This window comes from Vicia villosa, linkage group LG2 (assembly GCF_029867415.1).
Source record: "Vicia villosa cultivar HV-30 ecotype Madison, WI linkage group LG2, Vvil1.0, whole genome shotgun sequence".
Classification (NCBI taxonomy): Eukaryota; Viridiplantae; Streptophyta; class Magnoliopsida; order Fabales; family Fabaceae; genus Vicia; species Vicia villosa.
This window is the reverse complement of record NC_081181.1, coordinates 40685509-40757597: the sequence shown is the minus strand read 5'-3', so window position 1 is coordinate 40757597 and position 72089 is coordinate 40685509. Positions and strand designations below refer to the sequence as shown.

The 72089-nt window shown below is 33.3% G+C and overlaps 1 protein-coding gene across 1 annotated transcript; it reads right to left on the bottom strand.

Annotated features, from left to right (window-relative positions):
* Nucleotides 1-18193: 18193 nt before the first annotated feature.
* Nucleotides 18194-42882, bottom strand: LOC131646097 (uncharacterized). Its single transcript, XM_058916249.1, has 16 exons — nucleotides 42753-42882; nucleotides 42514-42643; nucleotides 38012-38096; nucleotides 37751-37908; nucleotides 37543-37662; nucleotides 37327-37446; nucleotides 33256-33391; nucleotides 32941-33117; nucleotides 32695-32850; nucleotides 32506-32612; nucleotides 32336-32420; nucleotides 32047-32188; nucleotides 31727-31886; nucleotides 31440-31556; nucleotides 31240-31363; nucleotides 18194-18646 (listed from the first exon to the last, which is right to left on the bottom strand). The coding sequence occupies exons 2-16, from the start codon at nucleotides 42621-42623 to the stop codon at nucleotides 18395-18397; spliced, it is 2049 nt and encodes a 682-aa protein (XP_058772232.1). The 5' UTR covers nucleotides 42624-42643; nucleotides 42753-42882; the 3' UTR covers nucleotides 18194-18394.
* Nucleotides 42883-72089: the final 29207 nt, after the last annotated feature.

The window sequence follows — 72089 nt, the reverse complement described above, 5'->3', positions numbered from 1 at the left end:
AGATCAGAAGCACTGAAGTTCTGATGGTATCACGCTCAGAAGCACTTCAAGGTCAGAAGATCAGAAGATGCTTTGCACCAAGCTGTTTGACTCTGATGATATTCAAACGTTGTATTCACAAACATCAGATCAGAAGGAAGTACAAGTGGCAAGCTACGCTGACTGACAAAAGGAACGTTAAAGGCTATTAAAGGCAACGTCAGTAGACACAGCGTGAACAAGGCTCGAGGTAGTTGACAAAAGCGTATAACATTAAATGCGATGCTGTACGGAACACGCAAAGCATTAAATGCACTCAACGGTCATCTTCTCCAACGCCTATAAATATGAAGTTCTGATGAGAAGCAAGGTTAACGATTCTGCACAAAAACAACTCATATTAACTTGCTGAAACTCTGTTCTACTCAAAGCTCAGAATCTTCATCTTCATCAAAGCTCACTACATTGCTGTTGTAATATATTAGTGAGATTAAGCTTAAACGTTAAGAGAAATATCACAGTTTGTGATTATAGCTTTTAAGAAGCAATTGTAATACTCTTAGAATTGATTACATTAAGTTGTAAGGAACTAGAGTGATCGTGTGGATCAGAATACTCTAGGAAGTCTTAGAGGTTATCTAAGCAGGTTGTAACTAGAGTGATCGTGTGGATCAGAATACTCTAGAAAGTCTTAGAGGGTATCTAAGCAGTTGTTCCTGGAGTGATCAGTGTGTGATCAGAAGACTCTGGAAGACTTAGTTGCTGACTAAGTGGAAAACCATTGTAATCCGTGCGATTAGTGGATTAAATCCTCAGTTGAGGTAAATCATCTCTGCGGGGGTGGACTGGAGTAGTTTAGTTAACAACGAACCAGGATAAAAATAACTGTGCAATTTATTTTTATGTGTCAAGTTTTTTTAAAGCTACACTTATTCAAACCCCCCCTTTCTAAGTGTTTTTCTATCCTTCAAGTTGGAATCAATGACCTTTTCATCAATTAAGCCTTGAATCCTATGCTTCAATGGTCCATAATCCTCGGTATCATGACCAGGAATGTTCGAATGATAAGCACATTTTGCGTTATACTTGTACCCAGGAGCAGGATTGATAGGAACTGAATATGGGGGCAATAGGGTTATCGAGTTCCGATTGAGCAGTTGTTGTAGAACTTGAGACAACGGTATGTGCAACAGAGTGAATGATCGTTTAGGTTTGGATTTCCGATTACCTTGACCACCTTGCTGCCTATGTTGATCCTTCTCCTTCTTGATCAGAAGTGCCTTCAATTCTTCTTGCCCCTTGGCCAAGTTAAGGATCATCTCTTGGAACTAGTTGTTCTGAGCCTGAAGATTTCTGACAGATTGCTCGAGATTTACCATGCTGAAATAAACAGCAAGGAGGTGAGAAATCCATCGTAAGAAACCTGTTATGCAATGTTATGAATGAAAATGCAATGTTTTCAAGGATCTTTAAGGAATTTAGTTAGCAACATTAGAAAATGATTTGGTCGCCTCTTCGTTTAAAAAATTATGATTCTTGGATGTTCTTCTATGGGAATCAAGCTCACCAGATCCAGTTGGTCATAGCTCTGATTCGGGGTACGGTTTCTGAGTTTGAAAGCATATGGCTTGAGGAAAATAAATCCTCTTGCCCCTTGATAGGTATTGCATCTCTGAATTGGAAAACATATGGTCGGAGGAAAATAAATCCTCTTGCCCCTCGATGAGAATTTAGTCCTTGATAATGGCACATAAATTGTGCGCCCTAAATCCCTAAGATCCTTGAAAGAGTTAGTTAATATGCTATGTTATGATGTCATGATGTCATGCAAATGTAATGCATCAGGCAAAACATAAGGTAACCAGGACGAATGAGTCCTACAAACAAATCCTGCAAGGAAATCAAAGGGTTAATAGCACACACAAGCAAGTCACACAAGTGTCCTTAGGTTATGAAGTTCATAGGTAAGTACCCTCCCCACTAAAGTTTAGTTGGCTCAACATGTCCTAGATAAAGATCGAGTTCTAGGGAGCTCATATCATTGACCTTTCTCGAAGGCACTATTTCAGTTCAACAATCGAATCACCGACCGAAAACATCCTGAAAGTCCAGTCCATATGACTGTAGCTTCGAGTATCAACCAAATTCGGTCAGAACCAAAGCCAGCCATCTCGCTACTTTGTAAAAAGGCCAAAGTCAAGTTCCACTAAGGTTCTAAGGGCAGATTAGTGCTTAATGACGCTAAATGGTAGTCAAATATTTCCTCGAGTCGGATCCCAAGGAACATCGGAAAAAATCCAAAGTGTCGCACTAACGATGGCCACCAGATCAACCATAGCGGTATACGTCGTACAGTCTCCTTGGTCTCTTGCCATATACCTAAGGTACACTAGATCAGGGTGTAGGATCTTTCACACAAGCAAATACCCAAACAACCCTTGAAATATAAAACAAACAAGACAAACAATTGAAAACATTTAAAGTGATCCTAGCTTTAAGGTAACCCCTCTTTTTAATATCCCAACAGAGTCGCCAGTTCTGTAACACGGTGGGAGAACTGACTTTATTTTAAATGTTGCGGATAGCAAGAGTCGCCACCGTCTTTTATTTTATCCAATTTGGAAAGGCAGAATGAACAGGAAAGACCTTTTAAAAAGACATGAGTTCGGGGGGTAAGTTATACAAAGGGAAGGTGTTAGCACCCTTTGTATCCATGGTTATCCACGGGCTCTTAATTGCTTAGCTCACTTCGTTTGTTTAAAATGTTTGATTTGTGCGTGTGTATTTGAAAAAGGAGGTGCCAAAAGGAAAAGCATCATAATTATCCTTGGTCAGTCCTCAAGAATATTTACGAAGTATTTTTGAAGTTGTTTTAAAATTGTGGTGTGAAAAGCATATTGTTTGAGCTAGCAATTAGAAGCAATCTACCCTAAAGTTTGGGTCTTTCTTGTTCTTTTCCTTTTGTTTAAGAGAAAGAGACTATCCATACCAATTGTTGGGTAGGTCGTCCTTTCATTGGATTTAAGAAGGTCATCGAAGGGTTATCGCGTGTTCATTGAAAGCAACTCATAGGGATACCTTAGCGCTTGAAGGGACAATCACAATTTATTCGAGGAACGAGATCATTTAAACCGAAAGCGACATCGAAGGGACTATGATCTTTAAATCGGATGGACATGGTGACTTTATTCGTAGGAAACTTGCTAGAGGTACCCCCACATTCGAGGGACATGACCATTATTCGAAAGGCAAGAGAAGAGAGGGCTGCCCTAAAGGTGGGTGTGTGCGAAGTGTGTTGGATTCAGATATGTTATCTGGAGTTAAATTAGCTAACGATTGATTAATTATCTTGTCATTCAATCCTATTAAACTAGCAATTAATATATTTACAGAAAATTAAAGTGCGGTAAATATAAAACTACGCTATTACAGGGCTTCGGGGATTAGGGATACATAACCAGAAAATCAGGGGAGTGTAGAAAGTAAAAAGTGCAGAAATTAAATCCTAGTTAAAACTATTACATCCTCTAGCAGTTAGATAACTTTAAAAAATGCACGAATAAGAAATTATAGAAAATTACGTACGAACTTGCATATATTCACAAGAATAGCTCAATAGCCCAATTGTACCTCGCAATACAAGAAAATGTTAGTAACAAAATGGTGAAAATATTTGCAAATATTAATCAATGAAAGAAAACATAAAATTAAAATCTAAACGAAATTAAAATATTTTTGATGTTTTGAATATTTTTAGTATTATATATTTTTTGTATTCCTATTATATGTTAATTAGAAAGTAAGAACAATTAAAGAAAACTAGTATCAAGAACAAAAATAGAGCTTCGGCTAAAAAAAAATTAAAACGGGGTGTATTAGAGAAGCAAGGGCGCTGGGCCCAATTGGGACAGGCCTAAAATTCAAGTTGAAATGAAATCAAGGGGACATATCACTAATGGCCTAGGGTGTGTATAGGGGAACTTTGGTTTGGGCCTTGCAAGAAAACATAACGATTTGGCCCACACAGCAAACCAACATCGGTCCATTTCAAAAAACCTACCCACATGACACAACACCCAACATCAGTCCCTTTCAATTTCTTCTCTATCAATACTCTCTCAATCTCTCATCAATTCAACTCTTCTTTGCTGCTCCACCATTTCAATTTCAAAACCTTCATCTAACATCCATACAATACATAGCACAACCTCTCCTGATTCGGTTTTCCTTCTTAAACAAACACTTAACAAAATTGATCTACGGCAGAAATCAAAACAAGATTATAACAAGCTATGTGCATCAAACATTCAAACAAGGAGACAATCGGTTCATAGAAAGAATTCATACACAGCAATCATGGATTCAAAGTGAGTAAATCAGTGTATAGGTAACAAGTGCCATCATAGCGAGAAAATTAAAATGTTACCGATCCGAAAGTTATCGGAGTGAATCCATGACGTGCTGTTGCATTATCGTCGGAGTATACTGTTCGGTGAAGAGCACGGGTGGCTGCCGTTCTGAGATTTAACGCGTGATGCGTGTGGATGCTGGCCGGTGTGGCTGTTGGCGGCGGAGTGGAGGATGGCGACGACTCGAACACGGATGGAGATCTAGTACTGAGGGGCCATGCGGAGTACTCTTGCGGTGATGATTCGCTCCGACTGCTTTACTTTCTGCTTCTTCTTTATCTTTATGTCATCCTGCAAAGAAAAATCAGATAAAAACAATGTTTTTTCGAGTTATGATTTTTGCGAATCTATGTTGTGTCTTGTGTATGATTTCCGCTCAGGCTTGAAGTTGTTTTCTTCCACATTTGATTGATTGTTGTGCTGCAAAAAATAACAAAACAAAAATGGTAGTTATGATTGTTAGAATGAGGATTCAGTTTTGTACTTGGTTATAGTTTGTTATTGTTTGTTTTGGAATTCATGATGGAAAGATTGGTGAATGAAGATTTCTGAATTATGGATTGATCCATGGTGGAATCATGTTTTTTTTTTTATTGTGTTGTTGAATATGTTAGGATGTTATGGTTAATGGTGTATGGTTTCACCGTGAGAAAATTAGAGATTTGATTTGTAAACAGAAAAAATGCTTTTTGGAATATGGTTCTATGTGACAATGGTTGTTGTCAAAATATGTACACTGTGAAGTGGTTTTGTACGTGAAAGCCAGTGTCAAAATAGGGTTAGAAAAGTGTCATATTTATAGGGAAATACTTGCATCTATACGAACCTAAATCGATACTTTTAGGAACAACCAATAAAAAGTAGGGAAATTGAAAATTATTTAAAATTTAATTTCCTTTTTATTAGCCATCACGGGGATGGTTGGTTTATAGGAGGAGAGAGACAATTTTATTTCAATTTTTCAATTAATAAAAAAATATGATTGGTTGTGTGTAAATCCATGTGTTATGGTTGTGTCCATATAAGTATTTTTCCATATTTATATTGAGAAAATTAGGTTAGTAAAAAAAAGCATAAATAAAAAATTAATTAACACAATCAATATTCTAAATCAAATTTTAATTTGATTTTGATTCTTGACTTATTCAATCAATTATATTGATTTTGTGCTAAAAATAGAAAATACTCTCTTGAGATGAAAATGCAAACAAATCTTTTTGAATTTTTTTTATTTTATGATTTTTTTTTATTTTTCTGAATAAAGTGTGAATAAAGTGAAAAATATTTTTTAAATAAATAATAAATACTAAAATAATATTTAAATATTAAAAAAACAATATTTGTGATTTTTTTTGAATAAAAAATGAAATACAGTTAGAAATAAATTCAAGAAGCAAATAAAAGTCAAAATGTGAGAAAGGTGGGATTCAAACTCGGGACCTCTCGCTTTTGCACCTTTTACCCTCAAATTCTTACCAATTGAATTATGTCACTTATTCGGAATAAAATGACATTTGCAAATATATGAGGCCAAATATATGGGCTTGCAGATGCCATCCACAATAAATACTTTTCAGAATGCCTGGAGGGATATGTTTTTCAAGATGTGTATCTAATAGAGAGTGCGGAAGATCTGGGGGTCATGCTTCCAGAATGTATATCCGTTAGAGTATTTCAGACTATCCGGGGGTCATGCTTCCGAAATGTATACCTGATAGAGAATTTCATAATATTCGGGGGTCATGCTTCCGGAATGTATATCTAATAGAGATTTTTCAGAAGTCTGGGGGTCAAGCTTCCAGAGTGTGCATCTGATGGAGGATTTCAGAATATTCGGGGTTCATGCTTCTGGAGTGTGACTGGCATAGAGATTTTAAAACCATCCAGGGTTCAGGCTTCCGGAACGTATCTGGCGTAGATTTTCAGACCATCTGGGGTTCAGGCTTCCAGAACATATCTGGCGTAGAGATTTTCAGACCATCCGGGGTTCAGGCTTCCGGAATGTATCTGGCGTAGAGATTTTCAGACCATCAGGGGTTCAGGCTTCCGGAACATTTCTGGCGTAGAATTCAGATCATCCGGGGTTCAGGCTTCCGCAACATATCTGGCGTAGATTTCAGAACATCCGAGGTTCAAGCTTCCGGAGTGGATTTTTCAGGAATCCAGGGTTCAAGCTTCCAGACTGTACATTTGATAGTGATTGATTTGTTGATGATATTTGCCTGACCGGTTGGTCGACCTGAAAGACAAAGTTAGTTTTATGCAATGTCATGATGCATGTATTGTATTGCGGTATGAAGTTCTCAAAATAAATGAGAATTTTGTATGTTGTGTATGTATTTGCCATGATGTATCATGAACATTGTATGAATGGGCTATGTAGTTGAATGAATGCTGTATGGACACGACTGTGTGATTGATAACTCCGTTTAACAGTCTGATTGAGAAAATAAATCTCTGTTTGTTGTTGGAGATAATGGAACTGTGTTTTCATCCTGATCTTAGAATGACCTTGTTGGGGATTCTTTCCTTATGTGCAAGGATACTCAGCTGAGGATTTTTGATTACCGCTTGGGGATGAAAGTAACTTGAAGGATCTGACCTTGATGTACCTTGATTGGGGATAAGAGAAAAGGATAATCCTCCGATGTACTATTTGACCAAGTTTCAGTTGTGAGTGTGAATTTTACTGGGTATAGTGAATTTGAATAAACCCTATTGCAGAAGAGGATTGTATCGAGGAACTTGCAGTGTTGGAGACGTACACTCCGTTGTGGAACCAGGTCTCTGTTGGAAGAGATTATTGGAAGATAACTTCCTGAGGATTGCTCTATGGGGATATTTTTTGTGAAAACAACTCTGTGGGGAAGATTCCCTCAAGCTTCTACTTTCCATTGCCCCTATGTCTTCCATGTGGGAGTCCATCTGCCCCTGGGATTGATAGCCTGGCATACCTGATTCTTGAAGTTATCAGATTTAGGACTTTTGGTGAGAGAGTGGCACTAACACCAACTGATACTAGTAAGCACGCGGCTTTTGCTGAGATTTGTGATTAATGCAACATGCGCTAAGTGATAGACTTACCCTATGGTTGTTCAGTGCCTTTGAGAGATTCTGAATCTTTACTTGAATGCCCTAGATGAATGGGATAGTAACATGTCATGCCCCTTGTATACATTAGCCTTTAGCCAACTGGATCAGGTGCAGGAGACATTTTTGCTTTTCGATGTACTTCTGAAACAACTTTGACTGTCAGGAGGATTTTCTGAGATTTGTGTTATCATAAGCAACATTCCCCAGTATCATGAACTTAAGAATAATGCTCCTGATTGATCAGGGTTGGAGGTAGTTTCAACTGTGCTTGGGTGAATGCCCCTGATTATTATATAGTCTTGAGAGATTCTCTGAATCTTGACCTGATTGCCCCAGATTGATTGGACAAAACATGTCGTGCCCCTTGTATACATTAACTTCTAATCAAATGAGTCAGGCTTAGGAGATGTTGCTGCTGAAGTGGTTTCGTATGTCGGGATGACTTTTAGTCATTAGTCGTACCCTGTGTAGATTCTTCCTGATGCTAACATTTGAAATTATGTAGAAAAATATGTTTAATAATGAATTCACGAGATGCAATGCATATGTCTTTCTTGAATTTTTGAAAAACATTAAAATAGAAGATGTAAAAGCGTGATATTTGTAAGAACGTGATATCAACTCAGTATTTATAGTAGGCCTTAAGGAGTCAGGATACCTTTTTGGTGATAGTATGCTTTCGAACTAACCATGCTTCAGTTAGGACTTTCAAGGGTTGTAATGTGGCTTGGTTCACGGTTTGAGAAACAAAGGATAATGGCTCGAAGTTTACTTATACCCATCCCATTCTTCATGATGTTCTTCGATCCTATGCTCAGTTAACTTTGCGTTTAAGTCCTAGCAGAGCTTGAAGTCGTAATAGTGACATTTGATGATGATTAAAGCACCGAAAGTTTATTTGAAGAGGAAGTCATCCTTTTTTGTAGTCCTTTCTTTTGTCGAGGATTTTTTATCAACCTCTTTTTTTTTTACTTTGTTATCCCTAGCTTTTTCCTGAACTGTTTGTTTTGAGATTACAATCAGCGGGATGTTTCAATTTGTTATAAGTCTCCTTCATACGTTTTGACTTAACAGTTTTTCGTTTGATGAATATTGACTGCCTGACTTGGTGGTTACGGGAACCCATCACTAATTGTGTAAAAGAAGCACTGACATAACTGAGTTAACTTAGTAACTACCCTTCCCCAGGTTCTGATTAAGGGTTTTAATCTGTACGAGACAAAGAAAAACTCCTACTTCTTAGGCTCAATGGGATTGACTAGAGATTAACATCCTTGTATCTCCACTGTTTAGGAACTGAAACAATGCCTGTACATTGTCAGCATAGTCTGTTCAAAAGCATATTGTATGAGGATGTGGTATCATTTTCTTCATCCTCCCTCAAAAGGCTTACAGCTTAGCAGAAGTTAAATATCACAAAACATAAACAAAGTAAAAACACGGTTTAAATGAGTGATAACAAAAAGATTTATTCAAGACAAACATATGCAATGCACTAATGATGATTATTAAAACAGATAATGTCTATCATAAGTCGAATGTTTAAACAAACGGAATAGAAATTGCAAATGAAAGTAAATTTAATGATCCATGAGTCCATCCTTCTAGATATTAATCAGTCTTGTCATGACTAGGCATGGGAGCGTTGATCACCACAGGAGTCTTGGGAGGGTCGAACTCAATTTCCCCAGCATTGATCATATCCTGAATCTTATTCTTCAATGTCCAGCAATTGTTAGTGTCATGTCCAAGACTAATGGAGTGATATGCAGACCTCGCATTGGGATTATATTGATGAGACAAAGTGTTAGGCTTCCGAGGAGGATCCCTCAAAGTAATTAGCCCTTCTTTCAGCAACCATTGTAACGCTTCAGCCAAAGTCATGATGGTCTTTGTGAATTATCTTTTGGACGCACCCTGTTTACGTTGTTGTTGTGGTGCCGACGTGGAGATCAGAACTCCCCCAACAGATTGGTTGCGTTCATTACGACCTTTCCGGTTGTGCGTAGCATCAGTCATATGAGGCTCCTCAAGTGAGTTGGAATCAATGACCTTTTCATCAATTAAGCCTTGAATCCTATGCTTCAATGGTCCATAATCCTCGGTATCATGACCAGGAATGTTCGAATGATAAGCACATTTTGCGTTATACTTGTACCCAGGAGCAGGATTGATAGGAGCTGAATATGGGGGCAATAGGGTTATCGAGTTCCGATTGAGCAGATGTTGTAGAACTTGAGACAGCGGTATGTGCAACAGAGTGAATGATCGTTTAGGTTTGGATTTCCGATTACCTTGACCACCTTGCTGCCTATGTTGATCCTTCTCCTTCTTGATCAGAAGTGCCTTCAATTCTTCTTGCCCCTTGGCCAAGTTAAGGATCATCTCTTGGAACTAGTTGTTCTGAGCCTGAAGATTTCTGACAGATTGCTCGAGATTTACGATGCTGAAATAAACAGCAAGGAAGTGAGAAATCCATCGTAATAAACGTGTTATGCAATGTTATGAATGAAAATGCAATGTTTTCAAGGATCTTTAAGGAATTTAATTAGCAACATTAGAAAATGATTTGGTCGCCTCTTCGTTTGAAGAATTCTGATTCTTGGATGTTCTTCTATGGGAATCAAGCTCACCAGATCCAGTGGGTCATAGCTCTGATTCGGGGTACGGTTTCTGAGTTTAAAAGCATATGGCTTGAGGAAAATAAATCCTCTTGCCCCTTGATAGGTATTGCATCTCTGAATTGGAAAACATATGGTCGGAGGAAAATAAATCCTCTTGCCCCTCGATGAGAATTTATTCCTTGATAATGACACATAAATTGTGCGCCCTAAATCCCTAAGATCCTTGAAAGGGTTAGTTAATATGCTATGTTATGATGTTATGATGTCATGATGTCATGCAAATGTAATGCATCAGGCAAAACATAAGGTAACCAGGACGAATGAGTCCTACAAACAAATCCTGCAAGGAAATCAAAGGGTTAGTAGCACACACAAGCAAGTCACACAAGTGTCCTTAGGTTATGAAGTTCATAGGTAAGTACCCTCCCCACTCTAGTTTAGTTGGCTCAACATGTCCTAGATAAAGATCGAGTTCTAAGGAGCTCATATCATTGACCTTTCTCGAAGGCACTATTTCAGTTCAACAATCGAATCACCGACCGAAAACATCCTGAAAGTCTAGTCCATATGACTGTAGCTTCGAGTATCAACCAAATTCGGTCGGAACCAAAGCCAGCCATCTCGCTACTTTCTAAAAAGGCCAAAGTCAAGTTCCACTAAGGTTCTAAGGGCAGATTAGTGCTTAATGACGCTAAATGGTAGTCAAATATTTCCTCGAGTCGGATCCCAAGGAACATCGGAAAAAATCCAAAGTGTGGCACTAACGATGGCCACCAGATCAACCATAGCGGTATACGTCGTACAGTCTCCTTGGTCTCTTGCCATATACCTAAGGTACACTAGATCAGGGTGTAGGATCTTTCACACAAGCAAATACCCAAACAGCCCTTGAAATATAAAACAAACAAGACAAACAATTGAAAACATTTAAAGTGGTCTTAGCTTTAAGGTAACCCCTCTTTTTAATATCCCAGCAGAGTCGCCAGTTCTGTAACACGGTGGGAGAACTGACTTTATTTTAAATGTTGCGGATAGTAAGAGTCACCACCGTCTTTTATTTTATCCAATTTGGAAAGGCAAAATGAACAGGAAAGACCTTTTAAAAAGACATGAGTTCGGGGGGTAAGTTATACAAAGGGAAGGTGTTAGCACCCTTTGTATCCATGGTTATCCACGGGCTCTTAATTGCTTAGCTCACTTCGTTTGTTTAAAATGTTTGATTTGTGCGTGTGTATTTGAAAAAGGAGGTGCCAAAAGGAAAAGCTTCATAATTATCCTTGGTCAGTCCTCAAGAATATTTACGAAGTATTTTTGAAGTTGTTTTAAAATTGTGGTGTGAAAAGCATATTGTTTGAGCTAGCAATTAGAAGCAATCTACCCTAAAGTTTGGGTCTTTCTTGTTCTTTTCCTTTTGTTTAAGAGAAAGAGACTATGCATACCAGTTGTTGGGTAGGTCGTCCTTTCATTGGATTTAAGAAGGTCATCGAAAGGTTATCGCGTGTTCATTGAAAGCAACTCATAGGGATACCTTAGCGCTTGAAGGGACAATCACAATTTATTCGAGGAAGGAGATCATTTAAACCGAAAGCGACATCGAAGGGACTATGATCTTTAAATCGGAGGGACATGGTGACTTTATTCGTAGGAAACTTGCTAGAGGTACCCCCACGTTTGAGGGACATGACCATTATTCGAAAGGCAACAGAAGAGAGGGTTGCCCTAAAGGTGGGTGTGTGCGAAGTGTGTTGGATTCAGATATGTTATCTGGAGTTAAATTAGCTAACGATTGATTAATTATCTTGTCATTCAATCCTATTAAACTAGCAGTTAATATATATACAGAAAATTAAAGTGCGGTAAATGTAAAACTACGCTATTACAGGGCTTCGGGGATTAGGGATACATAACCAAAAAATCAGGGGAGTGTAGAAAGTAAAAAGTGCAGAAATTAAATTCTAGTTAAAACTATTACATCCTCTAGCAGTTAGATAACTTTAAAAAATGCAGAAATAAGAAATTATAGGAAATTACGTACGAACTTGCATATATTCACAAGAATAGCTCAATAGCCCGATTGTACCTCGCAATACAAGAAAATGTTAGTAACAAAATGGTGAAAATATTTGCAAATATTAATCAATGAAAGAAAACATAAAATTAAAATCTAAACGAAATTAAAATATTTTTGATGTTTTGAATATTTTTAGTATTATATATTTTTTGTATTCCTATTATATGTTAATTAGAAAGTAAGAACAATTAAAGAAAACTAGTATCAAGAACAAAAATAGAGCTTCGGCTAAAAAAAAATTAAAACGGGGTGTATTAGAGAAGCAAGGGCGCTGGGCCCAATTGGGACAGGCCTAAAGTTCAAGTTGAAATGAAATCAAGGGGACATATCACTAATGGCCTAGGGTGTGTATAGGGGAACTTTGATTTAGGCCTTGCAAGAAAACATAACGATTTGGCCCACACAGCAAACCAACATCGGTCCATTTCAAAAAACCTAACCACATGACACAACACCCAACATCAGTCCCTTTCAACTTCTTCTCTATCAATACTCTCTCAGTCTCTCATCAATTCAACTCTACTTTGCTGCTCCACCATTTCAAATTCAAAACCTTCATCTAACATTCAAACAATACATGGCACAACCTCTCCTGATTTGGTTTTCCTTCTTAAACAAACACTTAACAAAATTGATCTACGGCAGAAATCAAAACAAGATTATAACAAGCTCTGTGCATCAAACATTCAAACAAGGAGACAATCGGTTCATAGAAAGAATTCATACACAGCAATCATGGATTCAAAGTGAGTAAATCAGTGTATAGGTAACAACTGCCATCATAGCGAGAAAATTAAAATGTTACCGATCCGAAAGTTATCGGAGTGAATCCATGACCTGCTGTTGCCATATCGTCGGAGTATGTTGTTCGGTAAAGAGCGCGAGTGGCTGCCGTTCTGAGATTTAACGCGTGATGCATGTGGATGCTGGCCGGTGTGGCTGTTCGCGGCGGAGTGGAGGATGGCGATGACTCGAACACGGATGGAGATCTAGTACTGAGGGGCCATGCGGAGTACTCTTACTGTGATGATTCGCTTCGACTGCTTTACTTTCTGCTTCTTCTTTATCTTTATGTCATCCTGCAAAGAAAAATCAGATAAAAACAATGTTTTTTCGAGTTATGATTTTTGCGAATCTATGTTGTGTCTTGTGTATGATTTCCGCTCAGGCTTGAAGTTGTTTTCTTCCACATTTGATTGATTGTTGTGCTGCAAAAAATAACAAAACAAAAATGGTAGTTATGATTATAAGAATGAGGATTCAATTTCGTACTAGGTTATAGTTTGTTATTGTTTGTTTTGGAATTCATGATGGAAAGATTGGTGAATGAAGATTGCTGAATTATGGATTGATCCATGGTGGAATCATGTTTTTTTTGGATTGTGTTGTTGAATATGTTGGGATGTTATGGTTAATGGTGTATGGTTTCACCGTGAGAAAATTAGAGATTTGATTTGTAAACAGAAAAAGTGCTTTTTGGAATATGGTTCTATGTGACAATGGTGGTTGTCAAAATTTGTACAGTGTGAAGTGGATTTGTACGTGAAAGCCAGTGTCAAAATAGGGTTTGAAAAGTGTCAAATTTATAGAGAAATAATTGCATGGATACGAATCTAAATCCATATTTTTCGGAACAACCAATAAAAAGTGAGAAAATTGAAAATTATTTAAAATTTAATTTCCTTTTTAATTGCCATCATGGGGGTGGTTGGTTTATAGGAGGAGAGAGACAATTTTATTTCAATTTTTTAATTAATAAAAAAATGTGATTGGTTGTGTGTAAATCCATGTGTTATGGTTGTGTCCATATAAGTATTTTCCCATATTTATATTGAGAAAATTAGGTTAGTAAAAAAAGCATAAATAAAAAATTAATTAACACAATCAAGATTCTAAATCAAATTTTAATTTGATTTTGATTCTTGACTTATTCAATCAATTATATTGATTTTGTGCTAAAAATAGAAAATACTCTCTTGAGATGAAAATGCAACCAAATCTTTTTGAATTTTTTTTATTTTATGATTTTTTTTTATTTTTCTGAATAAAGTGTGAATAAAGTGAAAAATATTTTTTAAATAAATAATAAATATGCATATGATATGCGTATGGGGGTAAGTCATATGCGTATGAGGGACGTTCCCAGGGACCGTACGCGTATGGTACGCTGCCATGTCCCGTAGCAGCGCAACCTTCTGCTGATACGCGTATGGGGTAGTGCGATACGCGTATGGATGAGGTCATACGCGTATGGCCAGGCTTGTGTGCAGGATTTTCTGTTTTGTGATTTTTGAAAGTTTAATGATGCATAACTTTTGAATCGTTGGCCTGTTTTGAGTGCCGCTTTGTGTTGGATGATGATTGGATTGTATTTGAATGATGCTAATATATATATAAACATGCTTTGATGATGATGATTTGAATATGAGATGATGTTGTTCATCGAATCGACGATGGCATAAGTATGTTATATATGTTTGCGTTCATTCATAATCATTTGTTGAGGGCTGTATCCAGATGATTGTTGTGGATTAGTGAAGAGCATAATCCCCATTGTGTGGAATTTGTGCTGGCTAGGCCGTATCTTGATGATGTTGGATCGGTCAGTGGGTTATCCCTATTGATGATGTTGGTACCACATGCATAGTGTCAGTTCATTCATATGCATGATTTTCATAACATGATTGAATGTGTTTCAGTGTTATGGTTTGATGATGTGTTGATTGTGTGATGGTGAATTGTCTGAACACCTGAATATAATACAATTGGGTGAATAGTATAGCTATGACGTGTTATTGTTTATGACCCAATAATATTTGTTAATTGTGAATGAGACTCACCCTTACATGTTATCATTTTTCAGATTGAGGATAGAGGCTTTTGACTTGGTGAGGATTAGCTCATAAGTCGGTGTGTTTAGTATAGTGTCAGATGTCATGCTTTGATAATGTAACACTAGGGGACGCAGGTTTTTGAGTTTATAATTATGATGACTACATTTATTGGTTTGAGTTATTTTGTGGGATATAGTATCAAAGATGTTATACTTATCCGTACGATGAATTTTCCGCTGTGTTAACATGAGATGTTATGAATTATGATAAATTGTTCCTTAGTGAATGCATGACAATGACGTATGATGTTTTGTTTTTTTAAATTTTGGCACCCTTATTCATGTTAATCTAAATTATTTTATTAATGGCCGCATTGTTTAGAAGGGTGTTACAGATCCCGTCAAAGAGAAACAAAATGGATAAAAGATTTGGTTTTTCCAGGTTTATGGAGGCTGAAGATGCGAGGTTATTGGCTGTTAAGTTGGATAAGATTATTATCAATGGTAGAAAGATTCATGCGAATCTTCCCAACTTTGATAGGAATAGTGGCTCGATGAGAACGAAGGTTGCAGGAGAGTAGAGAAGTGGGGCGCAAGGGATACGGAAGGAACAAATTCATAACAGAAGGATCGGAAGAGAAGTTTTTGTAGGGTCTAGATCTTTTGCGGAGGTGTTAAGCTTCAAGAAGAAGGAGAGTGATATCAAAGAGGTGGAATGCTTTAAGTATATTTCCAAAGATGAAGACATAAAGAGATTGTCAAAGGACTTCGTGGGGAGGTGGTTATCCCTGGTTCAGCGTACAACATCCATACAAGTTTTAAGTTGGAGGGATGCTTTGCGGTTAAGGTCACCCCTATAGGAGCAAAACTTTGTCTTCTAGAAGAATTGGAAAGTTATGAGATCGAAAATTTAATCAGAGAAGGAGAAACGTGGTGGAAACAATGGTTTCTTAATTAAAAGCATTATTTGTAGTTGTGATCTTTACTTGACCCGTTCTAATGGGATAAGTTATATTGGAATTTTGTAAAGATATGTTGGAGTTTTGTGAGAAGGAGATAAAGCGATAGAAGTTAGTTTTTCACTTTAAAGCGCATTCTATTTTAAAGTGAATTAAGTTAGCTTATATAAGTAAATCATTTCACCACAATTGATAAAAGAAATCATAGTGAAATGCCACTAGTAATTAACCATAGTTGTTAAATAGGACCATGGTAAAAAATAGTTTAATTTTTATTAAAAAATAGAAATGTAGGGAATGCGCATTGTTTGTAAAGAAAAAACATAAAGTTGTTTGTGTTGGGATTTCAAGCGTTTCACTCATTCACATATCACCGCCGTTAATTATTTGGACTGTAAAAAATGTGGTTTTTAAAATAAAAAAATTTAATAAATATATATTACTTCGATTGGATAAAGGACCGTTATATATATATATATATATATATATATATATATATATATATATATATATATATATATATATATATATATATATATATATATATATATATATATATATATATATATATATATATATATCCAATCCCGACTTATAAGAGGCCTAAGGCAAACCAAAAAAATCGATCCCAAATAAAATATTGACTTTTTACTTTCCTCTAAAATGATGAAGAATCTAGGAGACAAGATAAAAAATATGATGTTTTGGTTGTTTATAACAACAAAAATAATTTCACTGCAAATAAGAAGTCATCTACAATTCATTAAGAATTCAAAATCACAATATGATTAACTGAATTAAGAATGTGAATCTTTTAAGGGATTTAATTGCTCCAATTTCTAGAAAACATTCACCATCTAAAAAGATTAAATAGAAAATGAATAAGTAGACCTAAACCGTGTCATGGCCCTAATATGCAAGTTTACCTAACTGATAAAAATTTATTTCTATGATTAAAAAATTAAGAAGTCAAAGCACAAATAATAATGAATTTTATTTCATCATAAAAATTTGATAATAAATGAGTTATTGTATGATAAACTCTTAAATATTTAATTATAACATACAAATAGTCTCTAAAATTTATACTAAAAAAAATTAAAAGCAAAATACATATTTTGGTCCCTTAACTATACCCTTAGGTTTATATTGGTCCCTTAATTTTTTTCTCTTCTGTCACTTTAGTCCCTTAACTTCTAAAATGTTTCATTTTAGTCATTTTTGTCTAATTAAAGACAAATTTAGCCACCGATTTCAATGTTTTTATGTCGTTAATTATACAAAAAGGACTAAAATGAAATATTTTTAAAATTAAAGGACCAAGGTGTCTCTAAAAAAATTAAGAGACCAATATAAAACCAAGAATATAGTTAAAAGTTCAAATGGATATTTTGTCTAAATTAAAATAAATTTAAAGGGTTATAATAAATAACTATCAAGAATAAAATTTGATTTAAAATCTCATTATAAATTTCAATCAATTACATATAAATTATTTTATAATTAAAATTTGAGAAATACTAGATGTCAGAAAATATCTATGTAATTACTTGGCACTGTTAGTAAATTGCAGAAATAATGAAGTGTTCCTGTAAAACATTAATCTCTAATAGCAATGACCATGCCGTTGGGGTACAATTAACAAGTTGTATATTAATTTATCTAATAATTATATATTTTACTATTTCAGTCTATAATTTTTTATCTATACTTTTAAAATTTGAGACCTTCATTTTTTTTAGGGTATGCTAGGGTACATGTTAAGAACTAAATGTAGAAATGTTTTTTTTTTTTGGAAATTGTGCACTTGCTTTTTTTAAATATTTAGAATTAATTAATTAATTTATTTTTTCAATATAAACTTTCTATTTGTAGATTTCTTAAAACATATTCTTAAGACAAATGTTAGCATTACTCTTTTTTAAACTATGAAATGTGAGCCTACTTGTCCGTACCCAAAGCCAACCCATATATATATATATATATATATATATAATGGACATTACCAAGAGTTTGTGGGTCGTTACTGGAGGCTTTTGACAGCTAAAAATGTAGATATTTTTGTAATAGCTAAACAACGCATTGTGTCACTCTTATGTACTCAGATGATATCATAAATCCATGTAATTTTTAAGGCAAATTATTGAGTATCCATTTGGATAGAGATACTCTTAAGTTAATTGAATTAAATTTTTAATTTAAAAAAAAATATTATTAAAAATTGATGCCATTGAATATTTTCATTTGATTAGATGAAGGTATTAACATCCAACCCTTACAAATAATGATAGATTGCTAGATCCAAACCTTTGGTCCATGTGCCAAGTAAGAGATGCCAAACAATCAAAGCATAATGCAATGATGTTTTACAAAACCAACACAACCTATATCTAAATATACATCTTCCTTTAATCCTACTGCAAGAATCACATTATCAATTTGGAAGTTGGAGGATTTTCTAAGCGAATATAATCATATAGAACTCCTTGGAAAAGTGTTGCACATCTTGATTGTCTCAAATGTAACATATTGTTTCCTTTCACAAAATGAACACTAGGTACTTGTATGCTAAACAACCAATATAATCCATGAATTCCATGTCTTGGTATGGTGTTGTCATCTCCTATTCGTTTTGTTGTGAAGTAAGGACGTTTAGATCTTACGTTATTGAACCAAACCTATTCACCCATCATCCAAAATAACATTATTCACAAAAAAAATTATTCATTAGCTAAAAAACTACCGCAAAAACATGATTAAGCATATGATATTGTGTTCATTAAATTAGTATAACTCATTTTATTCCCCCTTTATTTAAGTCTTTATTTGCTCTAACTAGCCGGTATGGCATTTATTACCTTTCCTAGTTTATAGCTGACACTAAGGGTGGTAGAATGGGTCTGATCCGTACGGAATGTCTCTTTTGCCCACATTTTAGTGCAGGGCGGACCAAAGATTTAGGCCATCACCCTCTAATGTGTCTGTCCCGCTCCGCTCCGTTTTTTTCACGGACTTTTGCTGGCATGATTATTTACATAAATTTTTGTGTTTTTAAGTTTAAAATGTGCGCCCAATCCGTTTTTTTGCGGGTTTTTGCAGAGCGGACCTAAACGGGGCGGGTATGCCCGTTTGCCACCCCTAGCCGACACTCTATATATAAATAGGTCAATTTATCATCTATTTCAAGTTAAGTCTTCAAAATCAATATCAAATGAAGCTTCACATATTATATCCCAATTCAATTGGCAGATGTTAATATTGTATTAGCTTTTACTACTCTGATAGTTTCTTTCTCTTTCCTCCAATCTTATCAACAATTCTGTGTTCATAACACCGCCGTCTCCACCATGTCGAACTCAATGGATAAAACCCCACCTCCCACCCCTCCTAAAAAGAACGACGAAACCAACAAATTATACATCAGATTCATAGCTCATCACAAAACACATCAAGTAGGGTCAATTCTACTCTTCCTAATACTTCTATAGATAGAAATTGGATACTTGACACTGGAGCGACATATCATATTTGTCACTCAAAACAAATGTTATAAAAACTGATATTACTGGGATTGTGTTTTTCACCAATACATTTTATCTCACTGATGTTCTTTATATTGTGAATACAAGATTACACTCAAAGATGTTTTTGATTTATGGCAAACTCAAATAAACATTCAATCAACAAGGCGGAAGCAGAAAACTCAAAGAAAAGCAAGCATTGATCACTCATGATAGTACAGGTTGATCTATTATACTTATAGGTCGACTCAACACAAGCAGATCAAGAAGAATGCAGAAAACCAGCAGTTAGGTCGACCTACTGTCAACCCAGGTCAACCTAAAATGGAGGAAAATCCACATACTTCTGCTAGGTCGACTCACACATCATCTAGGTCGACCTAAATTGATGAAATTTACATACCAGTCTGCTAGGTCGACCTACACAACGACTAGGTCGACCTAATCTGAGAAAATATCCCCAGAATGCATTTGAAGAGGATTCTGGTCGACCTACTCCTTAAACAGGTCGACCTAACTGGGAGCAAAATTCTGCAAGCTCTGCTAGGTCGACCTAAGCACTACAAGAGGTCGACCTAACTGATCAAGAATGCCAAAAATTCTGTTTCTCTCATCTCCAACTGTTAAGCTATCATATATATTGTCAAAGGTTCAATTATTCAATAAAAACACCAACGACTGAAAGATACACAAACGCTTCTCATCTTTGTTCTTCATCATCTCCAACACAATTACACATAATCATTCTTGCGTTGCGGGTTAGTGATGAGTTCGATAACGTCCATGGAACGGAATTGAAGATTCCTAGTGGGTGAAGGTTTGTGGGGTTTGTTGGTGAATAAAATCTGCGGGTTTTGTCCTCCACGACGGGTGGTTCTTGGGGGTTTTTATCAAGAGGCGTTCATTGAGGATTCGGCTGAGTGTAACGATTGAGGAACGGGGAGTTCAAGGAATCAAGACACTGCAGAAGGGAATCAAAGTGAAGCTCTTGGATAACCTTGATCTTGCTCAAGATTAAGGGGGAAGAAGATTCAAAGGATCGACATAATTGGTTTATCGTTTATCGCTTTGTTATCTTCTTTGTATATACTACTTTCAACATTAATGAAAGATTACCCAATTTCAATTTGGAATTGGGGGCAGACGTAGTCGTAGCGAGGACGATCGACGAACTGCCTAAACAAATATCGTGTTCTTGTCGCTTTTACTTTTTCATTTACATTCTGTTCATATTTGGTTATAATAGCAAATTGATCATCGATTCGAGTGTTAAGATTGTGAATTAAGAACTTACATAAACATCACAATCCACCACACATTGAATTACATTCAATTTGATCATTATCACCAAGTGTTTGTATATTTGTTTCTATCACTCTTACTGCATTGCAAACATTGTCCATCATACAAAAAGTTAATCTGATTTTCAATAAGAGCAACGCTTTGATTCTGCAACATATACTCTTATCACTTATCTCAAGTCTTCGACTGGTTTTTAAACACATATACAATCGTTTCGATAGTGGTTCGGAATAGACGCAAGTCGATTCAGAATCACTTCCGCTGAAAAGTCGTTTAACTCCGTAAAACTGTGAACGATCTATTCACCCCCCCTCTAGATCCTAAGGCCAGCGTCTAACAAGTGGCATCAAGAGCTCTGGTTTATTCCGTGCTACGTGAAACACTTATTGGAAAGATGGCTTCCGGACCTAAAGGGGCTCACAATAGAGCTCCAATTTTCAACGGTGAAAACTATGGCTATTGGAAGGATTGTATGTGTGTCCACATCAATGCAATTGATAGGAACATCTGGACAGCTATTGTCAATGGTCCCTTTCAGATCACCATGACAAATGCAGCTGGTGCAGTTGTTCCAAAACCAGAAAATACTTGGGATACTGAAGATGAAAAGAGATATGCATACAATTGGAAAGCGAGAAACATTCTAATCTCAGCTCTAGGAGTTGATGAATACTATCGCGTTTCCCATTGTAGATCAGCTAAAGCTATGTGGGACACATTGCAAGTTGCCCACGAGGGAACGGATGATGTCAAACTAGCTAGTATCAATACGTTAACTCAAGAGTTCGAACTCTTCCACATGGAAGATGGTGAATCCATCGAAAACATGCAGAAGAGATTCGTTCATCTGAAAAATCGGTTAAATTCTCTTGATAGACCTGTTTCCAATGCAGTTGCTACTAACAAAATCTTAAGATGTTTGAACAGGGAATGGCAACCCAAAGTTACAGCAATAAAGGAAGCAAATGATCTAAACACTTTAGACATCACAACTCTATTTGGTAAACTAGAGGAACATGAACAACACCTTAAATGCCTTGACATGCATGAGAAAAGGACAAAGAAAGAAAAGAACATGGAGAAAGAGGTAGAGAAGAAGTCAATAGCTCTAAAAGCTTCGAGCTCCAAGACCTTAAAACGAGAGCCAAAGGATAGTGACACAAGTGATGACGAAGACTCCGATGATGAGGAAATGGGACTGTTTGTGCAAAGATACAACAAATATCTAAAGAAAAATGGAGCAAAACATTCTGACAAAGGCTTGATCAACTATAGAAAGCAATCAAACATGTTCAAACAAGATGACGACAACAAGGGAAAAATCAAAGGTCTTTGCTTCAATTGTGGGAAAGTCGGTCACTACAAACCGGATTGTCCATACCTTAAGAAAGAAAAGGAGAAGAACCAAAGCAAAGGTCATAACAAATCTAAAAGAGCCTACATAGCATGGGAAAGTGATTCATCTAGTGAAAGCTCATCAAGCGATGAAGAAGAATCAGCAAACCTATGTTTCATGGCTCATCAACACAAGAAAAAGAAAGCTGAAAAGTGTCTTGACATTGCCGAAAGGTTGTGGTTCCTTGATAGCGGATGCTCAAGACACATGACTGGAGACCTATCTCTTTTCGTTGAGTTTCAAGCAAAGAAAAAGGGGTATGTCACCTATGGAGATAACAATCGGGGAGCCATACTTGGTAAAGGAAGTGTAGGTAACCCTTCTACCACTACTATAACTGATGTGCTGCTAGTAGAAGGTCTTAAACATAATCTTTTAAGTATAAGTCAATTGTGTGACAAAGAATTTAAAGTAATGTTTACAAATTCTGGCTGCACAATAGAACATACTAAGAAAAGAGACATTATGTTTAAGGGCTTAAGAGTAAACAACATCTACATGCTAAACTTGGATGAGGTATCTAAGTCTAGTACCAAGTGTCTAGTTGCTCTGGGCGATGACTCATGGCTTTGGCATAGACGTCTCGCCCACATAAATTTTGACTTACTTAATAAAGTTGTCTCAAAAGATTTAGTAATCGGCTTACCTAAAATGAAGTTTTCAAAAGATCATCTATGTGATGCTTGTCAAAAGGGAAAGCAAACAAAAATCTCTTTTAAATCAAAGAACGTGGTTTCAACATCACGCCCTCTTGAACTACTTCACATGGATCTCTTTGGCCCTTCAAGGACTAAAAGCATAGGTGGAAACACCTATGGTTTTGTCATTGTCGATGATTACTCGAGATTTTGTTGGACAATCTTTCTACCTAGTAAGGATCAAACTTTTCCAGCTTTCACACAATTTGCAAGATTATGTCAAAACAAAATGAACAACAAAATAGTTGCAATTCGAAGTGATCACGGTGGAGAGTTTGAAAACATTCTTTTTGAAAAATACTGTGATAAACATGGAATTGAGCATAACTTTTCAGCTCCTAGAACACCTCAACAAAACGGAGTAGTTGAACGTAAAAATCGGGTTCTAGAGGAGCTGGCAAGAACAATGCTGAATGAGGGTAATCTACCAAAGTATTTCTGGGCTGACGCGATTAGTACAGCATGTTATGTTTTGAATAGGATAACAATACGTCCTATACTGAACAAAACTCCCTATGAATTACTAAAAGGTAGAAAACCAAATGTATCTCATCTCCATGTATTCGGTTGCAAGTGTTTTGTTTTGAACAATGGTAAGGATAATCTTGGCAAATTCGATGCTAAAGCTGATGAGGGCATATTCCTTGGTTACTCACAATCTAGCAAAGCATATCGGATATATAATAAGAGATTACTTATAGTAGAAGAGTCAGTACACGTTTCTTTTGATGAATCTTATGCAAAATATGTCGAGAAAGGTCTTTCATTTAATGGTGCAGGTCCATCCACTGAAGACATTGTCAAGGATAAGGAAGATGAGAATGAAAGTATTGTAAAGAAAGATGCTGAGAGAGAGAAAGATGAGTCTCACAATGAAAATGAAAAAGAAAGCATCTCAAACAATGAAGAACTTCCCAAGGCCTGGACAAATGTGAAAGACCATCCAATTGACAATATAATAGGAGACATCTCAAGGGGCGTTATAACACGCTCAAAGATAAGTAACTTCTGTCATCATTTTGCTTTTGTTTCACAAGTTGAGCCGAAAAACGCTAAGGATGCATTACTTGATGAGCATTGGCTAATGGACATGCAAGAAGAATTAAACCAATTTAAACGGAATGATGTTTGGGACTTAGTCCCTCATCCGGGAGATCATCAAGTAATAGGCACTAGATGGGTTTTTTCGTAACAAACTTGATGAAAATGGCGTTATTACTAGAAACAAAGCTAGATTAGTTGCCCAAGGTTATAATCAAGAGGAAGGTATTGATTATGAAGAGACATACGCTCCTGTAGCACGTCTCGAAGCTATTCGTCTCTTACTTGCTTATGCTTGTTCTAAAGACTTCAAACTATTCCAAGTGGATGTTAAAAGTGCCTTTCTAAATGGCTATATAAATGAAGAAGTCTATGTTGCTCAGCCACCCGGCTTTGAGAATTACATGTATCCAACTCATGTCTATAAGCTGAAACGTGCTCTATACGGTCTTAAACAAGCCCCTCGGGCTTGGTACGAACGTTTGAGCAAATTTCTCCTTAGTCAAGGGTACTCTAGGGGTAAAGTTGACACTACTCTCTTTATTAAAAGAAAAGATAAAGATATTCTCTTAGTGCAAATTTATGTAGATGACATTATATTTGGGTCGACTAATGCAAAACTTGTCAAAGATTTTTCTAAGCTTATGCAGAGTGAATTTGAGATGAGTCTCATGGGTGAGCTAAATTTCTTCCTTGGCCTACAAATCAAGCAACTCAGTCATGGAACGTTTGTGAATCAAACTAAATACTGTACGGAGCTGCTCAAAAGATTTGGAATGAGTGAAGCAAAAGAAATTGACACACCTATGGCAACAAATACTAATCTAGACAAAGATGAGAAAGGTAAAGAGGTTGACGTGAAATTATACTGAGGTATGATAGGTTCACTATTGTATCTTACTGCCTCAAGACCAGACATCATGTTTAGTGTGTGTATGTGTGCAAGATATCAATCTTGTCCAAAACAATCTCACTTGAAAGCTGTCAAAAGAATTCTGCGATACTTACGTGGAACTACTACATATGGCCTATGGTATCCAAAGGGAAATGAGTGTCATTTGGTAGGATTCTCTGATTCAGATTTTGCTGGCTGCAAATCCGGTAGAAAAAGCACCAGTGGAACGTGTCATCTATTCTCAAATTCATTGATAAGTTGGCATAGCAAGAAACAAGTATCGGTTGCATTATCTACTGCTGAGGCAGAATATGTAGCTACTGGAAGCTGCTGTGCACAAATATTATGGCTCAAGCAACAACTTCTTGACTTTGGTATTAAGCTTGATCGCATACCTATCATGTGCGATAACACAAGTGCCATAAACTTGAGTAAAAATCCTGTCTTACACTCACGTACCAAGCATATTGAAATAAGACATCACTTTCTACGAGATCATGTAGAGAAAGGAGACGTTACATTTGAACATGTAGAAAGCAAGAAGCAACTAGCTGACATCTTCACCAAACCTCTAGCAACGGAGCAATACTTCAACATTCGTAGGGAATTAGGGATACTCGATATCTCTAATTTGGGCTAATTACGTTTGTTCTCTCTTAATATTATTCCTTTACTTTATATATATATATATATATGTTCTCTCTTGCTAACATTTTTCTTGGCGTAAAGGTAGTTCATCATCTAGCCAGGCGTCATTCCACATTGATTAAAGGCTGCCATTAAAGTTGAGAAAGCGGTAACGTTATTGTTGTTCACTTCCAAAAATATTATTGATACTATAATATGCTATCAATTAACATGCTTATAGTGACTTCATACATATATCGCGCTTGCTCATTTGACTCTCATGCTATAACTGGCTACCTTTTTATGAATGCTAGCATTTTATCTATGTTTCTCTCGTTACTCTTCTATTTTCGTTGTATCTCTTTTTGATGTTGACAAAGGGGGAGATAGATGCTGAGTGTACGGGGGAGCTTTGTTGAGAGATTGCCTTGTTGAGAAATAGATGCTGGATGTACGGGGGAGCTTTGTTGAGTCTTTATCACTTACCACCAAAGCTTCGACTAATGGTTTGCCATCATCAAAAAGGGGGAGCATGTGAATACAAGATTACACTCAAAGATGTTTTTGATTTATGGCAAACTCAAATAAACATTCAATCAACAAGGCGGAAGCAGAAAACTCAAAGAAAAGCAAGCATTGATCACTCATGATAGTACAGGTTGATCTATTATACTTATAGGTCGACTCAACACAAGCAGATCAAGAAGAATGCAGAAAACCAGCAGTTAGGTCGACCTACTGTCAACCCAGGTCGACCTAAAATGGAGGAAAATCCACATACTTCTGCTAGGTCGACTCACACATCATCTAGGTCGACCTAAATTGATGAAATTTACATACCAGTCTGCTAGGTCGACCTACACAACGACTAGGTCGACCTAATCTGAGAAAATATCCCCAGAATGCATTTGAAGAGGATTCTGGTCGACCTACTCCTTAAACAGGTCGACCTAACTGGGAGCAAAATTCTGCAAGCTCTGCTAGGTCGACCTAAGCACTACAAGAGGTCGACCTAACTGATCAAGAATGCCAAAAATTCTGTTTCTCTCATCTCCAACTGTTAAGCTATCATATATATTGTCAAAGGTTCAATTATTCAATAAAAACACCAACGACTGAAAGATACACAAACGCTTCTCATCTTCGTTCTTCATCATCTCCAACATAATTACACATAATCATTCTTGCGTTGCGGGTTAGTGATGAGTTCGATAACGTCCATGGAACGGAATTGAAGATTCCTAGTGGGTGAAGGTTTGTGGGGTTTGTTGGTGAATAAAATCTGCGGGTTTTGTCCTCCACGACGGGTGGTTCTTGGGGGTTTTTATCAAGAGGCGTTCATTGAGGATTCGGCTGAGTGTAACGATTGAGGAACGGGGAGTTCAAGGAATCAAGACACTGCAGAAGGGAATCAAAGTGAAGCTCTTGGATAACCTTGATCTTGCTCAAGATTAAGGGGGAAGAAGATTCAAAGGATCGACATAATTGGTTTATCGTTTATCGCTTTGTTATCTTCTTTGTATATACTACTTTCAACATTAATGAAAGATTACCCAATTTCAATTTGGAATTGGGGGCAGACGTAGTCGTAGCGAGGACGATCGACGAACTGCCTAAATAAATATCGTGTTCTTGTCGCTTTTACTTTTTCATTTACATTCTGTTCATATTTGGTTATAATAGCAAATTGATCAACGATTCGAGTGTTAAGATTGTGAATTAAGAACTTACATAAACATCACAATCCACCACACATTGAATTACATTCAATTTGATCATTATCACCAAGTGTTTGTATATTTGTTTCTATCACTCTTACTGCATTGCAAACATTGTCCATCATACAAAAAGTTAATCTGATTTTCAATAAGAGCAACGCTTTGATTCTGCAACATATACTCTTATCACTTATCTCAAGTCTTCGACTGGTTTTTAAACACATATACAATCGTTTCGATAGTGGTTCGGGATAGACGCGAGTCGATTCAGAATCACTTCCGCTGAAAAGTCGTTTAACTCCGTAAAACTGTGAACGATCTATTCACCCCCCTCTAGATCCTAAGGCCAGCGTCTAACATATATCCCTCTTTTTGCACAAATCTAATTTATGTACATAAAATGGTTAAGCGCCTTAATTTTACTATCCATTTTAACTCCCACCAATGCTTCATGCATGGGATCCCTACCCTGCAGAAGATTGGTGTAGCTTAATTATAACATGGATTATATGTGCTCACTTCTCATACTCTACAACCCAATTAAACTGTTTTTTCACATATTCAAAACGTATCTAATGATAAATGTAACTTGTGGCACCAAAGATTGGGCCACCCATAACATGAAGTTCTCAGACATATTAATAAAAATTTTCCTATGTGATACTTGTTTAGCTGCTAAATATAAATGATTGCCTTTTCCTAACAACATTACACAAATTGCTAATTGTTTTGATCTGATTCACATGGTCTTATAGGGTCCTTTCTCAACCCCCTCCATGCCTGGCCATAGATATTTTGTAACGGTTGTAGATGATCATAGCCATTTTTGTTGGATATATTTAATGAAAACTAAATCTGAAACATCTTAGTTGGTTCAATCTTTTATTAGTTTTGTTAAAACACAATTCCAAGTGTGTGTCAAAACATTAAGATCAGATAATGGCCCTGAATTCACATTAAAAACTTTTTATCAAACTCAAGGCATTATCCATTAAACTTCATGTGTTGACACACCCCAACAAAATGGGGTCGCGGAATGAAAACACCAGCATCTTTTGCTGTTACACGAGCTTTACTTTTTCAATCACACTTACCAGATATATTTTGGGCTCATGCCCTTACACATGTTGTTTTTCTTATCAATCGCATGCCATCTAGATTACTAACTTATAAATCTCACTTTCATTTACTGCATAACAATATCCCTGACTATGAGAGCCTACGCATATTTGGTTTCTTAGCTTACACTAGTAGTTCAAAAAGACACAGATCTAAATTTGACCCCCGTTCCCGCAAATGCATCTACTCAGGCAACCAGCAGGGTGTCAAAAGACATGTTCTTTTTGATATAACAAACAAATAACTTTTTCTATCCCGTGACACAATTTGTTTTGAAAATTTATTTCCTTACAATGTCCATCACACTAATACCAAGCACAAACCTCAACCTATTTTTCCTATTAACAATCACAACTTCATATATGATATAGATGCCAACAGTCATCCTATTATACCACATACCCAATAACCCAACCCCTGCTTCAATTCAAACAGACATAACTACTGATGTCATCTCCCCTAATCTGCCAAACACAGAAACTCCTATTGCCTATGACAGCATTCCTGAGATCCAAAATACCCCTGCAGCCACTAACAACCCTCTTTCCACTAGGAAATCGGTTAGACCCTCCAAACCTCCCTCTTACCTACAAGACTACCACTGCAATCTTTTACGAGGTAATCCTGAAAATTAAGTTCTCTGCACTAGAGGTAACACTTTATATCCTATCTCGCAATTTATCACATATAATAAATTATCCAACTTTCATCGCATATTTTATCTTAAATCATCTACTATAGTTGAACCAACATCTTACTCCACTGTTGTCCCTGATCCCAACTGGAAACGAGTCATTGAGAATGAGCTTCATTCCTTAATTAACAACAACACTTGAGATCTTACTCCTCTTCCCCCAAACAGGCGTGCCATCAGTTGAAAATGGATCTTTAAATTAAAATTCCTTGCCAATGGCATCCTTAAAAGACATAAAGCTAGTCTCGTCGCCAAAGGTTTTAACCAAACAGAAGGCTTAGACTATCATGACACCTTTAGGCCAGTTATTAAAATGAAAACTATTCGCATACTTCTGTCAATAGCTGCCACCAATAACTAGTACCTACAACAACTTGACATAAATACAGCCTTCTTACACGGTGACCTCGATGAAGAGGTCTACATGAAAGTTCCCCCTGATCTCATTGTTCCCAATAATAATCTCATTTGTAAACTTAACAGATCCATCTACGGGCTCAAACAAGCCAATAGACAGTGGAATTATAAATTAACCAACACTCTTACATCTTTAGATTTTAACCAATCTAAATCTGATTACTCTTTGTTCACTAAGGCTATGTTTGGGAGTTTTGAGGGGAAGGCTTCTGAAAACGAATTTTTAAAAAAATATAGAAAAATATTTGACATTTTTAAAAAAAATGATTTTCTTTAGATTGATAAAAGAGTCATTATCACTACAAAATTTTTAATTTTTAAAATAGTATTACAACCTAAAAGTTATTTGAAGAATTTATGTAAGCCCTCCAAAATCCTCCAAAACCATCCTTCAATACAATTTTTGAGTTCCCCCATTTTATGGGGTTTTTGGTGTTATGAAGAAACTCAAACCCTCCTACCCAAAATCTTTTTATCCTTTTCACCCAATTCTTCCTATTTTTCATAGTCCTCCCCTCCCTTCCCCTCCAAACTCCCAAACATAGCCTAAGGTAACAAGTATATCCTTTACTACTGTGCTTATATATGTTGATGATTTGGTCATTGCAGGAAATTCCATGGATGAAATCAATAAATTAAAACAAGTCCTGGATAAAACTTAAAGTATCATGGATCTTGGTAACCTCAAATACTTTCTCGAATTTGAGGTGGCTCGCAACAAATCAGGCATCTCACTCTGCCAAAGGAAGTACTGCCTTGTTCACAAAGGTAACAAGTATATCCTTTACTACTTTGCTTCTATATGTTGATGATTTGGTCATTGCAGGAAATTCCATGGATGAAATTAATAAATTAAAACAAGTTTTGGACAAAACTTAAAGTATCATGGATCTTGGTTACCTCAAATATTTTCTCTAATTTGTGGTGGCTCGCAAAAAAACAGGCATCTCACTCTGACAAAGGAAGTACTGCCCTGATGTCCTGGAACATACTGGTTTATTAGCTGCAAAACCAGCCTCGACACCAATGGATCCTAGTCATCCTTTGCACAGTGACACTGCTTCTACCATTCCAGATCCCACCAAGTTCAGAAGCCTCATCGGTAATCTAATATATTTAACTAACTCACAACCTGATATAAGTTTTGTTTTTTGCAGATTGAGTCAACACTTAGCAGCTCCCACAGATATACATATGCAGGCAGCATTGCACGTCCTAGGATACCTAAAGAATTCTCCTGCCATTGGCTTATTCTTCACCTGCAACAATAAATTAAATCTCAGTGGTTTTTCAGATTCAGACTAGGGAGCTTGCCCTATCACACGCTGTTCCACCACCCGCTTCTGTTTCTACTTAGGCACATCCCTTGTTTCCTGGAAAAGCAAAAAATAACGCACCGTATCTAGCTCTTCTTCCGAAGCTGAATACCGAGCATTGGCAAACACAACTTATGAAGCCACTTGGTTAAAGGATCTGCTTCAAGACTTCAACGTTCCGACCTTGCATCCCATCATTATCTTGTGCAAAAACCGTAGCGCTATCCAAATTGCAAAAAACATAGTTTTTCACGAGCGCACCAAGCACATAGAGATCGACTGCCATGTCGTTCGTGACAAGTTACAGGACCAAACCATCCATTTGCCTTTATGGCAGTTATTACCTTTCCTAGTTTATAACTGACACTCTGTATATAAATAGGTCAAATTATCACTTATTTCAGGTTATGTTTTCAATATCAATATCAAATGAAGTTTCACGTTTTATATCCCAATTCAATTTGCAGATGTATATTGTGATAGTAAGAAGATCGATTGTCTAAAAAATAAAAAATAAATTAGTTTACCTGTACTTCAGCATTAGAGGCACTTGCTAGGGCAATTTGTAATGTGTAGTTTCCATTCAATACATCACTAAGTTCAAACGTAACGTTCCACGTGGTTGCTTCATAAGTTTTATTTCCTATGATTCTGTATATATATCAGTAAAGATTAGAGTAAAGTGTAGAAAAAAAATATAATTATGATAAATAAACAACTAATTTACCTTGGAACATGAGCGAAAAACCAATCATTTTGATAGTCACTAAGACCAACTTTGTAAACAAGGTCGTGTTTTGCATATAAATCAGTGTAACGACTCCATAATCCATAATTCCTAAATCTGTCATAGATAAAATACTTAGTAAGTGGAAAGGAAAACTTTAAGATTAACATATATTTTTCATATTTTTTATAGGCACTATGTTTCATTCACATCGTAGTGCTTATAAAAAAGAGCGGAGATAGTTAAAAATTAGTATAACCTATCAAAAAAATGGACTATAGACTAACTTCTGAACGTGGTTGTTTGCGTATAATTTGTTGATGAGGTTAGGATAAGGGTTTGGCACATAAAATTCAGCTGCAGATCGATCTGGAATGCCGATTTCCCATAGAGTAGGACCATTTCTTGGAGGATTATACACAAGTGAATTTAATTTGATGGTAGATCCTACAAGTATATACATTATTATTATTACAAAGTTATCGTCTAACGAAAGAAAGTTACAATTACTTTAGATAAAAATAAAATATATTCAAACTCATTTTTCTTAATATTTTGTGCTGAATAAGTAATTTTTGAATAATGGAAAATTATTTTCATACTATACCTGGTTTAATTGTAATTTCATCATTATATTTGTAATCTCCAATGAAGCCAGGAACCCATGCAAACAAGTTGTATACTCCAGGTATAATGTTTTTTATAATAAAGTTTCCATTTTGATCTGATCGAGTCCAAAATTGATATCCCTATAAATTTTAACATAATTCAAATCATTTATATACATATATATATATATATATATATATATATATATATATATATATATATATATATATATATATATTTCTTTAAGATTTATTAAATCGAATTATATTATATCCAACTTAATGTACCTTGCTTTCTCTCTGCCATGATCCTGCAACTCCAGGCGAAGCTAGACCAATATAAGCTTTGTTTGCATTTTGAGATTTATTCCACCTAATAAATATAGTAAAGCAAAACACTTCAGTAAACAATTTTGAATGATTTAATATTAAAAATAAATATAATTTGTTTCAAATACCCATCTTGAACTTGCAAATGTGCTTGTAGTGTTCCTCTTTGATGGCGTGGAATAAAATCTTTTGAATGAAGAAATTCATAAGGCCAACTCTTAACTTCATTCAATAACTGATTAATCAAAGAAGAAACATTATGTTTGTCATTATGGGCTAAAAATAAATAAATAAATGATTGTAATGAAAATATTAACCTTATGTTTAGCATCTGACCATAGAGATTTGAATTGATTATTACTTGGAGCAGAATTCAAGTAAACAAAAATAGGTCCAAAAACCTTTTTATATGTCTCTCCTTCTTTGAATTCTAGGGCTAACCGTTTACCACCATAGTGGGTGCTCACAAACATCTACATAAATATTATAAAATGTGAAGATATTTCTTTTTAAAATGTCTATAACAACATATTCATGAATTAGTGAGTTTTTGTTGAACTTACTGAGAGGCTAGTTGGGCCAACATGAGATGTGAGGTCTTGTTTAACCGGCCCGCCATTGCGGAACTCATTGCTTGGTGTTATAATCCAAAAACCCACGGGCTTTTTAGAATCTGCAGTAATCCATCCGTGAACTTGGTTGTATTGATTTTCACTTGAGTATTGGTATTTGTCATCCACCTAAGTTTAACACAATCCAGTTCACATTTATTCACATGCTTTTTATGCAAATTAAAAAAAGAAAACTATATTAAAATTGCATCCATAATATATAAGCAACTAAGAAAACCATGTAAATGCATAGAAGAAGAGAGTTACCTCTCCTTTGAATTCTGGGTTTGAAGGATTTGTTAACAGAACAGCTTCAGGATATGCTAAGACTTTTCCTGCTTCTCTGTCTATCTTCGATGGCATTTTTCTTTGCCTAGTATCTGAAATGGCCATATAGTTGAAGCTGCATGTATGGTTTCTTCTTCATTAGTTGTGTATTTTTTCTTTCATAATATAATATGAAGTTTAGGAGTTCTATGACCACTAATATATTTGGATGAACCAACTAACCTTATAGCTATGATGAGGTGATTTTTAATGTAATTCTATTCTTTTGGAGATGGTTGGCTTTAAACTACCCTTTGCCTCTAGTTAGTTTTTACAATTGGTACAAAAGACTAATGGATTGTTTCAACTCTCCTTAGAGTTTTGTGTTGTAAGAGTTGCACCCCTAGTACAATTTCTTAATTATTATTTGCCTATTGAAAAAAAAAACTAATATGACAAAATACTAACTTTTAATAAGGTGATAATAATAATAAGGTCATGGACTCTCAGAGTACTATTTTTTTAAATAAAAGAACCAACTAATATGAGAAAATACTAAAATTTCATTTTCAATTTTCAATCCAAGAAAATATTATTTTCTTTTACACCTTTCACATTAGTAGATGAATCTAAAAAATATCATTATGGTATTTCTAAAATCGACCAAAGAACTAAATTCTAGATCATGGAGACCAACCCCTAATCTTAGACTTTTCCCCCAACGAGATAAACAACTAGAAGAAGTGACCTAAGATTCAAAGGAAGAACAAAAAACCACATCAACCACCTATAAATTTGATACCATACAGATGTTTCCACCTCATAGGTCACAAATGGATGAGAATTTGACTCTACTGATCCCTTACACATATCATTCAAATCAACAAAGACACTATGCTTGAACAAATTCTCTCTAATAGAAATATTATCTTGAAGGAGTTGTCAAGAAAACTCACCCACTTTCAAATGAGTCCAACTATTCCAATTGAGAGAAAGAATTGAGTCCACACTTTAAGAAGGGAGGTCACTCGAGTAATTTAAATCCATTAAGGTCTTCCTCTTCAAGCAAGAAAAGAAATACAACAATGGGATCGTCTTTCTTCAATCCCCATTAAATATTAATTTCTTGGATTGTGAAATAATTCACCAATACTGCAAGATTTACATAAAACACACAATCTCTCATCGAAGATCCCTATGTATCATTAAACCCGGCTTTTTTTTGGAGAGAGGGAGGGTGAAGCGCTTGAAAGAAAGCAAAACTACAACAAAGTTCTTCTAACAATAGAGATACCTAAACAATTTGTGTCTACGAGAGGTTTTAAAAACATCGGAACCTCATTCTCAAACAAAGAAAAATTTCCACGCATTGCTCCAAACTTAGCTAAAGCATCCGCACAATGATTCACTTCTCTGAAGGTGTGAACTAGCTTAATATCTTCAAAGCACCTCATCAAATCTAGAATTTGCTTCACTAAAGTGTAACTATCCATATTCATGTCTTTACCTGACTTTATCATTTTTATGGCTTTGACAGAATCCATATTCACCTAAACTTTGCCGCATCCCAAATCCTTCGCAAGAGATAGCCTTTCAAAGATTCCCCACAATTTAACGTTCTCAATACTGCAATTGCCTAAAAATTTCGAGAAACCTCCCCTGCAACCTCCATGATCTTCCCTGATAATTCCTCCACATTCGGCCACACAACCATTCTTGCTAGCTCCATCTGTATTTAATTTCACCCAGCCTCTATCTGGAGGTTGTAACTTGATCATTGTCGACGAATAATTCTTTCCCACAGTTACCTGCTTGCTCTTAAGATTAGAGTAATACTCATTCACTCTATATTGCACTTGATCTCTCAGGATGAACGGTCTGCTGAAACTTTCATAAAAAATTTCTTTGTTTCTCCAATACCAGTTACTATGGCATCCTTCTGCCCAAAAGCTAATCCACCTGTGATTCATTCTTAGGTTAATGTCAACCCAATCCAAAAGGTTGACAGAAAAGAACACATTCCTTATGGATTCGGGAACTCCATTCAACCAAACTTGTTTTGCTTTAGTGCAGTCCCGAAGCGCATGTAAGGTGGATTCCTTGACATAACCACAAAGGTTACACTCTGCTCCGCCAAGACCTTTCAAACTCTTATTATAGTTAGTCAAAATTCTATCATGACACATCATCCAGATAAAACACCAGACCCTTTCTTGACTTTTAATCTTCCAAATCTGACACATCATCTAGATAAAACACCGGACACAGTTTTAATAAGCATATAATCCAGAAATATCTAACTAGTTGAATCATATGCTTTTTTTAAGTCCACCTTAAAAATGAGACAAACTTTTTTGGTTTTATTCGGCAAATCAACCAAAAACCCACCTTTTATGGAATTCCAATTAATTAATGGATAAAAGCTTATCCATAACCTTAGTTATTCTAACTCAACACTTAAGCAACAAGCATATTAATGGAACCCGATACATTAATACGACAAAAAGACTAACTGAAAAAGAGACTCAACCTTTGGAACCAAGGTTACAAAATAGATGGAGAAGCTACGAGAGAGATGCAAAATAATGGAACTAATCGAACATAACACCCAAATTATCATCCCTAAGAGGATTTCAAAATATTCTAAAAAAAGGATATGTTAAACCCATCAAGTCCATAATTCTTATAGCATCACATTGAGTCAACACCCAATCTATCTCTATAAGAAAATGAGTAGAAAGAGAGAAATGCAATCGCCAACGAGTTTAGGCCGATCCTTAAGAGTTTCTATATACTATTTTTCAACATAACCATCACGAACCCTAAGCACTGAGATACCATTCCTCCTACTCCTATTCTTAGAACAAGCAAGGAGAAAATCAGTATTAGCATATTCCTCCTTAAGCTAATTGGCTTTGGACTACTAGCATAAATGAGATTATTTAACAAAAGGCGGAATGTAACCCCCATCGAGTTAAGGCCGATCCTCAAGAGGTTTTATATACTATTTTTCAACCTAACCATCACGAATCCTAAGCACGAAGATATCATTCCTCCTATTCCTACTCTTTCAACATGCATGGAGAAAATCAGTGTCAGCATCTTCATCCTTAAGTCAACTGGCTTTGGACTTCTAGCATAGATTCACAGTGGCCCTAGTCCTAGTAACCATCTCATCATCTGATAGAAAACCCTGGTCAGCTTTAAAGTCCAAATTACTCACCATTTCTCTCACCGAATCAATTTGGAGATCAAGATTGCCAAACATCTTCTTATTCCATAATTTTAAAAGCTTCTCTTTGAGAACAAAAGTTTTCCAACCATAGGATATATTATTGATCCAACTAGAGTGAACCGCATTAGGCAGGTTTATATGAGAAAGTCAATGGTTATTGAATCTAAAAGGATTAGAGACCCACATTTGACTAATATACTAAAGAAAGACCGAACAATGATCAAAAACATCTCAAGGTAAGGCCACTTAGTAGTCACCCCCACTTATCAACCATCTAACATAAGAACCTTATAAATCTTGTTTTTGCAGCCTCCCATTAGGTTGGGACCAAGTTAAATTCCTACCTAGGTCAGATAGTCATCACTCCCAACTATACAAGAAGAACAATCAATCTTTATCCTCTCACTACCAGAGGAAACAAAATAAAATCCCCAACACATACCACGCCTATAATAAGTTTATGAATTAATTAATTTTAACAACCTTTTGTGAATAACGAGAAGTAGTTAATAAACTTTTGTTGATGACAAATAGTTAGCTCGATTGATAATATGAGTTTATGAATTCAGGTATAGTGGGTTGTTATATGAACTCATTGAGAAATGAGAAAAAGAAATCATAGTAATTATCTTTTAGGTATTTAGGTTCATCTCTAAGTAAAAACTTGTTAAATTGTCTAAGGAACATATAAGAGCGAGAATTAAATGAATAATAGTGTCGGTTTTCATGTAGGAATATTGAAATCTAATTAATCATGAGTATATGATCCTACTTATACTAAAAATTTGATGATTAAGATATAAATAAGATATGTGTATTTTATTTAGTTTATTTACCTGGCTTCCTTGAGTTTATAAACGACCCTTATTTGATCAATTTTCTTAGCAAGGAATCCTTTTGGTCGTTCAAATATCATGTAAGAATAAAACCCTGAATCACCTCTTCGTAATATATACCTACAACATTAAATTATTGAAAAAGAATTCATCAAAATAAATTACATTTCTCACTTTACAAGTCATTTTTGTCCATAATTGAGAGTAAGAATTTACCTTTGGTCAATGTTTATAGGTACATTTGAGGCATTCATAGAAGGTTTCCATGTCCTTAAAAATGAAACCTCTACTATATTCTTGTTTCGTCTTATGATTGAGAAATTTGTCCCATGAATTCTGCAATCGTATTATTTCATTTATAAATTTTAATATCATACATTATAGGTGTATTAACATATGATTAAATTTAAGTAAAATCATTAACCTCTGAAATTTTTTGCCAAAAACAACGTCCAAGTAGCCTCTGTCATTCTCTTCGTATCTAGTTTCAAGTACATTGTCAATGTTAGAATATGATATTCCTTTGACATATCCTCCAGGTTTGGACAAAGTGATGGAAATAATTCCATTTCTAATCACCACCTGAAAAATCAACCAACAAATTGAGATAATAATTTTTTCCTTTAGTTTTTTTATTATTAAATTAAAGTTTTGTAACATTAAGCATTAGTGTTTCAAAAATTACCTGAGCAGAATTTCGATTATTAAGAATGACTGGAGGTTTAGGATTCCTCGATCCGTGGTGATGGTGGTGGATTTTTCTCAAGATTCTTCAGCAAGTGGAAACATTGCAAGGAAAATGAGTAAAAAAAATTAAAAAAGATAATATTATTTTTAATGATATAATTAAGGGTATTCAATCATGCCTAGTTTACCATTTTGACACACATTTATATTTTATAAAAAAACACTCATTACTCTTGTTTTTATTAATACAACAATCAATACTCATTACCATGATGTTCGTTTAACTCTAAGGATTCGATAAATAATATAAAAATCATTTAAGTTAAATCAAACATAATATCTTGTTAATGAAATAACTTGCATGTGAAGAAACTCATCTCCATTAATGATTAAATGAAAATTATATGACAGATTAATGAAATAATCACCCTCTTTTTATATGGGAGAGATCAAGAGGAAGTTAGTTAAGAAACTAACTAACTACTAAACATAGAAACTAGTGTAAAAAAAATTGTTCATAAATAAACTTATAAAAGTAACATCCCTCCTCAAGTCAGACTATGAAAAAGAAACTTATAAAAGTAACATCCCTCCTCAAGTTGGACTATGGATATCACATAGACTTCCTAGAATTAAGACATCTTGTCCAATCACAATCTGCAAAGTCATGAAGTTTGATTAGAATAATGCTAAACTAGAAGATGTCATTGCTTGATGAAGATTTTAGGTATTTAAGAATAGTGGTTGCTGCAGTGAAATGAGGAGTCAAGGGTTACTCTATGAACTGGCTTAGGTGTTGCACATAAAAAAGAAATTTCAAGTCTAGTGTGAGTGAGGTATATGAGTCTTCCAATGAGGTTTCCAGAAGAAGTAAGGTCTTCTAGAGGAACTCCCTCATTTTTGAAAAGTTTGGTGGTAAGATTGAGGGGTGTGATAGATGGCTTGGCACCTAGTATCACATGTCTTCAAGCACTTCAAGGGTGTGTTTCCTTTGGTAAACCATAATTCCTTCAAACATTGATGCTCACGCAGGTATGAGCTCAAGTACGTGTAATTTTTCAAACCGCATATATGGAGACGAGTACTATAGTGCCCTCCCTATACTCTACCCATTGTCACCCCTAGGTTGAGCAGGAAAGGGTTTAATGATAGTTTCATTTGGTGTAAGGGATGAAGAAGCTGTATGCTCAATAATTGAGGAGGATGGTACAAGTTCGGGTACTTTGAAAGGGAAGTGTGTTTCATAAAATATGAAATTTCTAGAGACAAATAAATTGTGTGAAGTAAGGTCATACAAAATATAGCCTTTGGTGTCATCCTTAAAACCAAGGAAAAAAAACTTTCTAGTACCATAATCAAATTTTGTTCTATGAGCTTGTAATATAGTGGCATAACATATACATCCAAACACTTTGAGAATTGAGAAGAGAAGGTGGTTAATTGCAAAGAAATTCATATGGAATTTCGTATTTGAGAAGATGGGTAGGAAGTATGTTAATGATGTGAATGACATGTTGAGTGCTAATCTTCCATATGGATAATGGCGTGTTGAATTGGAAAGAAAGGTATATGCTATATTAAGGATGTGTTGGTGTTTTTTCTCCATTACACCAATTTGATGGGGAGTATCTACACGTGATCTTTGGTGAAGTATTCCTTTGGATTAAAATATGGAATCCATAGAGAATTCAAAACTATTATTAGTTCTGAAATACTGTATGGTAGTGTGGAAATGGTTTTCTATATAGGCAACAAATTTGATGAGGTGAGTTCTAGTTTCATCCTTGGTTTTTAGAAAAATGATTCAAGTGTACCTGCTAAAATCATCACTAATGTAAGAAAATGTTTGTGGCTTGAAAGAGATACAGTTGAAAAGGGGCCCAAAGATCACCATGTAATAATTCAAATGATGTAGAATAAATAGAATTACGTAAAGGGAAGGTAATTTATTTTGTTAGAAAATTGATAAGAATCACACGTGGACTAAGTGTTTTTTGAAGATACAAAGGGAAACTTTTTCGAAAAGCCATGCAAGCCAATACGAAAAGTGTGACCTGGCCTATAGTAGCATTAGAAACAGAATTACATTCACAATGGTCAAATATAATATTTGTAGTATTAATCACATATAACCCCTTGTGCATTTAAGCTATATTAATCATTTCCTTAGTAGATGTCTACAAAATATGGAAAAAATCAAAAGAAAATTGAACAGAACAATTATTGTACAAGGCAAGTTTATTAACAAAAATGAGATTGACAAGAAAAAAAGGGAACATGTCAAACATTATGTAGGCAAAGGTTGGAGAGAGTATGACAAAACTAGATATATGAGTAAGCATTATTGTGCCATTAGGTAAGAAAACTGAAAAAAGTTGCATGGTATGATAGGAAAGAAAGGAGGTAAGATTAGAGGTAATGTAATTAGTGTCACAAGTGTGCAAGATCCATAGGTGATGATGCTTACAACATTGGCTTTAGGGTTGAGACTTGGATGTCAAGGCAATAAGGGAGCTAGATATAACATTAGTTTTAGGGTTGAGATTGGTTTGTGATTGTTGTAACAAGCCAATAAGACTTTGATATTGCTATTGAGTGAAACCAAAATATTTGGAAGTTGAAAAACTTGTACCAGATACGTCATGAATGGCTTTAGAATCATCAAGATCAGTTTCTTCAGAAGAATTTCCTTTTGCCTCGACACCTGGAGGGCAGCCATGCTTCATAAAACAAGTGTCAACTATGTGATTTGTCCTACTACAATGGATACACACTATGTTGGTGTCACTAGGTGGACCTGCCCATTTCCATTTTTTTGGAGGATTGGACTTAGCTCGAGAAGCATTAGCCAAGAAGGTTGTAGGTGATAAAGACGAGTCAGAATTACCAAATGGAGGAGGATCAAAAAGAGGAATGGCATGTTCTCTTTCTTGTTGAATCATTAATGGGAAAATAATGTCAATTTATGGAAAATAATTCATGAGCAATATCTATGATTTTGTGGTATCGAACTTATGAGACCCTTAAGGAAGCATATGACATAATCTTGGTCAGGACACACCTACAACAAAGCAATGCCTTTGCAACTGCATTAAAAGGAGCATTCATAATTAGGAATTGGACAATAATTCTCCAACAAATACCAAAGAACCTTCTTCTTGGTGAAGTAATCAGAGACATCCTGATTTCCTCGGTGAAGCTTATAAAGCTCTTCTTGAATATCTGAAATTTGAACAAATGTCACTTCGAGAGAAACATGTGCTGAGGTTTAACCAAACCACAACTGCTGATTCGATCTAAAGTAAGAACTATGGTGTTGCAGCGTATCCAAGATGCATTCAAATGATATGCAACATTGGCCTTTGGAGGGGTCCCATAGACAAAATTCTCCTTATTCTTGGCAATGTTCATTGAACATGCCCAAAAATGATCATTCTTGCAGTCAAATAGAGGCAAAAGAAGAGTAAGAGATGAACTTTCATTAGGGTAAAGGTAATAAGGATTTGAAGAATTGGTTTAGAGTTATGAAATGTGAGATTATGGAAGAAGAAAAAAGGAATAAGTGATGAAGAGAAGATGCTGAAATTGTTTGTGATACCATGTTATTGAAATAACTTACAAGTGAAGAAACTCATCTCTATTAATGAATGAATAAAAATTATATGAGAGATTAATGAAATAATAATCCTCTATATACAGAGAGAGATCAAGAGGAAGTTAGTTAACATATTAACTAACCTTAACAACTAATCCTAACTAACTACTAAACATGGAAAGCTATAACTTGCACACCATCAAACTAATCAAACTATCATAAGTAACATATCCCCATTGTTTTCTTAAATGAAATTTAAAATTTAAATTATTTTTTATAGCAAAATGAAATAATTTTTTGAAAATATACTCTTCAATTATAACTTATTCCACTTAGAATAATATTATATTTTTGACAACTTAATAATATTTTTTAACCTGGATATGCGACAACTGACCTCATTTAAGAATTATTCAAAATTAATAGCGAATGTATATTGGGACTTAAAAATGGATTATATTAATAAAAAGAAATTAAAATGTTTTATAAAAAGAGACAGTGTAAAGGTTGAATTGCTAAATGAAAATTGAATCATAACAAATATATAAATAAAAGACATGAAATTTTAGAAAATAAATTCTCGAAACATATGCTACACCATAGACTAAAGCCATGACTCCTCTAGTTTATTGGATTTTATTTCTCTATTTATGGAAGAAAATGAAGAAAAAAAGGGTTTGAGACTGGAATCTTAACCTCAAACTAATTGTTATTAATGAAACTGCAATGCAACTTCTATGGTGAAGTTGTTGCATTAAAAGTTAGGATATGATTGCACCAGCATTTAAAATAATGATCTTAATGTCTTTCTTTTTCATACTCATAACTCATGTTTTTTATTTCATTTTTTTATATTAAAATCATAACAAGAGAAGCAAGATTAAAGACAAAGATTAAGGAAGAACCTGGTTGGGACATTCTCTGAATAAGCACCAAAAATGAAACAAAGTTGCAAAGCCATTATATACTGCAACAACAAGAAAACCATTCTATTCATGCCATGTTTCATCTTCATCTTTATAAAATTATATGAACCTGCAAATAATTTGAAAGAAATTCATGTCAAAGAATTAATGCCAAAATAAACTTTAATACATAATACTTTCATTTATAATGGTAAAAAAGAATTATGCATGTATCTAACCTTGATAATGATCAACAAAGTTTTGATAAAACCATGGATGAAATTGCTACCTATATTGAAATTGTTTTCCAAAAGTACTATATATGCAATGCATTCATTACTATGAAATTAAAATCTCTATAAACCTAAACCTTACATATATATAAGTTTATTTTTAAATCGAACACGTGCAAGCATTTACCTAATGCCAAATGAACGACCAACATTAGCAAAATAAGAAATGAGTTTTTTTAAACAAAGAACTTTACATGTGCGTTCACACGGGTCTCGCAGTATAGCTAAAAAATTATAAATAAATATAATATGGTAATGTATTCTAATTTTAGTATACATAATAAAAAAAATTAAAAATTAAAAATATATACCATTGATATTGTATAAAATATTGAGGCCCGTTGTCATACCCCACACTTTTCAAAAATTCCAAACTTCTAAAAAAAATTGGATTTTATAAAATTTTTGGGTTCATTTACATTGACATCCCGAATTTTATAAATATTCAATTTGAAGTCTATTTTAAAATATAATAATTTAGTTTTAAATTATTTATATTTTAATAAATAGAAAAATGTTGATCGATGATTCATACACTTTCAATTGGGTTTTTATTTTGAATAAATAATATAGCACAATTAGTAAGTAAGTAGGGTTTGCAAGTGCAGGGTCTTGGGTTTGAATCTCACTTCTAACATTTTTTCCTTTTTCCTTCTAACTTTAGTTTTAATTATATTTTCATTTTATATCCAAAAATCACAAAAAAAGGCATTTTTATAATTTTAATATTTAATTTCGTTTTTTTTATTTTAGGTTTTTTTAAAATAATAATTTTTAATTCAATTTATGCATATTTTATCAAAAAGAGTCTAAAAATCCCAAAAAAGAATTAAATCTTTTTCATTTTTGTCATAGTTGTTTCTTATTGGTCATATTGTGTCATGCTAACCTTTGATTGGTCCAAATAGTGTCAGTTTGTTCATTAAAAAAATCATGATATTATTTGATTGATTATTGGTTAATACTAATATTATTTTTCCTTTTATGTTAACCTAATATTATAATATAAATAGGTTCTAAATGTCACACTTTGGGAGACTAACATTTCCTAATCTTCTTCCACCGTCATTACGTACAAAATTCATAACCATCACCATTTTTCTCACCCAAAAGCCAATTTGAAAGCCACGCATTTCACGTGTACGAACAGTAAAACCTGTTACGATATCGTGTGATCCTCTCATTATTGTAATATATATTGTAATTATATTAGGACTAATTAGCCTTTATCTGTATTTATTTCCTTCCTTTATTTGTCTTTAATCCTATAATATAAATAGGAGCACCCTTGCTTGTACAATATACACAGGAAATATACAAAAGTTCTTTATATCTTTCTGAGTTTCTACATGGTATCTAGAGCTTAGGTTCTTTTAGCTCTTCCTTTTTCTTTTTTTTTTTTCTGTTCTTTCTAGAGAATTCCTTTCAAATCACCAATCGGTGCTCTAAGCGTTATTTTCGTTGGAAATTTTATCATATAATGGAGAAGTCCGAAGTTACTGTTCCTATCACCGCTATTCTCAATGGTTCAAATTATAACCAATGGGCTGAAGCAATGTGTGGCTTCTTGAAAGGTCGGCGACTCTGGCGATATGCGACGGGTGACAAAAAGTGTCCCACAATAGGTGCTAATGAACAACCAGAAGCCTATGCTGATAAATTAGAGGAATGGGATAGCAAGAACCATCAGATCGTCACTTGGTTTCGCAATACCTCAACTCCTAGCATCCATCTGCAATTCGGGAGATTTGAGACTGCCAAAGAGGTATGGGATCATTTAAAACAACGTTATACTATCTTTGATTTATCTCATCAATATCAATTGTTGAAAGATCTTAGTAATTTGAAACAACAATCTGGCCAATCTATTTATGAGTTTTTAGCACAAATGGAATTAATTTGGAATCAGTTGGCGTCTTGTGAGCCTTCTCTGAAAGATGCAACCGACCTAAAAACATATGAGACTCATCGCAATCGTATTCGGCTTATTCAATTTTTGATGGCTCTCACCGATGATTATGAACCGGTCAGAGCATCTATGTTGCACCAGAATCCCTTGCCTACACTAGAGAATGCTCTTCCTTGTCTCAAGTCTGAGGAAACTAGATTGGGACTTCTTCGTCAGAAAGATAATCTCGCCTTTGCAATCACAAATAAAACTCCTAATTTTTGTCGTCACTGTCGTATGCCTGGTCATTCCTTCATTGATTATCCCAATGTAGAATGTCATAATTGCAAGAAAAAGGGTCATATTGCTTCCAATTGCTGTCGTTACTGTAAGACGCATGGACACTTGATTCAAAATTGTCCTACTCGTCCTCCATGACCTGATCGGAATAAGAATCAACAGCGTCCCAACTCTTCCAGGCCTGCACTTGCAACTTCTGCTGCCAATGATTCTACAGAATTCTCTCAGCCTGCCTTCTCTGTCTCTGATCTTGAATCTCTACTTAGACAACTTCTTCCTTCTAGTAATGGTAATACTCCCGTCGCTCTTTCTACCACAACAGGTAATTCTACATGGTATTTAGATTCTGCTTGTTGTAATCACATGACATCTGTATCTCACCTATTTTCTTCACTATCTGAAAATAATACTACTCATTCTATTCACACGGCTGACGGATCTCTTATGCCTGTAACCCATAAAGGTTCTATCTCGTTGTCTAATTTAAGCTTACCTGAAACATATTTCATTCCTAAACTACGCTTTAACCTTATCTCTGTTGGCCAATTAGGTGACCTTGGTTATGAACTTACTTTTTCTTCCTCTGGATGTCGTGTGCAGGATCCACGGACGGGACAACTCATAGGGACTGGATGTAAAATCGGAAGGTTATTTGAGCTCACTAAACTGCATGTTCCTCAAGGACCTAACATATGTGCCGCTTCCAAAGATTCTTCCATTACACTTTGGCATCGTCGTCTTGCTCATAGTTCTATTGGAAAAATGAATCCTCTTGTGTCTCAAGGTCATTTAGGGTCTGTTACAAATGAGTCTCTTGATTGTACTGCTTGTCAAACTGCTAAACAACCAGCTTTATCATTTAATAAAAGTACCTCTATTTCATCCTCACCATTTGATCTTGTGCATTCTGATATTTGGGGTCCTGCTCCTACCCCTACAATGGGAGGATCTCAGTATTTTGTGTTATTTATTGATGATTATTCTCGCTTTACTTGGATATTCATGATGAAAAATCGTCATGAACTTGCTCAAGTTTACATTAACTTTGCCAAAATGATTAAAACACAATTTTCTAAAACAATTAAGGTCTTTCGCCGAGATAATGCAACGGAATATCGTGATTCTAAACTCTTATATTTTCTTGGTGAGCAGGGTACCTTGTCTGAATTTTCTTGTCCTTATACATCACAACAAAATGGTCGCGCTGAGAGAAAGCATCGTCACATTCTTGACTCGGTTCGTGCCATGCTTATCTCAGCCTCTTGCCCAAAACGTGCTTGGGGTGAAGCTTGTCTAACTGTTGTCCACATTATTAATCGTCTCCCCTCATCTGTCCTTGGTAATGTCTCCCCTTTTGAACGTCTTTATCACACTACACCAAATTACAACTCACTTAAGGTGTTCGGTTGTGCATGTTTTGTTCTCCTTCAGACCCATGAGTATACTAAACTTGAACCTCGTGCGCGTCTCTGTTGTTTTCTTGGTTATGGAACTGAACACAAAGGTTATCGATGTTGGGACCCAATATCCCAGCGCATTCGAATTTCTCGCCATGTTGTCTTTTGGGAGCATATAATGTTCTCTTCCTTGTCAAAATTTACGTCAATCCCGTCTGCTACCACTTCTCTCTTTACTAATCCTGATGTTGATTATTTTCCTAGTGAAACATATGCAGGAACTGACACACATGCAGGTTCTTCTAGTGAAACTCAAACCTCTTCCGATGTTCCATCCACTTCTGGTGATGTTGTTCTGCCTGTTGATCCAACACCTCCCACCATTGAGCTTCCTCAAAGGGTAAGAAATTCACCTTCATATCTTCGTGATTACCATTGTTATTTCACTATGCTTCACCATCATGAACCGTAATCCTATAAAGAAGCCTCTGCAGATCCTAATTGGCAGCAAGCTATGCAGGAAGAATTACAGGCATTGGAGAAAACTCACACATGGGACCTTGTTGATCCTCCTTCTGATAAGACTCTTGTAGGATGCAAGTGGGTATATAAAATAAAGACTCTTTTTGATGGATCTATCGAGCGTTACAAAGCTCGTCTCGTAGCAAAAGGGTTCACTCAAGAGTATGGCATTGATTATGAGGAAACATTTGCCCCTGTTGCACGCATCACCTCAGTTCGAACTCTTCTTGCTATTGCTTCCACTTGCCAATGGAAACTCACTCAAATGGATGTTAAAAATGCCTTTATCAACGGCGAGTTAGAAGAAGAGGTTTACATGTGTCTCCCTCCAGGATATACTTGTCAAGAAAACAAAGTTTGTCGCCTTCGTAAGGCTCTCTATGGTCTTAAACAAGCACCTAGAGCTTGGTTTTCTAAATTTCACAAAACTATCACCCAATTGAATTTCTCTTCCAGTGCTCATGACTCTGCTCTTTTTACTCGGAAAACTGACAATGGCACTGTTGTATTGCTTCTTTATGTCGATGACATGATTATCATCGGCGATGACTCCATGGGAATTGAAGAACTCAAAAAGTTCTTGTGTAAACATTTTGAGATGAAGGATCTTGGACCATTAAGTTACTTTCTGGGTCTTGAAGTATTATCTTCAAGTGATGGCTTGTTTCTGTCACAGGCTAAGTATACTTCTGATCTTGTTTCTCGAGCCGGTCTCACTGATTGTAAAATTGAACACACTCCTCTTGAACCTAAAGTTCGATTTACTCCTCAAGATGGTACTTTGCTTGACGATCCCACTCTTTATCGACAGCTCGTAGGTAGTCTGATATACCTCACAGTTACTCGGCCGGATATTTCATATGCTGTTCATCTTGTTAGCCAATTCATGGCTTCCCCACGTACCACACATTATGCTGTTGTCCTTCGGATTATTCGGTATATCAAGGGTACCATATTTTATGGTCTTCATTACTCAAATACATCTACTTTGATTCTTAGAGCATACTCTGATGCCGACTGGGCTGGTGACCCGAGTGATCGTCGTTCCACCACTGGTTTTTGTATTTTTCTTGGAGATTCTCTTATATCTTGGCGGAGCAAGAAACAAACTTTGACAGCCCGCTCTAGCACTGAATCTGAATATCGTGCTCTTGTTGATACTACTTCTGAGATACTGTGGCTTCGCTGGCTTCTTGCGGATTTAGAGACATCACAATCTTCACCAACTAGTCTATATTGTGACAATCGTAGTGCCATTCAAATTGCCCACAATGACGTTTTCCACGAGCGAACAAAACATATTGAAATTGATTGTCACTTTATTCGTCAGCATCTTCTTCGTGGTGAACTTCATCTTATCTCCATTGGCACTCTTGACCAACCGGCTGATTTATTCACAAAACTTCATTCTCCTGGTCGCTTCCGCACTTTAGTATCCAAACTCAAGTTGGTTACTGCTCCACCTACTTGAGTTTGAGGGAGGATGTTACGATATGGTGTGATCCTCTCATTATTGTAATATATATTATAATTATATTAGGACTAATTAGCCTTTATCTGTATTTATTTCCTTCCTTTATTTGTCTCTAATCCTATAATATAAATAGGAGCACCCTTGCTTGTACAATATACACAGGAGATATACAAAAGTTCTCTATATCTTTCTACAAAACCAATCATCAACAGTAACCATCCTCCATATTTTCTCCAGAAAAAACTCCACACAAATTAACCATATTTATCACAGCCACGTTGTTCAGGCACAATTTCAAACTATATTGGCTCATCTCAATTCCTAACAACCATGTCAAATTCACCTTACTAACACAAACATATCCATTAAGCTATACATACCAATTTCATTCATATACAAGCCTAAGTGACCAACAAAAAACTTGTAAATAAAGTATAGCAACCAACATTTTTCGTTTCTTTTTTGTTTATGACAGGTACAGGCAAACAAATCCAATACAATACCGCCATGCCGAAAACGTCCCTCGTCGGATCCGTACACCACCGTGCGCCGCTAAAAGACCGCTGACGAAGCCACCACTGTGCGCCACTAATACGACCGCCGCGAACACAACCTTCCGGTGATCTCTCCCACGAGCAGCTTCGGACACGAGCCACCGGCTCATCCTCCGCAGATCCACCACCACGATGCGGCCAAGGCTTCACCGCCGTTGGAGCTCCCTCCGTCCACTACCATCAAATCCTCCTCCGACGAACCGCCGACGAGTCCGGCTCCAGCACCGCACATCAACAGTCCTTGGTCGAATCTGCCGCTTCCTCCATTCTAATCGGTAGCCCTTTCTTGTGTGCTTGTTTTCTTTTTGCGATTTGTATCTTTTTTTTTTTACTAAAGAAAAGAGAAAAGTGTTGTTTTTAGAACAGGGAGAAGAGGCTGAATGCATCAGAAGAAGGAATAGAGTGATACTCATTTTAGTTTTATTTTATTTTGTTTGTTATGCTACTTTAGTTTGTTTTTCTCTTTATAGTATATTGTCATCTATGTGTCCTTTCCCTATTGGAGCAAGAAGCTTGGAAGAAGTCAAAGTAAAGGGCAATGTAATTTGAAGAGGACTTATGGCTGTAAGTACAGGGAGGCGGTGCATAGCATTTCTCTTTTACAGTTTGTCTCTTTAATTTTTTTTACTATGTAGATTATTATTGCTAATGATAATATTAGGGTTAATTTAGTTGAATGGGCTTTAAGCCTATATTTTAATCCAACTTAATAATAGTATAGTACCCCTAAAACAAAAAAAACATATAACAAAAAAAAACACAAAAAAATTAGAGTTTAGGTTTAATCTAATTTTGACATAATTTTAGTAATTAGGATGTACTTAATTGTTTTTAGAGTTTGATGATTAAAATTAAATAGACATTTAGGATCTAACTAGGTTTAGTTAGATTAATTTGTATATAAATTAATTAGGTCTATAATTAATTAGATTTAGGTTATTTTCATGATTAATTTAAGAATTAGGTCTCAATTAACATTAACCTTTAATTTTCTTTTAACCTCAAAATACTTTTACTAACCCTAAAACTCTTTTTTTTACTAACATTTTCTATATTTATTTACTATTCCGCACTTTTAAATTCTAGAAATCGCTGTATAGGTCGCAAAGCTTTTTTGTAATAGCGTAGATTCATTTTCCGCATTTTAAATTTCTGCACTTTAAATTTCTGCTTATATTTCAACTGTTAGATGTATGTTTAATTAGGTGTGTATGGCAAGACTAACAATTAATCGTTAGATCACTAACTCAAGAATTTAAATATCTGAATCTAACACACTTCGCACTCACACACCTTTAGGGTAACCCTCTCTCCGATGCCTTTCGATTAATACGGTCGTGTCCCTCGAATATAGAGGTACCAATAGCAAACGTCCCTCGATTCAAAAATCATCAAAGATCATGGTCCCTCGATGACCCTCGATATTGCCTACGAATACATGATCTCGTCCCTCGATTGCTGCCTACGAAAAGAGATGATTTGTCCCTTCGAATTTGCTAGAGGTACCTCTATCATGTTGCCTTCAACGACCATCGATGACCCTTAACACGTCCAATAAAAAGGAACTACCTACCCATAAATGGTATGGTTAGTCCTAGGAAATTTAAAAAGCATAGAAAAGACAAAGTAGGGTAGTGCTCCAAGTTTGCTTGCTCAAAACAAAATTTGTTTTTCACACCTCTTTCAAAAACAAAGGCTACGCTTTTAAGCTAAAGTCCTTTCTCTTCAAAAATCTCTTTTCCAAACAAACAATAAACAAACGAGCTAAGCAAACTAAGAGCCCGTAGATAACTACGGATGAAAATGGTGCTAACACCTTCCCTTTTCATAACTTACCCCCTGGACCCAAACTCTTTTCTAAAAAAATGTCTTTTTCTGTTCTTTTTACCTTTCCTGAAATTGGACAAAATAAAAGTCGGTGGCGACTCTTGCTCACCGTAACATTTGTTTGCGACATTTTAAAAGTCAGTTCACCGAGTTACAGAACTGGCGACTCTGCTGGGGAAAGTATTTTTAAGAGGGGTTTACCTTAGGGCTTAGATCACAATTATTTTGTTTGTTTGCTTTATTTTTTAAAGGGTATTGTTTGGGATTGTTTATGTGTGAAAGATTCTAACCCGAATCTCGAGATACCTTAGGTATATGGCAAGAGACCAAGGAGACTGTACGGCGTATACCGCTATGGTTGATATGGTAGCCATCGTTAGTGCGACACTTTGGTTTGTCCTGATGTTCCTTGGGATCCGACTCGAGGAAAACATTTGGCTACCGCGTGGTGTCACTAAGCACTAATTTTCCCTTAGAACCATAGTTGAACTTGACTTTGGCCTTTTAGAAAGTAGCGAGATGGCTGGCTTTGGTTCCGACCGAAGTTGGTTGATACTCGAAGCTACTCTCATATGGACTGGACTTTCGGGACGTTTTCGATCGGTGATTCGATTTCTGAACTGAAATAGTGCCTTCGAGAAAGGTCAATGATATGAGCTCCCTAGAACCCGATCTTTATCTAGGACAGGTTGAACCAACTAAACTTCAGTGGGGAGGGTATTTACCTATTAACTTCATGCAAGCCTTTAAACCTAAGGATACTTGTGTGACTTGTTTGTGTTCATTATCTAACCGTTTGGTTTCCTTGCAGGATTTGTTTATACCCTAACAACTTGATCTCCTTGCAGGATTTGCTTATACCTTGACAACTTGATCTCCTTGCAGGATTTGTTCATACCCTAACAATTTGTTTACCTTACAGGTTTTGTTTGTAAGACTTACTTGTCCATACTACCTTATGCTTCCATATAACCTGTTGACTCACCTTTTTCAAGGATCTTAGGGATTTAGGATGCATAATTTCTAGGTACTATTATGGAAGGACTATCAAGAGCCTAGATTTCTATCAAGGGGCGAGAGGATTTATTTTCCTCTAGCCAAATACCTTCAAACTCAAAGGTACAATTCCTATCAAGGGGCAAGAGGATTTATTTTCCTCTGGCCATGCATCCTCAAACTCAAAGGTACAATTCATATCAAGGGGAAAGAGGATTCATTTTCCTTTAGCCATATACCTTCAAATTCAGAAGTACAGGTATCCCGAATCAGAGGCTATGACCCACTGGATATGGTGAGCTTGATTCTTAAAGAAGGACGTTAAAAGATGGAAGTCGAAGTTCTTCAACAAAGCTGCAACTACATTCCAATGTTGCAAAATAAATTCCATAAAGATCCTTGAAAACATTGCATAAGCATTTATATACATATCATTGCATAACAGGTTCCCAGAGAACAAAGTTTCTCATCTCCTTCCACAAATCCCCAAAGCTGGATACTTACAACTCATGTGTGGCTTCGTCGGAATCTTCTCCCTATAAGTAATCCCCTACGGATGAAAAGGGTGCTAACACCTTCCCTTTTCATAACTTACCCCCCGAACCCAAACTCTTTTCTAAAAAAAGGTCTTTTTCTGTTCTTTTTACCTTTCCTGAAATTGGACAAAATAAAAGTCGGTGGCGACTCTTGCTCACCGTAACATTTGTTTGCGACATTTTAAAAGTCAGTTCACCGAGTTACACCCGTGCATATGCATGAGTCGCGCAATGTTAGTAAATAAATTTAATATAATAATGATAAGAAAAATATATAAAAGATATATAAATTAAGTAGCCTCGGTACATCGGAAATATATATTTTAATAAAAAATACATGAAATAACTAAATTATCATCCACCCTTGTGTTTGCACGGGTCGCACAATATCTTTATAAATATAAAATAAATATATTATAGTGATGGTTAATGGTATGTAAAATATGTACAAATTAAGTAGTCTCGATCCGTCAAAAATATATATTTTATTAAAAAAAGTAAATGAAATAATTAAGTTATCACCTACCCGTGCGTTGACACGGGTTGCACAATATATTTTTTTAAATAGTTAATTAATATAGTATAATATTGGTTATATATATATATATATATATATATATATATATATATATATATATATATATATATATATCTACTATCTACCCATTAATAAAATGTTGCCCAAACTTACTATTTTACCCTTCCAACCAAAATATTTTACACTGCAAAAAGGCTATCTAAGTAATTAACAAATGAAATATTCAACTATGCCAATTGTATTCTTCTCATTGGTCTATTCCAAAATTTCTGTACTAACACTTCTCTCTCTTCGTTTCTAATTTTCAAAACTCACTTCACAAAACTTTCTCTCTCTTCCAAACTTTTTGCGTTTCCTCTCTCTTGTCCCCTACATTCAACATTCCGCCTCCAACCCTTCCACCACAATCATCCATCGGTAAACAATCTCGTCTCTTTAGAAAACGTTGATTTTTCTAAACTTGTATGATTTTCGCTCTCTTGGGTTACTTCGTTATTCTCTTTTGTTGTCTATTTCGGTGTTGTAGCTTATTTTCATGGCTTTTCATGCCTTTCCATGACTTTTGTGTTTATACAAGCTATTTTCTTAATTTTTGTGAAAGATTGTGCTTTAACAGATAAAGATGTTGTTCAAACTTTCTGCGTTTTGTGCGTAATGATGTTGCTAACGATTTTTCATGGCTTAAGTGTTTATTCATTTTCAACGAACATGTTTATACAAGTTGGTTGTTTTATTTTTCTAAAATACTTAGTTGGTTGTTGATTGGTGTGGGATGCAGTTGATGTGGTTGTTTGTATTTAAAGTTGGTGTTTTGGATGTTTATTTTTGTTTGTTGTGTTTAACGATGTTACTATAGATGTTTATTTTTGTTTTGTATTTAATGTTGTTGTCTTATCTTTCAATGAATATACTATTTCAATATTTGATGAACACTGATAAATCAATTTTCAATAAGGCTGACCGGATACACGCAGAGTGACTGCATGAGAATTGATGGGGTTGATAAGTTTCATAGGCTGAAGGTATATTATTTGATAGGTTAATCATACAATAGAAAAAAGCAAGATGAGTTCTTTGGCAAGTTTGCCATGTGTCAAATTTTTAGAGTCCATGCTATTTATATAATTGCTATTTATAGAAATGTTTCTATAATTAACAATATTTATAATATTGATTAATATTTATATAACAATTTTTTTCTAATTGGTCTATATTTTATATTTGGAATTAACACAAAGGTCACTTAAATGTTTAGGTTAATAAAAAAGTCTTTTTTTTTCTGGTCATATACGGCTGATTAATGCAATTTGTGTTCTCTAGAAAAGCTTTTCAAATTCCTTAGTCTTTCCAATGCTGCCTTATATTTCTCACTGACTAACTCCATTCTGTTTCATGTTTTCAAAAATCTAATTTTCCTTATTCCGCCTCTTCTTTTCCCATTCCTCTCAGTCTTCTTTCATCTCTTCTTCTCTCATCTTCTCTCTCTTCCATCTTCTCTTCTTCACAATTCATTTTCCATGCTCTCTCACTCAAATCCACTGACAAATTCCATAGATTGCAACTGCTCCAACCTCCAACTCATTCCACCCTCTTCTTCTGACGCCTACAATATGTTGTCCACATCAATAACAAACCCTAGGTAAACATATTTTGTCTGCCTTCTTCTGTTTCTATTGTCCCCATTTCAATTTTTCTTTCTCTTTTTCGTGAATCAATGGCTCCTTCAATCTTACGCTATATTCCTATTCCTTTATTTTATTACATGGTTATGGAATTAATGAATCAAGCAACAAAATCCAGATGATGCATCTCCCGATTTATGCTTCTGCTTCCCCTACTTTACATCTTCTTCCTTCCGCTATTAGTTCGTGCATTGAAGATTGGATCGATGAGGTCGAGGCGGTTGGGGATGCGATTGATCAGTGTAGATTGTTGAGCGTAGTTGATGCGAAGGTGAAGCTGAATCAGTGTTGAAGATGGATTGGCGTTTTGTAAGGTGCGATGGTGTCGCTGATGCTGTGAAGGCTGGAGAATGGTAAGTTGAAGGAGATGAAACGAAGGTTCGGTTTAAAACAAAGTGATGAGTTTTGAGAACTTGCTGCGCTCTGAGTTTGTTGTTGTAGTGTCCGATTCTGTTTTGCAGGTGTTATGTAAAACGATGGATTAAGTTGCCGAAGGAGATGTTGTAGTTGTTGCAGTTTGGTTGCGCGAATGGCTGCGGTTTCAGTTCGAAGAAAGATATTATGGCTTTGCTGATTATTGAATTCGATGAAGGTATGATGTGTGTTCTTTTTGCATGTTTTGGAAGAGGATTTGGATCTGATTAATATTGGTGTTAAGTGAAGATGTTTGGTGATGAAGTTATGCGAAATTATTGTGGTGATCGGTTCAGATTTTTGCAAGTTATCAATGTTGAGGATTGAAGGTTGATTTAATGGATGTTGTGATGATTATAGGAGTCATGGAGTGCTGGTATTTGAAATTATGAAGGTGGCGATGTGATTCAGGTTATAGCTTGGTGATGAATTTTTTGGATAGGTTTTATGGAGAATTTGGAGGAGAGAGTTTTCTTTGGTTTTATTTTTGCAGCATTACTTTACTAATTTTCCTCCCCCTTTTGAGTGTATGAGCAGGTCTTTATATAGGGAGAGTGAGAGAGTCAGGTGAGCAGAGAATTTCATCCCTTTTTCCTGACCCACTTTTTTCTAAGGTGGAAATTGTTTGATCTAATTTTTTTTCATCTGTTAAAGTTCAATTCATCGAGTTTATAGTAATTTAGTTTCTGATTTTAGTTGTGTGATGTTGTTATTGTTTTAGGTCTGTGTTCAGAGAGATTTTTAAAGACGAAAATCCTACCAACAAATCTATTGATCACAAATGTGGTTACTTAACACTTTATGTGTAATTGCAATTTCAATCTTGGTGTGGCTGTAAATGATGAGATACTGCATTGAAAATGTTGACATTTGAGTTTCATTTTTTTCTAAACTGCTTTCATTTTTTTTAGTATCATTTGTAATTGTTACACTCATCATATTATATAACTTATAATCTTGGCACTGGTTTTTCTTAAATTGTTTGGTTGCAAATAACTTTAAAATCTGTGTTGCTACCACTGTTTTTGTTATATATTTTTTAATATTGAAGTACTTGGTCCTAAAATTCAGCAGGTATAGGTAGAGATCAATCCAATCAAATCCTTGATGTTGTTCCTCTCTATCTCAAATCTTATTCCAATGGTGAATTTGTTTTTTATCTTTCTTGACTAATGCTTATAATAATTATGGTTCATCTTATTACCTTAAGTTACAATCATGCTTATTATAATTTGGTTTAAGCTTTTTTCAATTTTCCAGAAGGAAAATGGAAGCCTTGGATATTTTTGTTGACTCACTGGCTCAGTTTTAACCTTACCAGCAATTATAGGGTTGTGTACCACATTGAAGTTGGAAAGAAATGTGGCGATCATGGGTATCGTTGAGGAACCTGAATCTGAAACGCGGATGATATTAATATATTAGCTTTACAATTGTACCACTTTTATTTTGTTTCCAATATTTTAAATTTGCTAAAATTTTATAGATTATTTGATTTCTTTTTTGCAGTCTGTCTTCAACTACCCGCAAAGGAGGTTCAAAATTCTTCAATGTATCTCATGCATATTTATATTTTGTATTAATGGATGAATAAATGATTTTAGAATGCACAAAATGCATACTATTTTACTGAATTTGTTTATTTTAGATTGACCTCAATATTTTGTGAACAAATAAAGTTGAACAATATTTTGTGAACAAATAAAATTGAATTTTATAGTTATATCATGTAGAAAAACAATGACATTGTCGTGTTTAATGTTTTTTTTACTTGATTTCATATTTTGCAGTACATCATATCCCACAAAAAAATTATATTATCATTATAGTCTTAATTGCTTCAAAACATAAAAATGGTAGAAAATATTGATATTGAATTGATTGGTTATTCTATTTTAAAAAATATATTAATATATTAAAACAATAGTAATCTTACTATAAGCAAAATTTGTAAATTATAAATGTTTTTAAAATGAGATTTTTTATTTAGTAAATATTTCAAAATAAATAAACAAATAATTATTAATATGATACTTCAATGATAGAATTAATTATTAAATTTATTTATTTATTAATACAATCAAGAGTGAAGTCCCATTTTAGTCCCTCACAAAAATGGTAGAGGTCAGATTAGTCCGTGAGAAAAAAAAAGTTCTTATTAAATCCCTTACAAAATTTAACCGAGCCATGTTAGTCCCTCTACTAATATTTTTTTCAAACCGATTTTTTTTTACTTTTGAACCGTGACTGGACCACCAGTGAAGATCCATTTTAGTCCCTCACAAAAAAGGGAGAGTCCAAATTAGTCCCTGAGAAAAAAAGGTCTCTATTTAATCCCTTACAAAATTTAACTGAGCCATGTTAGTCCATCTTTTAATTTTTTTTCAAACAATTTTTTTGGTATTTTTAAACTATGACTGGACTTGACAAGATAGACTTGCTTTCATTAAATACTTTGTTATCATCAAAACCTAAGTGATATGGTATAAACCAATTTTCTTCCAATATACCATGTGTTTTATTTTCGCCACAGGTATTATTATACACAAGAATACATAATAAACCAAACAAAGAAAACAACGTTGTGGTATCGCGATGATTTATCTACAATCCCTTCATAAATAATTTCAATTCAACAGTCGTAAAATAGAAGTCCGGTCACAATTTAAAAAAAAATCGATTTGAAAAAATATACTAAAAGAGGGCTAATATGGCTTGATTAAATTTTGTAAGGGATTAAATATTGACTTTTTTTTCTTAGGGACTAATTTGGACTCTTCCTTTTTTGTGAGGGACTAAAATGAATCTTTATTAGCAGTTCAGTCACGGTTCAAAAGTAAGAAAAAAACCGATTTTAAAAAAATGTCAGTTGAAGGACTAACATGGCTCGGTTAAATTTTATAAAGGATTTAATAGAGATTTTTTTTCTTAGGAACTAATCTGACCTCAACAATTTTTGTGAGGGACTAAAATGGGACTTCACTCTACAATCAATTAATAATTATTATATTTACTTATTTATTAATATAATGAATTGATAAATAGAATCATTATTCTATTTTAAATTTACAATACTATAATTAAATTTTCATCAAACCATCATCAAAGTTGTCTTTGGGAATTCCATGAAATTAGAACGGTTTTAAATTCATATCTCTTTCATCCCTATTATTAATTATTATTATTAATTACTAATAATACTAATTTAAAAAATAGTTATTATGTTGTTTTAAAGTGATAATTGAGCTCCATTGGCAAGGAGTCCCGTCCAAGGATGTACTCGGAGAATACCGAGTTCGATTCCCGGACGATCTTTTTTGGTTTTTAAATGGTTAGCGACAATATTCATCTCTTAAAAATTTTAATAGTATCTTTAACCGTTATAATTGACAATCCCAAATGCTAAATAGATAGTACCGTATCAAATTTCAAAAAAACTTTTTGCATTAACAAAGATATTATTTAACATCAGATTTCTTAGACATTTATCATATAATTATAATAAAAACATCATAATAATAAAAAAAATATTTATTGATTTATTTAAATAGGTGTAACTAATTACGGGGTCTATTAATTATTTATTTGTAGTTCAGTGCAAGATTTAATAAATAAATTCATAAATTAATACTATACTTATTATATCACAATTTTATGTACTTTTTTCTTCATTTCTAAACTAAAAATTAAAAAAAAAAATTAGAGAATAAATATTGTGATTTAACAAATTTAAATTAATTATTTTCCATGTATCATGTATGAGTGGTTTCATATATAAAAAAATTATAATTTTTAAATAATTAGACAACATGCCTCTAAAATAAATATATTTTTAATAAATAATTATATTGTTGAATATAAGATAACTATATTATTGATAAAAGACTTAAAAACCGCAAACAAAAAAAATTGTTAAAAAATATATGAAAAAATTATAGATAATTATTATAAGATAAGAGAGTGTATATTTATCTCTATTAGAATTTATTGCCTTATTTGTAAGAAATTAAAGTAAATTATTTAATATTTATGATATATTATATTTAATTTTATACATATGTAAATCAAATAAAATAGAGTATATTTTTTAAATTGTGCTATTTTACTATAAAATAAATATATTATTAACCTAAAAGTGTAAATGAGTTTAAGTTATAAACTAAAAACAAATTAATATTTTATGTTGTATTTTAATATGAAGAAGAAAAAACAATACCATAGATTTATAAATGGTGAAATTAAATTTGAAGATGACAATATCATTTTGTTTTTATATGAAAATTGATTCAGTCAATTAAGTATGATTTATTTTATGAATTTATAAATAAAAAAAGACAATTATAATTGGTGAATACACATATTTTGCATTTGCATGTCTACCAATATTTTGTTTGATTTTCATATTTTATTTTTTCCAAAATGTAACTCACACAATCTCATATCATTATTGGATACACCAATTATTTAGGTTTATTTAGGTTGATTAATATAATTACGCATACACTAATTAACTAGATTGAGTAAGCAACTATCTATTAATGTATTTTTTTATAGAGATAGTGGTAAATAATAATAAACAATAATACTAATAACTCTACTGCTTGATAATATAATACTTATAGACAAAATAATAAAAACTAAAATAAAAATAAGAAATGGTTAGAATTTAATAAAATAACAAATGTGGCTTTTGATTTGGTCTTTGTTTCTTAAGCTAAATAAATAAGATCTTAATTAAAAATTGAGGTGATGGAGCGAATTATGGATATTCATTAATTATATAATAATTAGTCAAAATAATGTTTTTTTACTATGGACGATTTTGTTTTTTTTGTTTAAATTTGTTTTTCGTTATTTTGAAATAAAATTAATATTAAATCCTTTTTAGATTATTTGTTATTTTTATTAAATAAAATTTTAAAAAAATTAGTTAAAATTAAATCCATTCATAGGATAGTTTTTTAATTTAATTTAATTTATTTGTTATTCAATTTTGTTAATAAATATTAATTATTAATTAATAAATAAACCATCCTGAGCGCCCCTTTTTCTTTTGTCACGTGCCTCGCACGGGTATACATACTAGTGAATAATAACTTCAAGTTTCTTTACAGCCTCCTAAGATTTTATGTTATGTTTTGTCTTCTTCCAGCATTTGTGGTTTTCCCCTAGAAAGCATTGTCAACTGGTTCCATTAGCACTTTACATTTTATATTTGCTTGATTTCCATATTCTATTTGCAAACCTAATATACAATGAATTATATTACACTGTTGCATGAGTGATCAATTTATCTAGACTGTTTCTTATAGCCAGGTCTGTGTTTACACACCAGTTTGCACATATAATACTAACCTTTTTTGGTTCATTCTTATATCAGATTTTGAAACTGTTTGAAGTTGTAGGGCTTGGATATTCATTATGGTTTACTTATGGATATTTGCTGTTCAAAGTGAGTACTTAATTTTAGTAATATTTGTTTATATGTTCATCTTAGTTATATCTAAGATTATTAACCAAATGTCTTAATCTGCAGAGAAATAGAGATGAGTTGTCTGATATAATAGTTGTTATGAAACAGTGAATTAATATCTAGACTGTATAGTTGTTAGGGTATGCATCAGTTTGATCTATATGTATTGACAATCTATTTACTTGCTTGGTATGAAATTCTGGCCAAGTGTGAGTGATCCATGAAATTATGTTGTTGTCATATTATTAATAATTTCTTTACTACTACTTTTTTTCTTTAATGGTGTTGTAAATTTGTAATGGCACTGATATCAGTTTATTGCTATTGATTATTGTTCATTACTATTATTTTTTGTTTGTTATAATGGTATTGATATGAATTTATTGGTACTGATTGCTAATATTATTATTATTTATTTATGGGTCATGCTAACGAATGCCCCAGGGGCACTCTTTAAGCATTCCATATCAAGAAAATATTCCTTAAATAAAGTATTTATTTCAATATTCAATGATTTCAATACAAGTAATTTCCATAAAACAAAGTTTGTCATTGCTTAAAAAAGTCAGATATTTCCTTTTATAAAATATTAAATACAAGTATTGCTTACCTTTTAAAACTCTTAACAAGTGCCCCTGGGGCACTCATTAGCATTTCCCTTTATTTATTGGTTTGCTGGTGTTAGAATGATCCTGATATGGGTTGGGTTTATTATATTGACTATTACTTATTATTATTATTATTTTTCTTAGAGGTGTTGTATGGTACTATATCACAAATATCAAGAATCTGTAATACATTGGAATTGACTACTATATCTATGATAGTTGGAACAGATCTTATACTAGCCCTGAAGTTTCTGCAGCTTTATTTACTAGCCCTGAATTGATTACTCTTAATGAAGGATTTTTTTTTCTTTCTTTTCTTGAAAAACTTTGTTAGTAATTTAATTCATGTACTTTAATGAAGAAAAAAATTATTGAGAGCTATAGTATTTTGCTATTAATTCAGTTTAATGAGAAAAACAACTTGTAACATCTATTGTAGAATAATTGATAGAAATAATTAGATTTGGAAGTTTTTAATCGTATTGCAATATATATTTATAAATATCCTATACTAACTCCACTTAAATAGTGAATTGATATCATACAATTACATTTGGACATTAAAATGGTACCTAAATTAATTAATTTAGTATATCATAATAAAATTGTTAAATTCAAAGTTAATATGTTAACTTTGTATATGATTAATAAAATATATTTTTTATCAAAATTAATTTTAATTATTTTCCTTTCCATCATTTTCACTATTTATTTCAAAATAAACATGCCCATTATTTAGAATAGATTCTTTTACATTTTTCTGTAACTTATCTTTAATTAAAATAATTATTGGCATCTATAGTATAGTATACTAGAATGATGAGATTTGAGTATTTTTAATTGTAATACAATATATAGCCGATTTTTTTTAATAACTATGTGCATAAAATCTTTGAGCGATAAAATCTTTATTTGTAGATGTTATAAAAAAATTGCTTAGTCTCGAATCCACTTTTTTATTTTATTTTTAATTTAATACAATTGAGGGTGATGTTTGTAAATTTTAAGGACATAATGAGAGTGATATCAATTGAGAGTGATATTTTAAAATTTTAAGAAAACAATTGAGAGTGATATCACTAAAAATATCAATTTATTGTATTCTAACAAAATAATGAGAATGATAGTTATAAATTTTATAGAATTTTTTCACTGAAACTCACTATTTTCACGGGTTACTAACACCACAATATATTTATTTATTTTAACCAACAAAATATTTATAAATATTTATAGTTATTAGTTATATTTATAAATATTTATAGATATTAGACATATTGGATTTATCATGTTGGTGATTTGCAAATCCTTAGGTACTAGACCCGATATAACTTTTACTAACTCCTGTGAATTTTATTACTTTAACTCACTATTTTCACGGGTCACTATCACCACAATACCTTTTTTATTTTCTTTTACTTTTTATAAAAAAATATAAATATATTTAGATTAGACATCAGTCACACAAGCTACGTGAGTTGAATGTGAATAGCAATTTCACTTTTTTTAGTATAAAATAAACAATATATCTTAATAAATTCAAAGATTTATTGTGATTTTTAATTAATTGATAATATGATTAATTAAATATATCTTGTCTTTGTCAAAATTATTTTTAATATTTTATTTTGCTTATATATTTTATCATTTATTATGAACCAACAACCTAACAATAAATTGAAATAAATGCTCCTGCATTTTAGTGTAATTTAGCATTAATCAAAAATACATATTTTTTATTTATTTAATTTTTATCACATCATATCAATTCTATTTGTTTAATATCACTAAAAAATGTTAATTAATATAATTTTTCATTTTGATAAAATTATTTTATTTTATTAAATTAAATAACACTCAATAGCCATGCAAACAATTAACTTTTTATTTTACGGGTCATTATTAACACAATACCTAATTTTCATATTACTAATATCTTATTAGTAAGACTTTTTTTTATATGTTTAATTTCCATTTTATATATGCAATTTGGTCAAACTTCTTTACTTTACATTTTTCGCATCATTCAAAAAATACTACACCATAAATAATGCACCCGGGCGACAGCACGGGTCTCTGACTAGTATATATATATATATATATATATATATATATATATACACACTAGCAGGATACCCGTGCGTTTGCACAGGTACCGATCGGATACGCTCATTGGGTTAAGAAATTATTGTTTTTAAGTAAAAGAATAATTAAGTGTTATTTTGTTAGTATGCAAAAAAAAATAGAAAGATCAATTATTTGGCTTAAAGTATTACTGTTTTTCTAACAAGAACTTCATGTTCCCGTTAATATTCAATATTTTGATCAGTAATTCATGTTCTCGTTAATATTCAATATTTTATTCAGTAACTTCATGTTCCCCTTAATATTCAATATTTTGATCAGTGACTTTATGTTCCCGCTAATATGTATTATTTTGATCAGTAACTTCGTATTCCCATTAATATTCCAAATTTATTCTCGTTAATATTTAATATTTTGATCAGTAACTTTATATTCCCGTTAATATTTATTATTTTGATCAGTAACTCTGTGTTCCCGTCAATATTCATTATTTTGATCAATAACTTTGTGTTCCCATTAATATTCTAAATTTGTTTCCGTTAATATTCAAAAAAAATTATTAGTAACTTAATATTTTTGTTAATATTCAAAAAAATTATCACTAACTTCGTGTTCTTGTTAATAATCAATATTTTGTCAATAACTTCCGTTAATATTTATTATTTTGATCAATAACTTCGTGTTCCCGTTAATATTCAAAATTTGTTCCCGTTAATATTCAAATTTCGATTAGTAACTTAATATTTCCGATAATATTCAAAATTTTGATCAGTAACTTCGTGCTCTTGTTAATATTCAAGATTTTAATCAATAACTTCATGCTCATTTTGAATATTAACGGCATACCCGTGCATTCGCACGGGTACTAGTGTGATACGCTCATTTGTTTTAAATGATTTATTTTACATAGAAAATTAAATAGGATAGTTAAATAAAAATTATATGAAAAAATAAATATGAAGATAGGAAGGAAAATTGATACGCTCATTTGTTCAAAAAATAATAAAAATAAAATGATTTTTTTTAAAAGATATAATAAAGCGGTGCCTATAATTCTTTCAATATATAAAATATTTGAATCAATAATATATATATATATATATATATATATATATATATATATATATATATATATATATATATATATATATATATATATATATATATGTTATTTTTATATTGGAATTATTGTAAAAAATATGTAAACTAATAGTAAAGTTGTTCTATTATTATTCAATAGCTTTATGAATAGTTAAAAAACAATAAACTTTTCTCGTGTTTGAATTCATTTATTTTTAACATATTTTTCTTATTTTGTATTTTGTAAAAGAAATGTAATAACGTGTGGAGTCCCAGAAACTCTGATCTGGACACCCGTACATTCGTATGGGTACTTACCCATTACACTCATATATTTCTAAATTGTACAAAAAATGTAATAACCTGTCGGTTTGCACGAACTTTAATATGAATATCCGTGTGTTTGTACGGGTATTGGTGTGTTCATTCTATTATTATTTGTGTTTAAGTTCATGTAATTAATTTAATTTATAAAATATTTATTATTATAAAATTCTCCCAATTAATAAAATGAAATAAAATATATCACACAATATTTTTGTAAATATAACAACTAATATATTTTTTTGTAAATATAACCACCAATAAAAATTTTGGTAAATATAACAACCAAAAAATTTCAAATCTGCCCTTATTTCAAAATACATTAACTTAATTTTTAATATTATAAATTATATTTAATGTGTAATAAGAATATTCATAATTGTAGTTAATGTATAATATATTTTTAAATCATTTTTACAAATATCCATAAATTATTCATGTATAAGATTTAATCATATTTATTACATTTTAATGGACTTGATTTTATCATTTTTGTAAATATAACAACCTATAAAGATAACTATGATCTCATAAAGAATATTAAAATTTATCAATATTATAATAATGACCGTATAGTATAAAGGATCTTAAATAATAAAAACTTAAATTTAAAATTTAATAAAAGTTATTATATTTTAATAAGTAATAAGTAGTATTTATAATGGCGGCTTAATAAGTAATAGGTATAATTATATTCTCAAATAAAATAAAAATATAGTGTATTTTGTTGATTTGTTACATATAGTGTACTATTAGTTTTATTACATACTATTACCACATGTCTGAGGCCTTTCACTTCCGTTAGCCACGTGTTGCCTCCTTATTGGTCTTCTTCATATTTTCACTTGTCTTTTAAGATCGATATCATAAACATTCCTAAGATAAACATTCATAGAAAAGAATTTTTTTTAAAAGTTCATAATAAATAAAATGACTATAAATCAAATCACAAATTTTAGATTTGTTATTGCATTCACATCTAAAATGTCATCCACAATATTTTCTAGATTTGAAGTACAAAATAAAAGACAAACAAATACATGAGATTCAATCTATGAAATAACAAACTAATTTAAAATTTTGAAAGGGAAAGAGATAGAAATTCGCAAAAAATCTTATACACGGAAAAACCGGCATAAAAGGAGAACGATAACGATGCAAATTTGTGGCTTGTTGTGGAAAAAGTAGAGTGACTTTTCTTTATATATATGGCATATCATATGAGAATGCCATATTTATATGAGAATGTGAGAATCAATCTGAACCATTGGATTTTAAAATAAATGGTAGAGATTATGGGTGAATCTTTTTTTCTCTCTCCTACATTTTCCTACATTTTGAAATAAATGATGTAGGAGAGAGAAAAAAAAGATTCAAAACAAATTTTAAAAAATAAAATAAAATTCGATAGAGCTCATTCTATTTAGGGGTGTAAGCGGATCAGAAAAAACCAACTAAACCAACAATCCAAACCAAACCAAACCGAAATAAAACCGATTGTTTATGATTTGGTTCTAAAACCGAACTGAACCAATAAAAATTGATGTGGTTTGGTTCGATTCTTGGTTTTAGTTTTTAGGAACCGACAAACCGCTGAACCGAAACAATGGAAATGATTACGCTATAAATCCTTTATTCCACCCTTCATTAAGCTCAAATTTTATACCTTTCCATACAAAAGCAAGTTTAATTTTTTAGGAGACATCAAATTAGACCAATAAATTATATTCGACTCAATTTTTTTTATCAACTCACATAATTCCTCGTATAGTTTTATAAAAAATGATTATAATTATTTATTTACAAAAAAAATCATGATTCTTAATAACAAAAATATATACATTACGTTAGTATCGGTAATAGTGTGGAATTATGATATTCCAATATGATATCAGTGAAATCTCCTTAGCGTTACTTTCTCTTTCCACTATTTTTCTTCTCAGATCTTCGCAAACATTAGAGTTGTTCTGGAATTGAGAAAAGTTGAATTAAATTAAACATTAGAACTATTCTGGAATTGAGAAACTATCGTAATACCTGATAGAAAAACATTAGAAATATTCCAGAATTGAGAAACAATCGTAATACCTGATCAGAAAACCTGATCAGAAAGGAGAAAAGTTATATAATACATGTGAAATTACAACATAAAAATGAAATTAAAAAGCAATACCTATGAAATTATAACCTGCACCTGATCATGATTCAGGTATCTACACATGAATATAAATAGATTAACCCATAACAAATTAACCCATAACATCATAACCTCACAGGTGTAAATCCATTAAGCAAAGATTTGTAGAAGAGGAAAAAGGTGGATACCGTAAAAACCTAATTTATTTTTTCGTTGCCTACAGAAAAACCCAAAATATGACATACTCATATCAAACCACATATCAACCTTAAAAAACGATGATGGTTTCACGGAGCTTCAAACCCTAAAACCAAAATAATCAAATTGAATTGAAATGATAATGAATAATCAAATTGAATTGATAACCAATGATGGATGATGAACCAATTTCATGGAAATGATAGCAAAATCTTTCATTCATTTGGAATACAAACAGTTACCTGAATAATAGAAGGAGTTGGAAGAACAAAAATCAGAAACAGATGATAGAATAATAAATAATCGTGGTTACATGAGTGATTGCAAATGAAGGAAAAGAAGAATTGAATGAATATACATCAATTTAGAGGAAACGTTACAGAAGTGAAAACAAATAAAAGGACCAAAATCAGAAACTGATGATGGAATAATAAATAATCGTGGTTACAAAAGTGATTGCAAATGAAGGGAAAGAAGAATGGAATGAAGACACATCAATTTGGAGGAAACGTTACAGAAGTGAAAATAAATGAAAGGGAAGAGAAATAGAATGAAGACACGTGTCAAATTAATAGAATATGCATTAATTTTTTATTTTGACATTAATCGAAATTAATAGAATTGATAAGTAAGTTGAAAATTTATAATTTATAATTGTATTTTAAAGAAATAATTAATGAAACCAATAAGTGTTAAATGTATTTTTTATTTCCTATATACTATTAGGAATGTATTAGTAAAAATCGACAATTACCAAAAATGTAATTGGTATTAAATCATAATTAGAATTAATAATTATTGATTTAATTTTATTAATATAGATATATAAGGAATGTTTTTAATACTTTGTGAATTTTTATAATTTAAAAAATAATATTATCATGCATGACAATTATCATGAAAAAAGTTGTGAATTCACTTATCATATTTGTCTCATGTATTTGGAAATGTTGTAAATTTGTAATATATCAAATCATGTATCCTGAAATATAACTACCAAACCAAATTTAAAATTTTCATACTAAAAAACTACACATCCAGATCATAACAAATCCCATGTTCATCCTTTTAGAGGTTCTTCTAAAACTTGTTAAAATTTATCTTTTCACCTCAGATTTCTTAAATTCATAATTTCAAGTATCGCACAAACACCTATCAAAACAAACTCCAATCATACAAAAAAAATTTATTGATAAATCAAACCTAAAAACACTAAAAAATAAATAAAGGACTCACACACAAACTCCATAAAATATCCACTTAAGTATTTAAACCTCTCTTTGAATTTGATCTTTTAAATATATTTCATTAATAATAATAATAATAATAATAATAATAATAATAATAATAATAATAATAATAATAATAATAATAATAATAAATTTCCCATTTCACATGTGTTTTCCCCCGATCTTTTTCATTTCCATACAAATGTAAATGAAACACTAACAAATGAATCACGTTTTTTTATTTAAAAACCATACTAGGTTTATGTGACCGCCTTTATCTATATTGTCATAACTCACCAATTAATAACAACAAAATATACAAATTTATAACTAATATTTAAACAAAAATAACTCTGGGTTGTTCTGTAAAAAAATTGGGATTTGTTTATTTGAAATTTGTTTTTCAATTGAAATAGATGATGAATATATTGTTATCAACAAAACCCCAATATCATATAAACACATTTACCGCAGTCGGAACTTGCAATCACATCTGCAATAGAAATCGTACCAATAATACAACTGCAATATCACTCTTCTGAAACCAATTGATGAGAACAAAATAGATTTGCCAAATTTTTCATTGCTACCACCAGTTCTGACACATTAAAAAAGGAAAAGATTAAAATTTTTTAAAAAGATAATAAAGAAAATTCGATAACACAGTTCCAATTTCAGTATCGATTCGGAAAAAAAAATGATAAAATTTCAATATACTGCATCTTTCAAATAAAATCAAATTGTGAAAATTCAGAAGAAAAAAATTAAAATAAAAAAAGTTGTAATCAATTTAAACATGGTTAGAACAGGAGGGCTAATATACAAACCCCATGTAATGTTAGCGAGATTTAATTTTAGCTCTTGGTAAAGTTTTTTTTTTAAATCCCCTTGTTTTAGTGACTTGGATAATCCAGTTGGATTTTTAATTATATTTTTATTAATTATATTTTTAAATTAATTAATTAAACAATAATCTAGGGCTCAATATTTTTCACAAAGCCCATTTTCTTTCCACTAAGCCCATTATTTCAATATTTGTAAACCATTGGACTAAATAGGTCTATAAGCACTTCGATTTGATGAATTGTTTTCGATGTGGGACTCTAAAATTACACATGCAGTTCCATCTTTTTCAATAAGTTGAGGTGTTGCTACTGCAACTTGCAACTGCAGCAGTAAAAAACAAAGCAACCATTGAGATAGTTGATATTGTATCAGAGAAGTTGAAACCACAGAGAGAGAACTTTTGCTTGGATGCTTTTGGTTGTATCATCACATGCATATTATCATGAACATACGTAGATAAACAAAGTTGCAGAATTATTAATGGCTTCAATAAATAGGTGGTGGTGGTTGTTATATACAAGTTCATCATACATTCATGTTCATGTCTGATACAATCAGTTGCTATTGTTGGAACCACCACCACATCCAGTCCAGAAAAAAATTAGAAAACAAAACCTTTTAATCCATGCTAGCTAATTCCTCAGAGTGAAGAAGTGGTAGTTGATGCAACCGATAAGGGAAATATAGCGAGGCTAATTAAACATTTTGAACGTTAACCTATCTCAAATTGTAAGGTAGATTGCTCACTTTAGAACATTACTGCTGATTAGTCATCTCCTCTTACACCATTCTTTGTTCAAGTCAATGCAGTGTATGCCAAATTGCTATGCAAGAAACATTATTTGCTGGTGACGAGCTAACGTATATTCCCTGATGAGCCAGATGAATTTAAAATTCCATGTTTATGTAAAGCTCCAAACTACAGGAAATTCATGAATTAGGATGATTTATTCAGATTATGATGACAATTATTGTTTCTCCACAATGAGCACTAACCCTTCACATCCGTATAAGCATATCGCCCCACTATGGTGTCAAAAAACCCAGATAGAAACTTTCTTAGGTCCCCAAAGTTTGTTTTTCCGAATATTAGCCTTTGAGCCAATCTGCTGCCACTAGAAATTGCATATAAACATTGCATATAAACATTCTTAGGTCTCCAAACTTTCTTAAGTCCTCAAAACACCAGATAAACATTGCATATAAATTGTTATGTGTTTGCTCAGCTTGTTTCATTATGGCTCGCAGTGATAAGCATGCAACAAAGGAATTTTGGTTTAGTGGGGTGGGGACACGTTTATTTGGATCCAACCAAACGAAAATAGATTAAAAACATCAAAAATTCATTAGAAACATGCATGAACACGTTATTATCTAAACTTCTTTATTACAACATTGATATTCATTAAGATGCAAAAATTTGTGATATTATGTGGGAACAAAAGAGCAGCTCAAGCTTCCCAATAGTTCCAGAAACATGCATAGAAACCAATTGTACCAGTCACCACGAAGTAAGGTATAACCTCCACCACCACATGTAGTCTTCACTACAAAGCTGGAAGTAGTAAAGAACAAATGAAAGAGACTGAACAATTGATATTCCCTTCTTAATTTGCTTCTGACATATGTTAAATAGAGAAAGAGAATAAGTGGGTGGGGGAATATACAACAACAAGTAAGTTTAGTCACCTCCATTGGTGCATATTAATGTCTTGTTTTGATTGAGTCATAGTTAGAGATGAAAATAGAAAAATTAGAGTCCCACATCGGATATGTTAGGGAATGATTTTGTGTTTATATACCACACTGTAATATAAGTCAATTAACTAATTACAAGTTGATAATGAACCATAAGTCCAATACAATTTTAGTTAGAGTTTAGTTTAAATAATTTTGGAAAAAAAAATGAAAATTAAATTAATTTTAGTTTAAATAATTCTGAAAAAAATGAAAATTAAATTAATAAAAAAATAAAAACAAAAATAGTATTTAATGAAATAAAAAATATTGAAAAATCCAGGTGGACTTAAAAATAATAATAATAAAGTTTAAAAATTCCACATGGACTGCCAAGTTGGCAAATAGAGAGAATCCTTGATGTAATATGGCAATTGGGGGCTTATTTGACGGAATCTGGAAATTACGAGGGGGCTTTTATTTTTTTTTTTTATAGGGGCTTAAACCGAATCTCGCTAATATTACAGGGGGTTTTGTATATTTAACCCAAAACAAAATAAAAGAAGAAGAATGGAAGGAGTGCAGAGGACAGATGCAGTGATTTTTTAAGGAGTTTCAGAAAAAAAAAGAAGAACAATAAACTTTTCACTTTGGAAGGAACAAATATATAGTAAAACTTAAAATCGAAAGATGAATAGGATTTTGAAGGACCATACTGCCATATATTATAGTATAATTTAGGTTTAGCGGAAACAGGTTTAGTGTAGAGAATTAATTAAATAACATGCAGTAAAATAAGTAATAAATGATATAAACATATCATTTGACTAATATTGATTGTATTTAAGTTATTGGATCAATTTAATGTGAGATTCGAATCTTGTACTTCCTTGTTTTGGTAGAATTATTCTGAAGGGTATCTTGAAGCAAAGAGGTAAAGTACTAGATATGGAAAAGTGGTACGAGATGACCAAAACAAGGAAGTTTAGTACCAACAGGATTTATTATGGATTGATGGAGCCTTAACCGAGTGTGTCGTGGAGGAAAATCTTTTTCAATAATGAAGCCCGACCCAGAGTCTTATTTATTTTGTGGATGGCTTGTCATAATAAGCTAGCCACCACAGAGAAATTGTTTAATTTTTGCATGTTAGATAATGCGCTTTGTGTGTTTTGAAATGAAACTGAAACGTTACAACATCTCATGTTTGAATGTGAGAATATGAAGAGTATTCGGAAAAAGGTACTTGACTGGCCGAACATTGAACATAACCCATACGATTGGGTGCAAGAGATGGAAGGGATAGAAGACATGAGCAAGAGGAAAGGTTGGAGGGTAATAGTCCTCAAGACAGCTTTTGCAGAGACAATATATAGATGCTGGAAATACAGAAACAATAAAATTCATAAGATTATGAATAATGATATAGATATAGCAGAAGAAATTATAGAAGTAATAGTGCATAGAATGTGGATGAAGAAAAAGCATATGGAGCATA

Excerpts from the sequence above, each read along its gene's own strand:
- LOC131646097 (XM_058916249.1), bottom strand. The coding sequence starts at position 42,623 with ATGAAGATGAAACATGGCATGAATAGAATGGTTTTCTTGTTGTTGCAG. Across the intron at positions 31,364-31,439 it reads TTTTTCGCTCATGTTCCAAG|AATCATAGGAAATAAAACTT; the intron begins GTAAATTAGTTG and ends ATATATATACAG. Across the intron at positions 18,647-31,239 it reads CCTCTAATGCTGAAGTACAG|GTTTGGTTCAATAACGTAAG; the intron begins GTAAACTAATTT and ends ATGGGTGAATAG.